This window comes from Adiantum capillus-veneris, chromosome 26, assembly GCF_014529385.1.
Source record: "Adiantum capillus-veneris isolate H3 chromosome 26, ASM1452938v2, whole genome shotgun sequence".
NCBI lineage: Eukaryota > Viridiplantae > Streptophyta > Polypodiopsida > Polypodiales > Pteridaceae > Adiantum > Adiantum capillus-veneris.
Window position 1 is genome coordinate 90,620,654 of NC_140956.1, and position 72,089 is coordinate 90,692,742.

The 72,089-nt window shown below is 41.9% G+C and overlaps 1 protein-coding gene across 4 annotated transcripts; it reads left to right on the top strand.

Annotated features, from left to right (window-relative positions):
* Positions 1-34,814: 34,814 nt before the first annotated feature.
* FAB1 (fatty acid biosynthesis 1) lies at positions 34,815-51,268 on the top strand. Of its 4 annotated transcripts, none has more exons than XM_086501955.1 (13): positions 34,815-35,570; positions 35,697-35,971; positions 36,151-36,354; positions 36,455-36,565; positions 36,646-36,741; positions 36,846-36,891; positions 37,149-37,228; positions 37,310-37,378; positions 37,465-37,549; positions 37,623-37,777; positions 37,860-37,940; positions 50,792-50,851; positions 51,028-51,268. In XM_086501955.1, exons 1-13 carry the CDS (start codon positions 35,195-35,197, stop codon positions 51,157-51,159), a joined length of 1,770 nt encoding a protein of 589 aa, XP_086358081.1. In that variant the 5' UTR covers positions 34,815-35,194; the 3' UTR covers positions 51,160-51,268. The 4 variants fall into 4 exon arrangements, with proteins under 4 accessions (XP_086358081.1, XP_086358082.1, XP_086358084.1 ...); XM_086501956.1 differs by having other exon boundaries at positions 34,815-35,564; XM_086501958.1 differs by having other exon boundaries at positions 34,817-35,564; positions 35,766-35,971.
* Positions 51,269-72,089: the final 20,821 nt, after the last annotated feature.

Below are 72,089 nucleotides of genomic sequence, written 5' to 3' on the forward strand. Positions count from 1 at the left end.
TCATTAAGACTTCCATCATGCTATTATCACTTGGTGGTGCAGCCATCTACCCAGCCACGTATTTAAGTTCCTCCACCAATTTCCTAACCTTTAATATATTCCTTTAAATGTTTGCGAGCTGAGCCATGATATCTTCATCGGTTTCTCATCTTTGAACCTGAATAATAAGGCCTTCACTAGACTTTTATATGTTGGAAAGTTGTGAGGTTGTGTGTACCAATAGTACCACCTTTGACACTTACCAATCAACATTTGTTGGAGGTATTCGTGACTATTCACCGATGGTACCACCTCTGACACTTACCACTCAAAGTTTGTTGGAGGTAATCATGACTATCCACCGATAGTACAACCTCTGACACTTACCAATCAAAGTTTGTTGGAGGTGATCATGATTGTCCACTGATAGTACCACCTATGAGGTGGTGTGTACCAATAGTATCACCTCTAAGACTTACCAATCAAAGTTTGTTGGAGGTAATCATGACTATCCACCACTACTATATTCCTCGATTTGGCACACTTAAGGCTTGAAGATGAACCTTAGCATCACTACTCCGTGGCCCTTTAAATTTAGGTAACTTCAGCTTCAAGCTAGGACTCTTCTCCTATCTCCTTGCTAGCTTGTTGGACGGAAAAGGGGAGAACGGTTGCTTCAATTCTAATTTGCTCACACACATACCTGTCAACCTCTCACCATCTCTCCCAAAACCCAAGTACACATATCAAAACTAGGACACCACACACACACACACAATATAAACGATAGTGAAAGATTGTAATGAGAAGATGATGTAGACAAGATTAGAGAGTACACATCATAACATAGCATAGCATGAGAGAGAGAGAGAGAGAGAGAGAGAAGAAGAAGAAGAAGAAGAGAGTTTTAATGTCGTAGGAAACTATCCCAAGAGACCTTATAGATCTGGCCGACAAGGAGTTGAACTCAAGACCTGTTATTCAAGAGGGAAATGGCATAACCAATCTACCACACTTGGATGACAGAAAGGTTATACCATTTTCCTCTTTTTATTAGCACGCACACACACACACAGCCACCCACCCACACACCCAAGAAGAAGAGGGTTCTAACATTGTAGGAAACTATCCTGAGAGACCTTATAACTCTAGCCAACAAGGAGTTGAACTCAAGAGAGAGAGAGAGAGAGAGGAATCTTGCAAATCAATGGCCTAAATATTGTTGCCCCAAACTCCACGGCACCTCTTGTGGAATTTGGTATTTAATATTTGTTATTGCTTATTGATGCCAAAAATTGGAGGCCCCTCTTTACTCTTAGTTCCACTTTAGTCTTTGTGTGGTGGCTACCACTTATTGCATGACTCTTTTGAGGGTGAGTTCTTACTAATTATTTACAAGCGAGCCATAGTGGCTTATTGAAAAAATAAATTGTAACACTATGCAATAAAAATGGCCAAGGATAATTTATTGCCGACGCCTTCTCCTCAACTTCCATTCTACAGAGCATCAACTCATTGTTAGTAAAAATAGAAGACAACACAATAATTAACCATTACATGCCAGTTATTCCAATTTTAGTTAACCACATACAAGTGGAGGGTGCCCAATCTCTAGCATCCCTCCCTCCAGGGATAGCAACTATACTCACTTGCTCAATGATGGGTTAGTCGATGCAAAAGCGTACTCCCTAATTGCCAGTGGTTAGCATAAGGCTATGGAGGGTGAAGCCTTAGCTTAACCATGGTATTAGGGTTAAGGTTAGAGAGATGGTGATTAGGGTTAGCTTATACCAAAATCAAGAGCAAAGAGAGAGAGAGAGAGAGAGTATAGACACCGTTGGGGTATAAAGCCCAATGTGGTCGCCCAGGTAAGTGGGCGGGCCGCCAGGTATGTACACATATTCTTTTGTAAAAACCTAGTAAGAACTCACTATGCTCTACACATTACAGTAGAGCGAGTTCACCATATCGTCGTGCTCTTCTTCTCGCACTCTCTCTCGTGTCGCACTTCCGCTCGTACTCCTTCAACTGGTATCAGAGCTCAGATCGAGGCTCGGGGGCAGCACTGTAGGAGGCTAGAGTCAGCAACTCCGATTGGAGTGAAATTCGACAGGCGAAGACACGGCCATCTCGGCCATTTTGAGGTCAGAATTTCATTTTGAGGTCATCTCGGCCACCGTTCGGCTTCGACAAAGGTCTGCGCAGGCCATTTTCTACTACGTGGTCTCAGCGGGTGCAGATCCGACTCTGCAAATTTGGGGTTTTCGGCCTACGACTGCAGGTGCTGAGGATATCGACACTCCCAGAGTGTTGATTTGTGGCTGTCTACACATCGAAGGACGGCTCACAGTTCTTGGAGGCGTGTCACATACGACACGGGCGCATCTACACAGAGACTGTAGGCGACATCCACTAGTTCATCAGGTAGCTTGTGTTTGTTGCTTGATATTCCAGATTTCATCCTGACATTGCAGGTACTTCCACATGGGATGTATTGTCAGAGATGATGTATGTCTGTTGAGGGTTTGCTGGCTGTGAGTCACGCAGCAAACAACCGTCGCAGCGGTTACAGCATACAGTGGGAAATTTGTGGATGTATGACTTTGTGGGAAGTCTATGTACTGTCAGATTTACTGCAGCCTTTGTTGAGGGTCGAGTGAGGTTTTATTGTGCTGGGGGATTCTCGAATGTTGAGATCCTTTCGGTGATACAGGTCTTGGAGCGATCCCTCGAGCACCCTTAGATAGGCAGCTAGGATGTATTGACTGTGAGTTAGACAGTTGGGATTGCATCTTTGCTTTACTGCCGTTGAGGCATTGTCGCAGTCTATGCTTACAGGATAGTGAGAGACAGTACAGGTGCAGGACAGGTTTACCCGCAGCTTACAGTGTCAGAGAGACAGTGTTTTTTGAGCTGTTTTTTGGTCTGTTTTTAGTACACCAGAGCCATTTTACAAAGGAGACTCTGCCAAAATTTCTGCAGAATCTAAAGCTTTCTTGGTTCATTTGACAGGTTGATATTGGTTCAGAGGTCAGTTTACAGGGGAAACTCTACCGAATTTTTCCCAAAAAAAAAAAAAAAGTAAACTATTGTGAAGCGTAGCTATGGCTGGATCACAGGACACTGCTCTTTACAATATCAAGAAGCTGGATGGAACCAATTTCCCATTGTGGAAGAAGCAGATTTGGCACGTGTTGGTACAAAAGAAGCAGATAAAACCTATAAAGCTCAAGGGGATAAAACCAGAAGATATGGACGAACATGAATGGAGCGAAATGGATGAATTGGCACTTTCTACCATTATGCTGACTTTGGCAGAAAGCGTTTACTTCAATGTAGCAGACGAGATGTCGGCTTATCAAGCATGGTTAAAGCTGAGTGATCTTTATGAGAAGCAAAGTGCAGCTTCACAGGTATACTGGCTTAAGAAGCTTGTTGACTTGAAGATGAAAGAAGGGACACCTATGTCCAATCATCTGAATGAATTCAACACAATCTATAGTCAGTTGTCAGCTCAAGGTGTCAAGTTTGATGAACCTGTTAGAGCTATGTTCCTGTTGATCACATTGTTGGAAAGTTGGGACACTTTTCGCACAGCTTTGAGTAATTCTGCACCTCCAGATGGTTTGAACATAGCAGGTGTAGAAGGAAGTCTGCTTACTGAAGAAACCAATAGAAAGACAATGGACAAAGGCAAAGGAACAGCCTTAGTTGTCAGGGGAAGGACCAAAGAAAAGTACAAAGGTGGAAAGAGGAATCAGTCTCGTAGCAAGTCCCGCAGTGCTAAAGGCAAGAGTGACATAGAATGCTACCATTGTGGCAAGAAGGGTCACATGAAAAGAGACTGCAGAGAATGGAAAGCAGAAAAAGGCAAAGAGAAAGCTGAAGACCATGGTGAGAAGAACAAGTCCTCAATGAAGATTCAAGAAATAAATGTGACAAACATTGTTGTAGAGGATGACAGTCTAGTGTCAGGAGACATCTACTTCTTGAAGAATACAATGGACTCAGCTCTTCTTACATCATCTGATGGAAATGCACTCAGTGACTGGATTATAGACTCAGGGGCATCACTTCATGTGTCTCCAAACAAGGAGTGGTTTACTTCTTATGTGACCACTAAAGATCATGTTCGCCTAGGCAATGGGCAGACATGTGAGATCTTAGGTGTTGGAGATGTTCAATTGAAGTTTCAGAATGGCTCTTCTTTCACGCTGAAGAATGTGAGAGATGTTCCCGCAATTACAAAGAGCTTGATCAGCACAGGTTTACTTGATGATGCTGGCTACGTCACCACTTTTGGACAGAACATGTGGAAGATATCCAAGGGTTCTATGACAGTAGCACATGGAGTAAAGTTTGGAGGACTTTACATGATTTATGTATCAAATGTCTCTAAAAATGTAATCAATGTAACCGAGCAGCCGAACGTTTCTTTGTGGCATAGCCGATTAGGACATATGTCCAAGAAGGGAATGGAAATCTTGTCTCGTTCTGGTTATTTGCCTGGCTTTTCATTTAATGATTTTGAATTATGTGAACATTGTCTGTATGGTAAGAAAACACAGCAGCCACATAAGCATAGAAGCAGTAGAAGAGATACACAGTTGGCACTTGTTCATAGTGATTTGTGTGGACCTATGCCTAACCTATCTCTAGGGGGAGCTTCTTACTTTATGACATTTATAGATGATTACTCGAGGAAAGTATGGGTTTACTTTCTCAAGCACAAGGATGAAGCGTTTAGTGCTTTCAAAAAGTTTGTGACACTTGTGGAGAATCAGAGTGGCAAGAAGCTTAAATGCTTACGCACTGACAATGGTGGAGAGTATGTTTCAAAGGCCTTTCAGGACTTTTGTGAGTCAAAAGGTACAAAACGTGAACTTACTGCTCCTTACAATCCTCCTCAAAATGGTGTTGCTGAGAGGATGAATAGGACCATACAAGAGAAGGTCAGAAGTATGTTGTCTAATGCACAGCTGCCAAATGGGTTTGGCTGAAGCTGTATCAACAGCTGTTCATCTTGTAAATAGATCTCCTAGCAAGGTTTTGCAGAAGGATTCAGTGCCAGAGATGGTATGGTCAGGCAAAATTCCCTCATACAAGCATCTCAGAGTCTTTGGCTGTGAGGCATATACTCACGTTCCAAAGGAATTTAGGAACAAACTTGAGCCAAAGAGTAGAAAGTGCATCTTTCTAGGCTATGGTAATTCTGGTGAAATGGGGTACAGACTTTGGGATCCCGAATCCAGAAAGGTTGTCCGCAGCTATGATGTTCACTTTAATGAATCCAAATATCATTCTAAACCAGAGAGGGTTGAGGAGATTAGAAGAGTTGTCTTCCAAGAAGATGGACCTGCACGTGCAAGACAAAATGTCAGGGCTCAAGAGGAGCAAGGACAGGATAGAGTGGACCCACAGGTTGTGGCTGAGCCTGAGCCACCTATTGTGCGTAGATCTGGACGTGTCACGCGACCTCCTGATAGGTTTGTTCCATCTATGAACTATGTCATGTTGACTGATTGCAATGAGCCTTCATGTTACAAGGAAGCAGTGCAAATGAAGGACTCCGGGAATTGGCAATTGGCCATGCAGTCAGAGATGACAGCTCTGCATAAAAACAAGACATGGAAGCTAGTTAAATTACCACGGGGCAAAAAGGCTCTACCTTGTAAATGGGTTTACAGGTATAAGATCACCGCTCATGATAGTCAGCCAAAGTACAAAGCAAGGCTTGTTGCCAAGGGCTTTAAGCAAGAACAAGGCATTGACTTTGATGAAGTCTTCTCTCCGGTGGTCAAGATGACTACATTGAGATGCTTTCTTGCATTGGTTGCCATATTAGATTTGGTGTTGCACCAAATGGATGTCAAGACAACGTTCTTGCATGGTGATTTAGATGTGGAAATTTACATGCAGCAGCCAGAAGGGTTTGTTGAGAAAGGCAAGGAAGATTGGGTATGCCAGTTGTTAAAGAGTCTTTATGGCTTAAAACAATCACCGAGGGCATGGTACCATAAATTCCACAAGTTTATGCTTTCTCAAGGCTACAAACGTAGTGAGTTCGATCACTGTCTATATACAAAGAAGGCTAAGGATGGTAGTTGGCTGATCCTTATTTTGTATGTGGATGACATGTTGATTGCTGGCAAGCACTTGGAAGAAATTTCAGCTTTGAAGTCAAAGATGGCAAAATCGTTTGACATGAAAGACATGGGTGAGGCAAGTCATATACTTGGTATGCGCATTGAGAGAGACAGATCAAAGAAGTTGATTTGGTTATCTCAAACTGAGTATATTGACAAGGTTTTGGAACGTTTCAATATGGAGAAGGGAAAGGCACTGAGTGTTCCATTGCCACCATATGTGAAACTTAGCAAACAAGATTGTCCTGTGTCTGAGGAAGAACAGGCTGAAATGGATAAGATTCCATATGCGTGTGCAGTGGGTAGTTTGATGTATGCAATGATTGCTACTCGCCTAGACATTGCATTTGCAGTGGGAGTAGTAAGTCGATACACTCAAACCCAGGCAAGAAACATTGGGAGGCAGTGAAAGGAATATTGAGATACCTGAAAGCTACAAAGAGTATGCGTATATGCTATGGGAGTCAGGAGCTAAGTGTAAAGGGTTTTACAGACTCATATTATGCAGGTGACTTAGACAACCAAAGGTCTACGTCAGGGTATGTCTTTACATTGGCTGGTGGAGCAGTATCATGGCGTTCTAGATTACAAGATTGTGTTACTCAGTCTACTACAGAGGCTGAATATGTTGCAGCATCAGAGGCATGCAAAGAATCAATTTGGCGTAATCGACTAGTAACAGATTTGGGAATCAAAGAAGAGATGCCTGTGTTATATTGTGATAGTCAAAGTGCTATACAATTGGCTCGCAATCCAGTTTATCACTCAAAGACAAAGCATGTGGATGTGAAGTATCATTTCATCAGGGAAATCCTCGAGGATAAGCAACTTCAGCTTGTCAAAGTTCACACCACAGAAAATCCTGTTGATCTACTTACAAAAGGCTTCCCTCAGAGAGCTTTGCGCATTTTCGCAAGCAGTTAGGTGTAGGGTAGTACATCACTTCTCTACATCTCTTGTATATTAGCTTGTATAGTAGCTTCTCTCACACTTAAAGTACCACATTGGACTTTAAGGGGGAGGTTGTTGGGGTATAAAGCCCAATGTGGTCGCCCAGGTAAGTGGGCGGGCCGCCAGGTATGTACACATATTCTTTTGTAAAAACCTAATAAGAACTCACTATGCTCTACACATTACAGTAGAGCGAGTTCACCATATCGTCGTGCTCTTCTTCTCGCACTCTCTCTCGCGTCGCACTTCCGCTCGTACTCCTTCAACACCATATCGTCGTGCTCTTCTTCTCGCACTCTCTCTCGCGTCGCACTTCCGCTCGTACTCCTTCAGACACAATGATAGGACTCAAAGTGCAATTGATTAATTAGAAAGTAGCCTCTATATAGGATTGGTGCTTTACAATCATTGGCTAGAGAGGTTGCATCCTCTTGCTATTGGACCATGTCATCAATTATCTTTTCCTAGGTGGCTAGAGGGCTTTCCCACATGATGCCACAAGTTGGGTTTACCCTTACAATCGCCCCCTTGAGCCAAACTTGGGGTTTTACAAAGACTTCATGTATTTGTTTGTTTCATGGAGTACTCTAAGGCTAACATGATTCATCTAATTGATACATCATGGCGGTTCAATTTGATTCATCACCATGATTCAATGTCTCATGATACATCATATTGGTTCTCAATTGGATTCATCTCTATGGTTCACAGGTGAGACTTAGTAGGTTCACTAGTAGTCCTAGGTAGTACAAGAAATTTCATTCATTCATTTTTTGTCAAGGGGTATTCATGTGTATCCCCTTCAAAAATTGTCTTCAAATTGTCTTCATTGTTGCCGTCATTTGTTGTTGTTTGATTCATCTTCATGTTGTTGGCTTTGTTTGATGTTGTTGTCTTACGTCATCATTCGTTGTCTTCATCTTCATGTCTTGATCTTCGTGTCGATGTCGTTCTTCATCAGCTTGATTTGTTGAGGGTACAATCTTCTTGGACAATGACATAATGCATGCATACATTACAATGATTATGTGTGCTCTCCCCATGATGGGCGGTCTTACCTCGAAGGACTCCTTCGCACAGTGTCTAGATCACGTGTCCATGTGCATAGTGCCTTTGTACACAAATAATACATACATTTCAAGGTGATTTTTGTGCATATGTGAGACTTGCCTCTTAATTAAGAAAAGAAGCATACATTACAAGCACGGTACCAATGGTAATTGACTTGAAGGCTTCTTAAAGCTTGATGACCTATATTTTCAGGAAGTGAATCTCTTAGGTCAACTTGTTGCAGTGCTACAGGTGGGAGCACCTTCTTAGGAGGTTGGGAGGTTTTCAAGCAGTAGGCCGTGGGAATAAGGGCATGCACTATGGGTTATAAGGCTCTGTAACTCGTGAGGACATCTCTTAGGAGGTTAAGATGGTGCCAAACCGCCGCATGGGAAGGGGGCTTGGGAACGGCGGACCCGAAATTGCTTTCAAAAGTAATTGAGCGCGTGGCCATTGTTGATCGAATGAGGAGATGGCAACCCACGTCGACGCATTGAGGCGGCCAATTGCGTTCACTATGTAGACAGAGGACAGCCATACCATTTGCTGATCGATTTCAATTATCAAGTAAGCATCCATTAGATAATATTTCCAAATTTTCAGAGCATATATGCACTACAACAGTCAATTCTTTGTCATGTGTACTAAACTTAGATTTAGATGGTTTAAATTTATGAATTATCAAGTCAGCATCCATTAGATAATGTTTCCAAATTTTCAGAGCATGCATGCACTCCTACAGTCAATTCTTTGTCATGTGTACTAAACTTAGATTCAGATGGTTTAAATTTATCACTTTCAAATGCAAGCGGATGGTTATCTTGCATAAGAACTGCATCGATACCTTTTCCACTAGCATCAATGACTACAACAAAGAACGGTCGGTCAAGGTCAAGCAATTATAACACATGTGCAGTAGTCAAAGCATTCTTGAGTGCAGTGATTGAACTTTCTTGTAAGTGAGTCCATACATATGGGGTGTTTTTCTTTGACAGGAGAGTCAAATAATGAGACTTGTAAGCAAAATTCGCGAACAAACTTCTTGTAATAACTGCATAGACCAATGAAAGCATGTAGCTCATGTAGGCTTTTGAGTCTAGGTTAGGTTTGTATAGCTTCAATTTTCTTGGGGTCTACATGTATTCCCTTTCCCAATATAATATGTCTCAAATTATTCTCAATTTCAGATTGGAAAAATAAAATCTTTTCAATATTCAAGTATTAGGTGGTTTTGTGAGAGAAGGTCAAAAACGCGTGTTAAATGCTCCTTATGTTCTTGCTCAGATTTACTAAACGGGAGAATATCATACAATGACAAAGTCTTGATGGTTAATGAAAATTTGGATTATCGTACGAGGGAAAGTAGCTGGTGCATTTGTCACACCAAATGGCATGACAAGAAATTCATACTGTCATGTCAGATTGCAGTTTTGTAAACATCTTCTTCAAACCTTTTGGTAATACCCCGATTTAAGGTCCATTTTGTTGAAAATGTTTGGCCCTTACAATTCTTCCAGTAGATCATCTACTATGGAAATAGGAAATTTATTCTTAATGGTGATCTTGTTTAGAGCCTTGTAGTCAATACACATACGAAAGGTTCCCTTTTTCTTCTTAACAAGAAGTATTGGAGCTCCACATTGTGAATTACTACATCTAATAAGTCCCTAGTCAAGTAAATATGTGATTTGATTTTGTATTTCTTTGTGTGCAATTGGGTTTACACAGTATGATGCTCTGTAGGGTGGTTCACTACCCAGGATAATATCAATTTTATGGTGTTCAGGATGCCATGGTGGTATTCTAGGAGGCAAATCATGCATGAAACAATGTTTAAATTCTGAGAGAAATTCATCATGTGAAGGTTCTTGAGGAGTTTCAATTTAGCAAAGAGTTGGTTTACAAGCACTGGATATGTTTTTCCTTGCTTTCTAATTGCTCGTTTGGCTTGAGTGTGAGAGAGTAGCAAAAAAAATTAATGTTTTAGGATTGCTTGGATGGAGTAGGTTCTGTTTTCATGCATGAGAGTTAAAGTGTGTTTTGTAATTGAGTCGTGGATTAAATTCATGTCAAAAAGGCATCCTCAAAATCATATCAATATCGTGTATGAAAAAATTCACCAATGCAAACTTCAACAATGACTTGAGTTTTACAGTTGTAACATTGATTATTAAAGACAATTTTTACTTTGTGAGGTGAAGAAACTTGTGAAAGAGAAAGTTGTTGTGCCAACCGTATAGAGATGAAATCATGGCTACTATCATCATCTAAGAGAATTGTGATATATTCTCCTTTAATTGTGCCTTTCACTTTGAGTAGAGAATGTAGAGATATAGGAATACCTGGAGAAGGATTGTCATTGGCATCATACTCAAGATCATATCCCTCACCATAATTGACCTCAACTTTAATGTTGTGGGGATTAGCATCTTCAATTAGGTTAATTTGTGCACCATTGTGGCCTTTGTTGAATGGTCTTTGGTCATGGTTGCATGCGACTCCATTAGGTTGACCATTGGGATGATCGTTGCTCTTAGCAGGGTTGTTTGTGCACTTATCTACATAGTGACCAAACTAAAAATATTTGAGAAATTTCACCTTTTTATTACCATTGGAAGATTGATTAGGGTGTTGATTGTTGGAAGGATTTTGGTTGCCTCTCTACTGCAGTGGTTATTGTTGTTGTCATGAGGTTGAGAAGATGTAGCAGAGTTGTCAAATCTGCACCTCTTGAAGAAAGTACGACTCTAGTTTTTGTTCTTGTCACAGTTAGGAGAGGAAGGAATTTTCTTGTTACGATTAGTGTTAGTAGACTCGTCACCGTGAAGTTGATCTCCACCTCTCTTTTTCTCCTCATTGAGTGCCAAATTGATAGCTTTTGATAGCGAATCTGGATTGCAGTGCTAGCCCTCTTGTGTGAAGAGGGGGATATCGACCGCTTAAAATATTCAACACAAGCTTCCAAGCAATCACCATCAACCTATCCACCTCTTCTTCCAATTTCCAAGCACACACACTCACCTAGACTATGACACACACACACACACACACACACACACACACACACACACACACACACAGTAAACATAGAATTGACATAGACAAGCTTGTAAGAGATGGAAACTAGATTAGAGAGTACACAGCAAATAACCATAGCATAAGAGAGTAGAGAAGAGAATCTGCAAGAGAAAGGCCTAAATCTAGCCCCAAACTCCACGGCACCTCTCTTGTGGAGTTGGTATTTAATATATTATTTTGAGTTTAAGGTGCCAAAAATTGAGGCCCCTCTTTTTACAACCACTTTACTTTTGCAAATGAGTGAAGCTCATTAGTTCTTGCATGACCCAGAAGGGGAGTTCCCACTACAACTATTTACAGAGCCATAGTGGCTTATTGCAATGATGTTCTAAGATACTGTGCAAATATAAAAGCCAAGAGTAATGTCGTCGCCTTTTCATCAACTCCTTGCATTCCACTCTACAAAATCATCATCAACTCAATTAGTAAAATAAATAGACAGCACATAATTAACCATTACGCCCAGCTATCCCAATCGCAGCTAACCACTACAACAGGAGGGTGCCCAGTACATCATTAATGACATCTGAAATTTTGAAAGGTCCATAAAAACGAGGAGCAAGCTTAACAAAAACATTAGTATCAACGCTTTTGATCTTGCGTTTTTCGATGCGAAGTAAAACATGATCACCTTCTTTGAATTGGTGTGCCTTGCGGTGCTTGTTAGCATGCTTGGTGTAAAGTTCTTGTGAGTGTTTAATGGTAGAATGCACACTTGCATAAATATCATGAAAGTCAGTAGTGAAATCATCAGGGGCAGGCACAACATTAGAAAGACGTGAAGCAGGAGTAGGAAGAGAGTGACCGTATACAATTTCAAATGGAGACTTACCGGTGGCAATGTGAGTGGTGTTGTTGTATGCAAATCGCAAAATATGTAGGTAATCATCCCATTTTTTTGGTTGAGAAGAAACATAAGCCTTTAATAAGTCAATAATAGTGTGGTTGGTGACTTCGGTTTGACCATTGGATTCAGGATGAAATGCAGAAGTGAAGTCAAGTGTAGTGCCAAGATTTTCAAACACAGTAGTCCAAAAAGCACTACAAAATTTTGAATCTCGATCAGAAATAATCACTTTAGGCAAACCATGATGTGGGAAAACAGTCTTAAGAAACAAAAGTGCAGCTTGATGTGCTGTGAGTGTTTTCTTACAAGGAACGAAATATGCTTGTTTAGAGAAATGGTCAATAATAGTCCATATCATGTCATGTTTGTGCATTGTGAGTGGGAAACCAGTGACAAAATCCATTGAAATATGTTCCCAAGGTCTTTCAGGAATGGGGAGAGGGTGTAAAAGTCCCAGTTTCTTACCAGCTACTTTGATTTTTTGACAAATCAAACAAATTGACACATACTGTTTAACATCCATTCTCATAGTAGGCCAATAGAAATCATGACATAAATTTTGAAAAGTTGCAGCAAATCCTCTATGTCCAGCGTAAGGGGGTTTGTGCAATTCTTCAATAATTAATGTATGAAAAGGTTTAGTCACACACAATTTTTGTTTGAAATAAAGAAAGTTTTCTTGAATAGTGTATTCGAGAAATGTGTGTACAGAATTATCAAGCATGTGCAACCATGTTGTTTTGAAGTCATCATCATGTGCATAAGTGTCAGGCATAGTGTCAAATGAAGTTCCTGTAATGGTTGATAGATGATTAAGTGAGGGTCTTCTACTCAAAGCATCAGCTACAACGTTTTCTTTACTAGGTTGGTATTGAATGTTGGGCTGAAAACTTTGAATAAAAGCGGCCCACTTAATATGTCTATCATCTATTAAGGGCTGAGAGAGTAAATATTTGATACTTTGTTGATCATTTTTAATGATCAAGTCAGTACCCATTACATATTGTTTTCAAATTTTCAATGCATGTACCACAGCAGTCAACTCTTTATCATAAGTACTGAACTTTGTTTCAGACGGTTTGAATTTACGACTTTCGAAAGAAATTGGATGGTTATCTTGCATGAGGACTGCACCGATACCTTTTTCACTAGCATCAGTGACTACCACAAAGAATGGTCTTTCAAAATCAGGCAATTGCAATACAGGTGCATTAGTCAAAGCATGTTTAAGTGCATTAAATGAGCTTTCTTGCAAATCAGTCCATTCATAAGGCGTGTTTTTCTTCAACAAGAAAGTCAAATAATGTGCTTTGTAAGCAAAATTATGAACAAATTTCTTGTAATAGCTACAAAGGCCAATAAAAGATTGTAGCTCATGCAAGTTTTTGGGTCTAGGCCATGATTGAATGGCTTCAATTTTCTTTGGATCGACATGTATTCCCTTACCCGATACAATGTGTCCCAAATATTGAATTTCAGATTGGAAAAACAAACTCTTTTCAGGATTCAAATACAAGTGATTTTGTACAAGCAGATCAAATACACGTGTTAAATGTTGCTTATGCTCTTCTTCAAATTTACTGAATACCAAAATGTCATAAAAAAATACAATCACAAAATCTTGATGGTTAATGAAAATTCGATTCATCATGCGTGTGAATGTAGCTGGTGCATTTGTCAAACCAAATGGCATGACAAGAAATTCATAGTGTCCAGTTTGTGTTCTGAAAGGAGTTTTGTAGACATCATGTACAAACATTTTGACTTGGTGATATCGTGATTTAAGGTCAATTTGGCTAAAGATGTGTGCCCCTTTCAGTTTGTCTAGTAGATCATCCACTCTAGGAATAGGAAACCTATTCTTAATGGTGATCTTGTTTAAAGCCCTGTAGTCGATACACATACGAAAGGTTCCATTTTTCTTCTTGACAAGAAGTACTGGAGCTCCGTATGGTGAACTACTAGGTCGGATTAGGCCTCGGTCAAGTAAATCAATGATTTGAGTTTGTATTTCCCTGTGTTGTGCGGTAGGATTTACACGATAAGGTGCTCTACAAGGAGGTTCACTACCCGGTATGATGTCAATTTTGTGACCTTTTAGGCGTGATGGTGGAATTCCAGGTGGCAGATCATGCATGAAACAATCTTTAAATTGTGAGAGAAATTCATCGTGTGTGGAGTTACGTGAAGTTTCAGTTTCAGCAGAAATTTGATTTACCAAGACTAGGTATGTTTTCCCCTGTTTTCGAATTGTTTGTTTGGCTTGAGTGTGAGAGAGGAGTGGAAATTTTTGATGTGCCAGTGTTGCTTGGATGGAGAAATTTTTATTATTATGAGTGAGAGACATTGTACATGTTTTATAATTAATCAACGGGTCAAATTCATGACGAAATGGCATTCCCAAAATCATGTCAAGACCATGCAATGGTGCTACCAAAAATGTACGTGCTTGTGTGAATTCACCAATGCAAACTTCAACAGTGACTTGAGTTTTACAATTAAAACATTGATTATTAAAAATAGTTTTGACCTTGTGAGGTGATGAAATTTCAGAGAGTGATAGTTGTTGTGCCAATCGTGTGGAAATGAAATCATGGCTGCTACCATTATCTAGCAGTATGGTGACATTTTCACCCTTAACAGTGCCTTGCACTTTAAACAAAGTGTGAGGAGATATAGGAGTACCTGAGGATGGGTTGTCATCGTTATCATAATCAGGATCATATCCCTCACCGTAGTTAACTTCCACTTCGTTGTCGTCGGGTATAGCATCTTCGATGAGGTTAAGAGTAGCTCCGTTGGGGGGTTGTTGTTGAAGGGTTTCTGATTTGAATTCCTGTTGACTCCATTTGAATGGCCATTGGATTGACCATTGCCCTTAGCATGACCATTTGGGCACTTATCTTCATAGTGACCATACTGAAAGCATTTAAAACACTTCACCTTTTTGTTACCATTAGAATTTGGAGGAGAACGCTGGTTGGAAGGATGTTGGTTGCCTCGTTGCTGAGTGTTGTTGTTGTTGTTGCTCGTATGAGGTTGAGAAGTTGTAGGAGGATTGTCAAATCTTCGTCGTTTGAAAAAAGTACGGCTTTGGTGTTTGCTTCTGTCAAAGTTAGGAGAAAAAGGAGGTCTCTTGTTGCGGTTAGTGTTATGAGGTTGATCAATGTGAGAGGAATGTCCACCTTTCTTCTTTTCTGCGTTGAGAGCCAAATTAATGGCCTTTGACAAAGAATCTGGTTCGAACATATCTACCTCAGCACTAATTTGTAGTGCCAAGCCTGATATGTACTTTCGCTTCAATTTCCTACGACTAACATGTTCAATAGCTTGCAATTGAATTAGACAATTCCAAAAACGGTCAGTGTAACCCTGTACATCTTTATTTCTACCCTGTCGAATTAAATCCCATTGACGTCGTGCTTTAGCTTTGTACTGTGTGGGCAAAAATTGGGGTAAAAACACTTTTTAAATGCATTCCAGGTGCGTGGTCTTCTTCCATGTTGTTTGGTGGCGTTCCACCACAATGCAGCGCTGCTAGTGAGATGATTTGATGCACACTTTACCATTTCACGCTCGGGAAAGTCTTCATCATGAAAATAGTCATCTAGTTGGCTAACCCATGCTAGAACCGTGCTAGCATCTTTAGTGCCATCAAAATCTTTGAAAGTGAAGGCTTTTCTGCTAATTTTGTTTTTCTTGGGTGCCGGTGCAGATTCGGTGCGTGCAGAATGCAATAATTTATCTTCAAGTTCTTGCCTTCGCATGCGTTCATATGTGAGTGATTGTTGCAGATTTTGAAGTTGCTCCGCAATCGTGGGTGCCTGAGGAAGGTGTGCCATGATTGCGTGGTTTTTATATTTTTATATTTTATTATTTTTTTAATTTCTTTTATTTTTTAAAAAATGGTAATGCTTAAAAAGGCTATTTGGTGATATTCACAGATGCAATATGCGGAATAAAGAGTAAAATAAATAACAAAAATATAATGTACTTAGCTGAGAAATAGCGATGGCGTCCAGTCCATGCGCTAGGAAATTGCCAGAGAAGTGGACGGTCCGACGGTGCGTCACCGAGCCAGTTGAATTTTGTAGCGTCCGATCTCCCTTATCCCAAAATGATAATATAGCTGACAATTTTACGGTATGGTTGCCGCTCGATCCGCACCCTGTGTTGTAGCGAAGAGTTGCTAATGATGCGCGGCTTTTGTGGCTTCCAATTTATCATCGCCTGCTTCAATCTCTCGATGTGAATCCTGGGAGACGGTGAAATGAAAGCGACCAAAAATTGGCCATAGGTTGTGGCGAGTGGGCGATATCGCGTGCTGCTGGTATTCCAAGCGAAAAATAATTTGTATATGAAAATCTTCGGCTTCTGCTGGCTTCTTTGACTATTCGGCGGCCGATCGGGTGGGGGGGGGTATGACCACCCTCCTTAAGCTATATAAGAGTTTAAGTTATAAGGAAAGAAGGGCTTAATGGCCTGTCGCTTAAATCAAAAAGGAAACTTGGGGTTGTCACTACTTTTTAAAAAGTAGTGTGAAGTTGAATGCATGGGAAATTGAAGAGGCAGCGAGCTCACAGAGAGGGAGGTTGCGCAAAGAAATGGTGATGGTGACCTAAGAAGGCATTTTCGCCCCGAGTGCAAGAAAGCAAAAAGACTCAGACGACCAGGGCGCTCAGTTTGATGGTAATCCCGAGTGTTTTCGAGGTGGTCGACAAAGAAGCTCTTCGACGACAAGGGTTGCTTCCCGCGTAGACTCGAATAAAGGTAGATTTCAAGAGTGGTGTTAAGAGCCAGTTTTTGGGCTAAACTCTTCGGTCTATTCCCTTGCGTGCTTGTCGACTTGCTTCTTCTTCCGCTTTCCCTTCTTTGAAATCCTCACAATTTCGTCGTAGCTTACGAAGTCGATGACGTTGAAAAAGACATATCCGACCTTGATCGCCAATTTCTTTTTGAAACCAAGACTCTTCCGAATCTTCAAGCTCTTCTACTTTCTTCAACTCTTGCTCCCTTTCATGCCTTCACCATCCGCACGATTTGTTGCCGATTCACCGCCGATTAGCGACCAAGCAAAATTTTGTTTTGCAAATTTGAACGATTAATCTTTGAATTTCCACGAATCCTTGAGTCTTTGTATTGCAGATTTGATAAATTGCAATTCGGAGATTGTCGATTTGAGGGATTCCGTCTTGAGATTGAAATCGATACCAATTTTTCCTCAAACCTGATGCTCTGATACCACTGTTGTGTGAAGAGAGGGAGATCGACCGCTTAAAATATTCAACACAAGCTTCCAAACAATCACCATCAACCTGTCCACCTTTTCTTCCAATTTCCAAGTACACACACTCACCTAGACTATCACACACACACACACACACACAGAGTAAACATAGAATTGACATAGACAAGCTTGTAAGAGAATGTAAGAGATGGAGACTAGATTAGAGAGTACATAACAAATAACCATAGCATAAGAGAGTAGAGAAGAGAATCTGCAAGAGAAAGGCCTAAATCTAGCCCCAAACTCCACGGCACCTCTCTTGTGGAGTTGGTATTTAATATATTATTTTGAGTTTAAGGTGCCAAAAATTGAGGCCCCTCTTTTTACAACCACTTTACTTTTGCAAACGAGTGAAGCTCATTAGTTCTTGCATGACCCATAAGGGGAGTTCCCACTACAACTATTTACAAAGCCATAGTGGCTTATTGCAATGATAAAGCCAAGAGTAATTGCCGTCGCCTCTTCATCAACTCCCCGCATTCCACTCTACAAAATCATCATCAACTCAATTAGTAAAATAAATAGACAGCACATAATTAACCATTATGCCCAGCTATCCCAATTGCAGCTAACCACTATAACAGGAGGGTGCACAGTCTCGTAACAAGCCCAGATATATACTTACGCTTTAATTTCCTACGGCTAATATGTTCGATAGTTTTAAGCTGAATGAGACAATTCAAAAAACGGTCAGTGTAAGCCTTTACATCTTCATTTCTACCTTAGTGAATTAAATCCCATTGGCAACATGCTTTAGCTTTGTACTGTGTGGGTAGGAAATGGAGTAGAAATAACTTTTTGAATGCATGCCAGGTGTGAGATCTTCTACCGTGTTGTTTGGTGGCATTCCACCATAGTGCAGTGCTATCAGTAAGGTGAACTAATGCTCACTTGACCATGTCACGCTCGGGGAAGTCTTCATCATGGAAGTAGTCGTCTAGTTGACTACCTCAAGCCAATATCGTGCTGGCATCTTTAGTCCCATCAAAATCCTTAAAGGTGAAAGATTTTTTGCTAATTTTATTTTTCTTTGGAGCAGGTGCAGACTTGGTGTGGGCAGCGTGCAACAGCTTATCTTCTAGTTCGTGCCTTTGCATGCCTTCATTTGCAAGTGATTGATGCAAGTTTGCTAGCTGTTCAACAGTAGTGGGTGGCTGTGGAAGATAGACAATGATGGCGTGCTTTTCTCTCTTTTTTTCCTTATATATATATATAATTTATTTATTTATATGTATATATATTTTTAAACGGCTATATATATACAAGTGTAAATGATCGGTATGCAAAATAATGAGAAAATAAAGGAAATAAAGGAAGTAATTTGTACTTAGCTCGATGCTTGATGATGACGTCTCGGCTAGAAGTGTCGTACCAGGGCACGATTGAACTTTGGCATCCAGTTGAGTAGGCCAACGTTCGAGAAATTGGAAGCTTTCACTTTCGAGCCCCCTTCCACAATTTGTAAAGATTCCCAATTTGCTTGATGAACCTTGAAAACTAGGGTCGGCTTCAAATCCTTGACTTTGAAATTGCCGTTTGAATCTCACGAAGTGGTAAAAAAGCTTTAAAATGGATGATTAAGAATTTAGAAGTCGACGCTTGGATAAATGTTTTCGATGTCTTGTGAATCGGTGACCAAACAATTTGGATGCTAAAAAAGAAATCAAGGTGGGAAATCGAAAAAGAGTTGTGAAGGTGGGGCCGTCAAAGGAAATTAGAGTGGGTAATCAAAAAAGAATTTGAAATTGGGCAATTTAATGTAGTTCAAGTGGGTGGTCGAAGGGAATTGAGTTTATGTAGTGGCCAAATAAGATTTTTTACCGGGGGTGGCCTTGAGATTTCAAGGACGGTCTGTCGAAATTCAAAGGGGTAAATAGACCCTTAAGGCTTTTTTTCAATACCATTGGTTAGTACCATGGGCAGCCAAATCAGCCAAATGGTGTCTTTATGCAATAAAATGTGTGAAAAAAAAGGTGGTTGAGGTTGCAAGCAGCGAGCAGAATGCACGAGGGAGAGAGTAGATGGTGACGTCCTACATAGGCCATCTCGGCCAAGGTACAAGAAGACAAGTTCACTCCACGGCTGAGGGTGCCCAGTTTGATGTCGATTCTGCAGGCTTTGGCAAAGGTCGATGGTGATGCTCCCTTGCATCCAAGGGATGTTTCCCACGGCAAGACCAATTGTCCGGGTGATATAATTGGTGAAGATATTTGATTTAATGTTATGTTTCTTGCTTCGGCTACTACAGGAGGATCGCAACTTCCAATTGGGGAGTATTAATGCTACTAAAAAATAAAAAAATAAAAAGGTGTAGTATAAGTTTGTCGTTGGCTTAACCTCAAGCTTACAATTTCCAATTCCTCTTCCAAGAAAGCCTCAAAGGATCTCAGAAGCCGTTTTCTCAGTTAATTCTTCTTCCAATCTCAAGATTTGCCTTCATAACTCCCTTGCTTAAGCCAAAACCAATTCTTTTAAAAACTTATTAAAGCACTTCGTTGCCCAATTCTTGATCATCGCTTCTTCAAAATCTCCAAAACCTCTTGGCTCTTTGACTCTCACCCTTCCTCCTTCACAATCCACAAGATCTAGCCGTTAAATTGGAACTTAAAGCTCAACATACTAAATGTCGATTGTTGACAATAAAAATTAATTGATCGATTTGTCAATTAATCATTGATTAGCCTTGATTTGCAAACTTGATGCTATAGATTCACAACTTGATCCTTAAAATTTGAACTCAATTGCCGATTTCCCTCGATCCAAAAGCTCTGATACCATTGTTGGGAGGAGAAGGGGAGAACGGTTGCTTCGATTCCAATCCGCTCACACACATACCTATCAAAACCACACCATCTCTCCCAATACGCAAGTACACACACTTAAACTAAGACACCGTACACACACCCACACATAGTATAAACTTGATAGTGAAAGATTGTAAGGAGAAGATGATGTAGACAAGATTAGAGAGTATGCAACATAACATAGCATAGCATAAGAAATCAATGGCCTAAATATTGTTGCCCCAAACTCCACGGCACCTCTTTTAAATAATTGTTATTGCTTATTGGTGTCAAAAATTGGAGTCCCCTCTTTACACTTAGTTCCACTTTAGTCTTTGTGTGGTGGCTACCACTTATTGCATGACCCTCTTAAGGGTGAGTTCTCACTAATTATTTACAAACGAGTCATAGTGTCTTATTGGAAAAATAAACTATAAGCAAATGCAAATAAAAATTGCCAAAAATAATTTATTCTCGATGCCTTCTCTTCAACTTCCAGAGTTCCAATCTACACAACATCAACTCATTGTTAGTAAAAATAGAAAGACAACACAGTAATTAACCATATACGCCAGCTATCCCAAGTGTAGTTAACCACATACAACTAGAGGGTGTCCAATCTCATAACATAGCCTTGGCTCATTTTGTGCATCTTCAAATTCTAAATCCAAATAATCAACTTCCATGCTTTCCTCCTCTAATGTTCTTAGGCGGTTGGCTCCACTTCATCTTTTAGTTGCTAAGCTTGACACTCATCCTCGGCTCCTTGAACGTCGCCTTCTAGGCCTTCTCACCTCTTGTTCATTAGCATGATTTTCCATCCCCAAGTGTCAACCAAATGGCTTCAACATCTGCTTAACAATATTTTTGTAATCTTTGTCCTAAACCTCCTTGTTGATGAAGCTTTTATATGATTCCCAACATGATCTCCATATGTTGACACTGAAATCTGTAGCTAAAGTGCAAATGTGCCAACCAAGGGGAGTTTGTGGTTGACCTCAACCTAAACACTAGTTAAATATGAGGTCTTGGTAATGGCATGACTTAGACTTACACAACCATTTTTGTAGACATAACATCAACATAAATATAGAGCAATAGACATGAATAATCAATGCAAAAGAGACACCAACAATGAGACAGAATACTAGAGCTTGATTAATGTAGTATGAATACTACAACACTCTAATGCCTCTCAGAGTAATCATTATCCCACAATACAAAGTCTGTTATGTGACTAATGGCTAACTTAGGCTTTGTATCACCAACCCTGTCAAATGAAGGGGTCCTTGGCTTTTTTATTTCCTTTTGGTGTGCGTCTCCATGATTTGCTTTGATTTTTTTGGCTAGATTCTTGCTGAAACTTTGGATGGATAACTTCAACTAAGTCTTGGTTGCTTCATAGTGTTCATACCTATCTAACACAACTCCACCTAGTGACTTGCATCCATCACTTCCTTACCTAAAAAAGCTTGCATTTTTGGCACATATGCTATTATTCCTACTAGGAGTAATATTAAGTCCACCTAGTGACTTCCCTCCATCACTTCCTTACCTTAAAAAGCTTGGCATTTTTGGCACATATGCCAATATTCCTAGTAGGAGTAACCTTAAGAGAAATGAAAAAAACTACAACAAGGCATAATGTACTTGGTTACATTATTGTTAGAGTACCAAACATGATCCACTAATTTTTATATACATGCATCCAAAAAAAACGAGGCATATTGACAATGTGTTTTGATAGCCTATTCTATATCATACAGAACATTTGTCATACCTACATTAAAAGAAGCATTTACAATGGATACATTTGCCTCTTTCTTGCAAGCCTCTTTCAACTTAAGCTAATGGAATTGATTAACAATATGGTCAGTTTGACTTATAGTAATTAGTTTCCTTATGAAAATAGTCCTTAATGAATGGCTAGACCTTACTAGGCTTTTACTCCACTTTGATACTTGTGATACAAATAAGCCTAATGTTATGAAGTTTGTTGGTCTTATCTTGGTACTTCTACAAAAGGCCCGATCTAGAAAAAACAAGGCTCATTAATGTTCTATTGAACAAGCATTTTGTAGCTACTAAAAAGAGGAATATTAATGTTGCCACCTATTAGGCTCCTTTGAGAAACAAACATGCATCACTTCTTCAAACAATAATAACTCTCAGACGTCTGAAAATAAAGGCAAGAAGTTGTGATTCAAGAAGAGCCTCACTAAAAAGAATGAGTTGTCCCTGACTTTCTCCTCGAGATCTTTATCTTTCATATAATGAATACATCCATATCACACATCATCCTCATGAATAAACTTTGATTCTATCTTGTTACATAGGTAAGTAAGTTTTGTCTCGTACATCCTACATCCAAAGAAGTTAGTTTATCTCTTACTTAAAAATAAATAAAAATGAGTGAAACTGTGGAGTAATAGAATGTTTAATCCAAAGAAGTTAGTTTATCTTTTACTTTAAAAAATGAGTGAAACTGTGGAGCATAATTATTGCATGAGCCTATGTATCTATAGCATCTCAATGTGCCTCCTCAACATTGGGCAAAACACCTCTAGTAGAATTGCTAGAACCTACATCATCATTCACCTCACCTATATTCATGAATTTGGTCATACATAATGACCTTGCACAATGTCCACATGGCATTTGTAACAATCATATGTTGCATCATGCCCAAAGTGGGTAGCTATCCGTATCCAATTTTCCCTCAAAAGATAACACCCACAAAACATCATTATTCTCAGCCATGGCTAGTGCCTACATGTGATGCAAAAGTTACATTTAGAAAAGGTAAACATGCACAAAATCAATGTTATCATATATGCGGTAGTGAAGCGTGTGAACCTTTGGACCGCAAGGCACTATTCTATCACTAGGAGGTTTTTCCTCATGTGCATCGTATATACGCCCATCATTCTAGGGTTATCTTATCTTTATATCAACACACTAAGCAATTTGCTCTCTATTGTGTGCCTTTAGCTTCTTCAACTTCTCTAAGCCGTGTGGGGCGTCCCTGCAACCCTAATTCCAACAATTGTATCGAAGTAGGTCACATCCTCCTAGTACTATCACCAGCATCCCCTCGCTCCCATTCTTAGATTTTTGTGATCTTTGGTAAGCATCAACATGTCAGTTAATATTTTGTGCAACCCATAGAGCTTGGTGTGCTCATATTTTTCTTCCGGGCTCATTTTGACCTCCGTTTTCCACTATAAACAATATTGTGCAAATAATTTCATCCCTTTGTGCAGAATTTTTGTCAATGCAATTTTCTATATAATAGATTCCTTATAGTACTCTTTGGGGTTTCTATTAGAACGTGTTATTCCTACTTTGTTTTTCTCTTTGGAAGTAGTTTTTACATCAGGTGTAGCCACTTGCCATGGTTGACAACAACGCATATGTTTTAACATGTTTGCAGTTGAGGATAAATTGGATGGGGATAATGACCCAATGTGGGATCAATCAATGATGCATGTATTTGTTTCAAAGGGCTTCTAGAATGTTGTGCAAGGCATTGATGTACGTTCACCTTATGTGGATACAGGCTCCGTTGAGGATGTTGCAAGTTTTAGCATGTCTATTGCTACTAGATCTATTTTGCCTACGGCTAAGCAATCTTGTTAGAAGCTAAACAATCTCATTAGGATGTTAGATATGTGCAAGCTCATGCATTGATTGCATTATTTGTGAAGCACACTATTACTCCTCACATTCACTCAACAAAACAGGCTTGGGATACTCTAACAATTCTTTATGCAAGTCTCAATGAGGCAAAATTTGCATTTCTTCATAAAAAGTTGGAGTCTAAGATTATGCAAGAGAAAGAGGACATGGACATTTTCCTTGCTAGTATATCAAGCATATCAGTGAGCAACTCAATTCTACAAGTTTCTGACATTTCACTTGTACAAACTATTCTAAATGCATGGCCAAAGTTTTGCTAGTACTTGGAGACCTATGACCCAAGGAAACCCTTAGGCTATCAAGTTTGATGCATTATGTACATTGTTGTTACAAGAGTTGCTTTCGATAAAAAATAGGGCTAAACAATATGCAATTGAGTAGGCTTTTTTTGCTACTGAAAGAGGAGGTGGTAATAGATGTACGGCTTCATACGGAGTTTGAGAGAGTGTAAGGCTTTGGTAGTACACCTATTAAGTACATAAGTAGCACACATGACAACTTTAAGCCCAAAAAAATTGTACTAAAGCTCTACTCTTGACCATACATCGTGCCATCTCTGCAAGCGACCTATTTTTTCTTTCACCACAACACCATTTTGCTTAGGCATAGATTGCATTGTACATTGGTGTTTTATCCCACGACTAGCCACTGTTGCATTAAACTCATGATACATATACTCCCCCTTGAAGGTTCCCATAGTACATTTAGAGACCATAACCAGAAATTTCTTGAAGCACATTGGCATGATAAGAAGCCATCTATTGATCGCATGCACGTCTCTAGTTGCTTAGCTTATGCTTTAGTAGCACAAAAGAAATGCAAAAAATTGGATGGTAAGGTTGTCAAATGCATTTTTATTGGTTATAGTTCTAAAAGCAAGGGTTACTTTTACCATGTACAAACAAAGTGTATATCATGTACTAGAGACAATAATGTAAGCTCATAGGACATTTGTGATGCTCTATTGCCTCTTTTTAATGGTGGAAACTTAAATTTAAGTATAGCCTATGGGAATTCTTGAAAATGTCACAAATCAGCCTAATACTAATGTAGATGTACTTGATGTGGAAATGACTGAGAATGAAGAGGCTAGGGGTATGCCTAAATGGTTGGTGCATACTTTGTGTGATAGTAAATTGGATGCAACTATGTCTAGTGGTACTCGTTCAAGTTATCGCCATGCATCATACGCATCAAATTATCATGATTTGGCTATTTTTAGTTTATGTGATGTAGAGGAACCTGTTTCATTTAATGAAGCACAAAGTTTATAAATTGGATGGATGCACTGCAAACAGAATATGATGCACTTATTGAAATTGCAAACAGAGCTCTTCCATGGCTGCAATGCAAACAAAATATGACACACTTGTTGAAAATGAAACATGGACTTTATATGATTTTGCCTCTTGGCAAAAAGGGCATTGGTATATGTTGGAATTAGGGTTGCAGAGAAACACACACAGCTTGGAGAAGACGAAGGAAGCTCAAGGCACACAATAGAGAGTGTGTTACTTAGTGTGCAATGGAAAGATAGATAGCCCTAGAGTGATGGGCGTATATACAATGCACGGGGGAAAAAACCTCCTAAAGAGGGAAAAAATGCCCCGGCGGTCCTAGTGTGTTCACACACATCACTACCACATGTATATGGTAACAAATCCCCCCTGGAGTGATGCGGTGAACGAGAGCTGGCACATGAGTAAAGGGAAGTGCCATGCCCTGAGGACAGGATCAGTCCACAAAGGGGAGTAAGCCCAAAGCTTTGCGGAAAGCTTCAAGCTTCTCACGAGACAATGCCTTTGTGAAAAGATCTGCAAGGTTGTCCTGTGTTGGCACATAAGCCAAGCTGATCTCTCCTGCTGAGAGCCTCTCCCTGACATAGTGGTAATGCACCTCAATGTGCTTTGTGCGAGCATGAAAAACTGGGTTCCTCGCAACTGCCAATGCGCTCTGACTGTCAGTGTAGATAGTGTTGGCAGTGTCCTGTCCAACACCCAAGTCAGCCATAAGGCGTCTGAGCCATACACACTCAACCGTAGCTGTGAAGACTGCCCTGTACTCAGCCTCACAACTCGAAGTGGCCACAGTAGGTTGCTTCTTGCTCAACCATGATATACATGAACTGCCAAGCATGAAACAAAAACCACTTGTGGACACTCGCGTGTCAAAACAACCAGCCCAATCTGAGTCCGAAAAAGCATGTAAGTCTGGCGGCAATGATCCCCCCTTGGGATAAAACAAGCCAAGATGTAAAGTGCCACTAAGGTAGCGGAAAATCCTCTTGACAGCCTGCCAATGCTTAGACCCTGGGCTATGCATAAATCTGCTGACCTGCGAGACTGCAAACTGAATATCTGGCCTCGTGTTGCATACATAAATGAGGCAGCCAACAGCAGTTTGGTAAAGAGTGACATCAGCAGGATCGCCAGCATCATGTAGACTCAACTTCAAACCTGTTTCCATGGGAGTGGCAATAGGTTTGCAATCCTCAAGTCCAAACTTACATAGCAATGTCTCTATGTAACTTTTCTGACACAAGGCAATACCACCATCACACTGCTTAAACTGTATACCCAAGTAATGATGCAACAGCCCCAAATCTTTCATCTTGAAAGTAGCATTCAAATCAGCCTTAAATTCAGCAATATGTCTCTCATTTGGTCCAGTGATCAGCAAATCATCAACATAAAGAACCACAATGAGAAATACATCATCCTCACGCTTTACATACAATGTGCTTTCTGTTGGACTGTTACGAAAGCCTCGTTTAACCAAATGAGTGTCAGCTTTCTCATACCAAGCACGAGGAGATTGCTTCAACCCATACAAAGCCTTCTTACATTTGCACACTTTGTCCTCTTGTCCTTTTATGACAAAACCGCGAGGCTGCGTTACATAAACTTCCTCAAATATGTCACCATTCAAGAAAGCAGTAACAATGTCTGATTGATGTACATCCCAACCAAAATGAGCTGCCAATGCACATAGAAAACGCACAGTAGTCATACGACAAGTGGGAGCAAAAGTCTCTTCATAATCTATGCCTTTTTGTTGTGCATAACCCTTTGCAACAAGTCGAGCCTTATGGCGATCGATCTCACCATCCGGCTTGCGTTTCAACTTGTAAACCCACTTCGTACCAATGGCCTTTTTGCCAGGAGGCAAATCACATAAAGTCCATGTGTCATTCTCTATAAGTGCATCATATTCTGATTTCATGGCAGCAATCCAATTTTCTGAATTCTGTGCTTCATCAAAAGACAGAGGCTCCTCAACATCATGTAAACTAGACACAGCCAAAGCATAACAATCTGATGCATAAGATGCATGGCGAGAGCCTGAACGAGTACGACTAGATAAAGGTGCATCCAATTTACTGTCACGCAAAGTGTGCACCAGCCATTTTGGCATACCTCTAGCCTGCTCATTTTCAGCCCTTTCCTCATCAAGTACATCATGTACATCTGCATCAGTAATAGGCTGTTCTAAAACATTTTCAGAAACCCCCATAGGCTGTACATTTGCCTCATTGGAACTTACATTCGTATTTCCACCACTGAAAAGAGGCAACAAAGTGTCATAAATGTCCTGTGAGCTTACATTACTGTCTCTAGTACATGACAGCAAGGGTTGAACAGAATCTTCCACAAACACTACATCCCGTGAAACCAAAATATGTTTTGTTTGCGGATGATACAACCTGTAACCTTTGCTTTCAGCACTATAACCAACAAAAATACATTTGACAGCCTTATCATCCAATTTTCTGCGCTGCACTTGTGGCACCAAAGCATATGCCAAACAGCCAAAAACACGCATGTGCTCAATAGAAGGTTTTCTATCATGCCATGCTTCATATGGAGTAATAGACTGCAAAGCTTTCGTAGGACACCTGTTAAGTACATAAGTGGCACACATGATGGCCTCAAGCCAAAAAGAATGCGGCAAAGCTTGACTTTTGACCATACATCGTGCCATTTCCGTGAGTGACCTGTTTTTCCTCTCAGCAACACCATTTTGCTGAGGTGTATAAGGCACTGTACATTGGTGTTTTATCCCACGACTAGCCAGAAATGCATTAAATTCATGAGACATATACTCCCCCCCTCGATCGGAACGGAGGGTGCCCATAGTACATTTTGAGACATTTTCAGCCATAGCCAAAAATTGTTTGAAGCACATAAAAACTTCGGACTTTGCTTTAAGCGGAAATACCCATGCATGCCTGGAGTAATCATCAATGAAAGTCACGAAGTACAGGTAATTGCCCAAGGACGGAGTTTGCATGGGCCCACAAACATCACTATGCACAAGCTGCAACCTGCATGTGGCCCTAACTGAACCATCCTTTGGAAACTTGGAACGCTGCATTTTACCCAGAATACAGCCTTCACAAACATGTTTGATAGGTGCTTCAAGAGGCGGCAAAGAAGCAACCATATCAGATTTCTGCAAACGCAGCAAACTGGCAAAATTCAGATGACCAAAACGTGCATGCCAAAGTTTTGCATCTGAAATAGCCCTTGAATCTGCAACAGCATTTGCAAAATTTTGTCCACACTTGTCATACAAAGTGAGCTTATACAGCCCACGGCACAAAAGCCCAGATGCAACAATTTCATCACCAAAACTGAGATCATGAACTGTACATCTGTCATCCACAAATTTGACTACAAGTCCAAGTCTAGCAAGTGCGGATACAGACAATAGATTCTTCTTGATCCCAGGTACATAAAGTGCATCAACAAGTGTGAAGGAACTGCCATTAGCAGCAGTGAGCACAATCTTTCCAACTCCCTGAACTGGATAAGAGGCGTTGTTGGCACAAGTGACTGAATTCCCATGAGGGACAGACTCGAGAGAGGTAAACAATTCACGATGTGAGGTAATGTGCTTTGTAGCACCACTGTCGAAATACCACACATGTGAATCTGCAGCAACTGACAAGCATGCATCATGGACAGCAGGATTGTAAGTGCACTCTGCGCTAAAAGCCCATTCTGCATCAACATCAGCATCACAATCTCCTTTCACAGAAGACTCAACAATGGCTGCATTTGTAGTGGAACCAGCATTTGCAGTGGAACCACCCTCTTTCTTCTTAGCCTCTTTGGCCTTCAACTTAGGACACGACTTGATCAAGTGATCATTGGCTTTACAATAATGGCAACGCATCTTCTTTTTGCCCTTATCACCAGAATTGCCAGACGAAGTGCTGCCAGCAGAAGCATTAGGAACAGAATTTTTGCCACTCGCAGCAGAACCATAAGAAGTGGCTGCATTACTGTTACCACCCTTTCTTTGAGAAGCAATAAAAGCCTGTTCAACTGCACGCTGCCTAGTCCTGTTTTTTCTAGAAAGTGACTCTTGCAACAGCAATGTGCATAATGCATCAAACTTGACAACTTCAGGATTTCCTTGGGTCATCAGTCTCCAAGTACTAGCAAAAGTCTGGTAGGAATCTGGTAAGGCATCAAGAACAGTCTGCACAAGGGAACTGTCAGAAATGACTTCACCTGCAGAAATGAGTTGCTCATTGATATCCTTGACACTAGCAAGGAAAGTGTCCATATCATCTTCCTCATGCATAATCTTCGACTCTAGCTCTTTACGCAGCAAAGCAATTTTAGCCTCATTGCGGCTTGCATAAAGACCTGCTAGAATATCCCAAGCCTGTTTTGCAGATTTTGCTGAACGGATGTGAGGAATAATGGTGCGCTTCACAGACAACGCAATCAATGCATGAGCCTGCGCATCCTTAACATCCCAACGAGCTTGTTCTGCTGTAGGCAAAACAACTCTAACAGCTGCAATCCTTGCAGCAAGACCTGCAACATCCTCAATATCGCCTACATCTTCAGAACCAGGACGTACATCAATGCCCTGCACAATGTTCCAGACACCTTTTGACACAAGAACGTGTTGCATCATATAAGCCCACATAGGGTAGTTGTCCCCATCCAACCTGTCCTCAGCAGCAAACATCTTGAACACATCTGTGTTGTTGTTGTCAGCCATGGTAAATGCTGCACCTGATGTGAAAACTGCCCGAAAATAGGAGAAATGGAGCGGGAACAACTTGTGCTATATAGCACAAACCGTAGAAGACTATAAGGCACCTGTTATGCAGAAAACGGCACTGACAAAAAATCTGCACAAAATGACGAAATAACCTGTGCAGTACTGCCCGTAGTGGAAACGGAGGCCGAAATGAGCCCAAATCAAAATTCTGAGCAGACCAAGCTCTTCGAGCTCTCCCAAAATATTTGTCGACCTGCGAACGCTTGCCAAAGCTCACTGAAATCGGAGAAAGTGAGCAGGCGTGTGCTGGAGCAGCTGGCGACTAAGCCCGGGAGGACGTGACCTGCTCTGATACCAATTGTTGGAATTAGGGTTGCAGAGAAACACACACAGCTTGGAGAAGACGAAGGAAGCTCAAGGCACACAATAGAGAGTGTGTTACTTAGTGTGCAATGGAAAGATAGATAGCCCTAGAGTGATGGGCGTATATACAATGCACGGGGGAAAAAACCTCCTAAAGAGGGAAAAAATGCCCCGGCGGTCCTAGTGTGTTCACACACATCACTACCACATGTATATGGTAACAGTATAAAGTGGGTTTACAAGTTAAAATGTAAGTTGGATGGTGAGACTGGTCGCTACAAGGCAAGACTTGTTGCAAAAGGTTATGCACAATAGAGAGGCATTGACTATGAAGAGAATTTTGCTTCCACTTGTTGTATGAGTATTGTTTGTTTCCTATGTGCATTGATAGCCTATTTTGGATGGAATGTACATTAATCAAACATTGTTACTAAGTTTTGAATGGTGAAATATTTGAGAAAGTATATGTAATGTAGCTTCACGATTTTGTCAAGAAAGGAAAGGAAAGAATGTGTCTAAATGCAAGAAAGCTTTATCTGAGTTGAAATTGTCTCCTCGTGCTTGGTATGAGAAAGCTAATACTCAGTTGGTTAAAGAAGGTTTTTGTAACAGTCCAAAAGCACTTTGTATATCAAACGTGAGGGTAAAATATATCTCATCATCGTTTTGTATATGTAGATGATTTGTTGATTAATAGTTTGAATGAAACACGCATTGTTGAATTCAAGGCTAAATTGAATGCTACTTTGAAGATGAAATACTTGGGGCTTTTGCATCATTACTTGGGCATACACTTTAAGCAGTGTGATGGAGGTATTGGTTCATGTCAAGTAAGATACAAAGAGACATTACTATGTATGTTTGGACTTGAGGACTGCAAACCTGTTGCTACTCCAATGAAAACACGTTTGAAATTGAGTCCTCATGTTGTTGAAAATCTTGAGGATGTCACTCTTTATTAGCTACTAGATGCGTTATTTTTGTATACAATACTAGGCTGGATATTCAATTTGCACTCTCATAGGGAAACAAATTTATGCATAGCCCAAGGTCTAAGCATTCACAAGCTATCAAAAGGATCTTTCACTACTTGAGTGGCACTTTACATCTTGGGTTGTTTTATCTCAAGGGGGAATCATTGCCACCAAATTTGCATGAGATTGGGCTAGTTGTTATGACACACAAGTGTCCACAAGTTTTTGTTTCAAGCTCGACAGTTCAAGTATATTTGTGGTTGAGCAAGAAGCAACCTATTGTGGCTTCCAATTGTGACGCTAATCATAGGCTAGTCTCCACAACTACGGTTGAGTGTATATGGCTCAAACACCTTATGTGTGATTTGGATATTGGATAAGACACTGCCAACATCATCTACACCAACAGTCAGAGTGCATTGGTAGTTGCAAGGAACCCAATTTCTCATGCTTGTACAAAGTACATTGAGGTGCATTATCACTATCAGGGAAAGACTTTCAACATGAGAGGTTAGCTTGGCTTATGTGCTAACATAGGGCAACTTTGCAAATCTATTCACAAAGACATTGTGTCACAAAGGGACTTCCTTGAAGAGGAATGCTTAGAGCAAAGGGAGAGCACATTGCCAAGGTGGGAAAGCAACAACAAGTCCAAGACAAGGACTCTCTAGCAATGGAAGGAGGAAGCCGTCTTGAAGATGGGAAATCAACAACAAGTCCAAGACAAGGACTCTCTAGCAAAGGAAGGAGAAAGCCGTCTTGAAGAAACATAAGCTATGTAACGTTTAATGGCCTAGTAACTTGTGTGTAGCGGAAATTAGCACGAACATAGTGAGCATTTCATTAGAATAGATTCCTAATGAGCATAACAAGAGTGCTTGGGTGGAGAGAGCAACAAAAAGCATAACACCTAGTCAGATAGCATGCACAATACTTCAAAAAAGAGAGAAATCAAGTTATTGACAACAGTTTGAGGACCGGATTTACATGGAGCCGGTCCCCCCTCAGAAGGCTTTGTATTATGATTTCTCCCATCAAGAGAGACATTTTACAATACAATTCTTTGTGTTCCTTCAATACTAGCTAGTGCAATGAAGGTGGAAACTTCAAGCATTAAGCAAAACACTTATCAAACACAACATCAATTCCCTCACGGTCTCAGACCCAAGACCTCACACACCTTCGAAGATGGTGAGCCCTAGCGGGGTATGAGAGTAGATTGAGAGGAAGAAGGAGTAGTCTTACGAGAAAGATGTACATCTCCTCATATAATCACTCATATTAGCATAGCATAGCTTAGTAATTAGCATGGTAGAGGAGATGAGCATGCATTGAAGCTTGGTTCTTGGCTGGATTTGCATCACAAAGCCAAGAGTTGTTGGTGTAGGCCTCCCTTCTCACAAGCTTGGAGTAGGTGATAAGCTTTCCATTAAAGCTTGAGAAGGAGAGAGAGAGAGAGTCTTCTTGCTTCACACATAGACTAGTGTGAGTGTGTATGCAATAATGCCTTTGAAAAATCACCCCCCTCTCTCTCTCGGTCGACCCCTCTTGCTATTTGATCTTGCACCTCATTGGACCTCTCCCAGCTTAGCCAATGAAAGTTAAGTAGCATAAGTGATAGCCTTCTGACATGTGTCCCCCTTTCCCCTTTTGAGAGCTTTAGGTAATTAATTAATGCAACTAAACTCTCATTGGACCCCCTTGTCTCCTGGCCAATAGGAATCAAGCAAGCCATTTGGCTGTTGAATGCTCATAGGACCCCTTGGGAGACTGTCCAATAGTCTTCTAGAGAGCTTAATTCTTATTGGTTCTTTTATTAAGTGTTTTTAAATTAATTAAACTAGATTTACTCAAGCCTAATTCTCATTGGTCCACCTCCATGGCCATCTAATAGGATTTGAGTACACCTTGTGGGCATCTGGCCTAGGGAGTTGACATGTGTCCCTCATTCCCTTTGTGTAAAGGAGGCTTGTGAGTGTGTGTGTGTGTGTGTGTGTGTGTGTGTGTGTTTCTCTCTCATCCCCTACTTGCAAGGCTCGACCCCTCCTTTGTAGGAGTCGTGAAGACTTTTGGTACACACACAAAGCATCCAATATTCCTAAGCTTTTGACCTTTGGACACAACTTTTGAATTTTGGAACCTTAGCATTTTGGAAGTCTTAATGGGCTGAACCTTATGGTCTTTAAAGCCCATTGTTGCACATTGTTGTTTTGCAAATGGCCCCCCCTTTGGATCCCTACTGTGGCCGGCGGTCTGCCACCTTAACCAATATTCTAGCTTTTTCTCTCCTGGCACTTCCCCATATTAAATGATTAGTTTAACATGAGAAAATCATTTAGGAGAATTAGATATTAGTTATTATGACAAGCTGCAAAATGTTCTGCCCTTCCAAGACACACAATGTCAGCACTTGGACACAATAGTCAAAGGAGTTCCTAGCTATGTCCACCTCAAAGAACACAATCCCCACTAGAGTTAGGGCAAAATATTGCAAGTGCAAGTCATAGAAAAAACACTACATTGAGAAATCCTCTGTGGAAAAGTAATGGAATGCCATGAAGTAAGGAAGAAGCCATAGCCTAGGAGTAGACCCTTGCCTTAATCTGCAAGGATAAGCAGGCATGATGCAAAGTGCAAAGGGAGAGGCTATCACCATGATGGAGAGACAAGCCATCACCAAAGCAAGAATCATCCACGAGGTCTTTCACTTGATCCAGGTTGCATAGGTACATCTAAATTGTAGAGGTAAGAGCCACACGCCTTAATCTGCAAGGATAAGCATGCATGATGCAAGTGGAAAGGGAGAAGCTATCGCCACGATGGAGAGAGAAGCCATTACTAGAGCAAGAATCATCCGTGAGGTTTTTCACCGAATCAGGTTGCATAGGTACATGTCTAAAGATAATGAAGCAATTCATCTCCAAAGCCTACATAATCAACTCAAATTTTGGATTTAGCATCTTATATTGATAAGCAATGAGTCTTCTTATGAAAAGCTACAAACTTTATAATCTTTGGAGAAATTTAATTTCGCAACTAGGGGTATTTTTGAATTTTGGAAAATTTGAAGGGCATTTTGGGAATTTATGACAAAATATTGGGGGTATTTCGGGAATTTTGAGAATTTCCACAAATTAGAGGGGTACTTTGGTAATTTTCCCTAGATACTATGAACAAAGCCAAAAAATACAACATCTCCTCAGGCACAAACCGTGCCCTGAGCCCCAACAAAGACTACATGTTCACTGGGCTTTTACAAGGAGCCCTAACCCATCCATACATTACCCATACCAACTAAAAAACATTAACTGTCGCAAAGAACCCAAACCAACCATGAGTGAGGGCAAAGATGCCACCTTGCATGGGATGCGTGTGCCACTCAACCCGGCTACTCCATACCTCAATCGACTGCTGCCATTTTCCACCTCATTTTATCTAAAGCGAATCTTGGGATGGCATCTAAGAAGATCCCAGCAACAACTACCGATATCTTGAATGGAAAATCAAGCATTAGGGAATGGGAAGAGCCGGCAGATTGTGACCGGCAACGGGCTAGAGCATGGCAGCAACCGGGAGAGCTCTCTCGTCTCGCTTGCTCAGAATCTTTCCGGGCTGGTGGTGGGTCAGGGCAAGAGGGTGGTGTGTGTGCAACAGGTTTAAAACCCATCTCCTACTTACGGTCCTCTTCCCTCCTCAAGCTTGTTAGTGCATGCAGGTATGCGCGTGTATGTGAGTGGTTAGTTTTCTCTCTCTTTCCCTCATGCGCTGAATTGAGTCCTCTCCACGCCCTTGCTGCCCACAGTCGGGTGGCCTTTGTTTATACGTTCAGCCTCTTCCATGATTTCTCCGTGAAGCCGATTAGATTAGCAGCAGGCGAGCTACTTTGCGTGCTGGCCAGAGATCTCTTCCGCGTCCAATATCCTTGCAAATCGGCAATTGCATTCCGCACAGAAACGGACCTTGACATCACACAGTGAATCGATTCTCCAAAGACTCCCGACACTCAGAACGCCATGGCCATGGCAATGGTAGCTCCCCTTTACACATGGCTCGTTGCAGCAGCATGTTCATACGGTGCCACTGCGGGCGATGAGAGGGGTGGGCCTGCTTCCCCTCTGGGACGGCGCGCCCGACGCAGGCTTCAAAGGATGGGTGGAGCAGGGTCAGCATTGGTTTGCAGCAATCAGGGCTACAGCAGTATGCTACCAGGAGTTGCATCTTTCTGTGGATCCAGCCTGCAGGGGCTTGGCTCTTGCCTCTCTTTTGAAGCTTGCCCTGAGTACTACAGCTCCAAACAGTCCCCTCTTTTTGGTGATGGCATTTTCGGGCTTGGATTTGGTACACGGCCCATGAGGGCTGCTCGTCGGCACCCCAAAGTAGCAGGTGCAGGTACCACTGTACCATTATTGATCTCCTTTGCATGCAATTGTTTCTAGGTGCCCTGGCTTGTGTGCATGCACATGCATCACCACTGGATGGTTGTTGATGCACAGTTTTGGTCGTTGCTTTGCACAGACACATTACACTTGTTGACATGCAGTGGAGTGCTGGTTTGTGAAACTTGTGTTCTTGATCGTCCTATAGGCAAAGCTTGGGCAATTGCAATTCAGCCTGTGAGGGAAAGAACAGAGAAGAAGAAGCTGAAGACTAAACCCAGGAGAGTTGTAGTGACAGGCATGGGAGTAGTGTCATCTCTAGGACATGATCCAGATAGTTTCTACAGCAACCTTCTGGCTGGCAGAAGTGGCATCAGTGAAATAGAAAGCTTTGACTGCAAAGAATTTCCAACTGTGAGTATTTTGCACGCCGCTGAAAATTACCAGCTACAAAATGTGGTCCTGCCTTAAGACTTTGCATTGGTGACATGATCTTGGCACTTGGTAGCGTCTAGTGCTTCTCCTTTTGCAGGCTATGCTTGTTAGAATTATCGTACTTAATGTGATACTCTTTGATCTTATGGCGATTTCAGAGAATAGCTGGGGAAATCAAGGCTTTTTCAACAGAAGGGTGGGTTGCTCCAAAACTCTCCAAGCGTATGGACAAGTTCATGCTTTATCTACTCACAGCTGGGAAAAAGGCTCTGGAAGATGGGGGCATTTCACCAGAAGTCATGAATGAACTGGACAAGACAAAATGTGGCATACTCATAGGTTCTGCACTTGGGGGAATGAAGGTTTCTCTTCTTTTCTGCACCAATCTTTGGTTGAGTCCTTGATTATGTGGTGCTTTTGATTGAGAGGTCTTATGATAAATGGCTCTCTTTGTATAAGCAGGTTTTCAATGATGCCATAGAGGCTTTGAGGGTTTCTTATCGCAAGATGAATCCCTTCTGTGTCCCATTTGCGACAACAAACATGGGTTCAGCTATGCTCGCCATGGACTTGGTAGCCTCTCGGCACTAACTTTAGTGTTGTACTTTAGACTGTTCTTTGTGAATTCATAATATATAGCTCATGGTATTCAGGGTTGGATGGGCCCAAATTATTCTATATCGACAGCCTGTGCAACAAGCAATTTCTGTATTTTGAGTGCAGCGAACCATATTCTTCGAGGGGAGGCTGTGAGTTTACTACTTTTTGGTTTATTGTCAAACACATGTGTATGCAGGGGAGAGGGGAATGTGCCTATTGCTATCGTTGACGTGGATGCTCCCTTGAATTTCAGGACGTGATGTTGTCTGGTGGTTCTGATTCAGCAATAATTCCAATTGGTCCGTTTTCTTTTTCTTCACTGACAGTATTTGTGCTGTTTTGCGCAAGTGGTCTTTTGCTCATGTTCAGTCATTTGGCATAATGGTGGTTGATGGAGGGTCATGGGCGCTTGTGTTTGTGGTGCTGGACAATCTAGTTGGATGTAGAAACTTGTGTTAGCTTTTCTCAATATGACGGGAAGGAGTCTTAAGAATACTGCAGATGTCTTACCATTTAGACCATGTAAAGCTGACAATTTGATTTCTATTTTCTGCAGGGCTGGGAGGATTTGTTGCTTGTAGGGCTTTGTCACAGAAAAATGATATTCCTGAGAAGGCTTCGCGGCCGTGGGATGTGGTAAATGATTTTCCAGTCTCTTCCTCAAGAATATTTCTGCTTGATAAAAAAAGCGTGGGGCTAATGTATCGTCTCTTACAGGATCGAGATGGATTTGTCATGGGTGAAGGTGCTGGAGTTCTGCTCTTGGAAGAGTTGGAACATGCCAAGGTATTTACTTGCATCAGTTTCACTACTTGGGCTTCTCTCTGTGTGCATCTTGTACCAGATTCTGAGAGGGATATGTATTCCTGCAGAGGAGAGGAGCAACCATACATGCCGAGTTTCTTGGTGGGAGCTTCACATGTGATGCTTATCACATGACAGAACCTCATCCTGAAGGCAAGTGAATGCTTTAAGAAGGTTTCTGTGTAGAAGTCAATGGTTCACTGACTTCCAAATTTTTTGTCCTTAGGTGCGGGGGTCATGCTTTGTATAGAGAAGGCATTGTCTCAAGCTGGAGTTCGAGTAGAGGATGTGAACTATGTAAATGCTCATGCGACTTCAACTCGGGCGGGTGATCTTCAAGAGTATAAAGCACTGATGAGGGTTTTTGGTAGAAACCCAGAGGTCTCAGCTGAACCGTGCCTTTCTAGCGGTAAATTTTTCAAATTTTTACTGTTAACGCTGATGGCGTTAGTCATTCTTTCAGCTCAAAGTGAACTCTACGAAGTCAATGATTGGCCATTTACTAGGGGCATCAGGTGCAGTCGAAGCTGTTGCAACTGTGCAGGTAATCCACCTCCTGTTGAAAACATGAATGCTGATTTTTTTTTTTGGGTTTTGGGGGGGGGGGGGGGTTTACTGTGACTCAAAATCGCTACTGGAAGTCTGTTGAAATCTTCTGTTGTTTGCTGCAAGTGGTAAGTTGCATCATTTTTATTATACAGCAGTTAAGAAAATTTTCCCCCAGGTTGTAACTGGGCCATGACTTTAGTGGAGCTCGTGTTTCGACATTTGCAAGGAGCTGTTGCTGTCGTGCTCAGTTGCTTTAAGCAATGTCTGAACTGCTGACAAACAAGTTTTTCCTTTGGTGCTCTATTACTTCAGTTTCTGGTAGCTGCAGGCTACAAAGGGTTACCTTTCCACTTGGCCCAGTCTTTCTATGGCTTGTAATAGGACATGTGGCCATTATTCTATGCAAACCGAAAAGGGCATTTGATTCTTGGTCTCTATTGTTGAGTGTTCAATTGCTAGGAGTGAAACACCTTTAAGATGGTAGTAGAGAGTGTGACTTTTGTCTTTACCTTGCACTTTTCGTTAAGGGTGATCTCTTGGATTCAACTAGGGATATTGTATATGTATGTGGCAGTGGAGGCGTTCTCAAGTGTCATAGGATCTTATCAAAGTCGAGGTGTCCACTTAATCGGAGGCCAGCCCGTATCTTCATCGCATCTTCCGCTATCTATTCTGACATGGTATCAAAGCCCTAGGCCCCTAGTGTCTTGACCGCCTTGGTTGCTTAGCGTAGACTGATCTAGTGCAATATTGAATGTAATTGAGAGAGAAGAAACTTGCTGATTTTTTCTGGAGGATTTAGGTCGTGGAGCATTGCAGGGTTGCTTCGGTTTACCGAGATGAAGGTATGTTGCGGTTTCTTTCCTTAAGGAGAGCAAGCATGCAGCTTTGGATCTGAAGGGGGAGATCTTTTTCCGGCTCTGTTCTTAGAGAGGGGTGTTTGGATAGTAGTGGGATCTTCTTCAACACTTGTGAAGCGGGTTCCTATGGCTGTGTTTCTTCGAGGAGGATTGGTTGTTTGCTGTATCTTTTGCCGTTGCACTTTTTTCTTGGAGTTGCGGATGGAGTAATCCCAAGGAGGACTTGATGCAAGTTGATGTGGAGTTCCAGCCTTGTCTTGCACAGGTCGATGTGGAGTTTCGGCCGCTCTTCAAAGAGGGGTAGCAAGGTGATGGTTCAGTTGCACTTTGTATCAGGTTGGGTTTTTTTTTGGATGACAGAGAGAGATTACTTTCCTCGTAGAAGCAGAGGAGGTACTTTGATTTTCTCTTTTCCATCCAAGGATGGAATTTTTAGTTCCGACTTCAGCTGACTCTTGTCCATACAATATGTAGCCAACCAAGTGCATGTGTGAAGGCTTTGGAGGTAGAGGGGGATTCTTATATCTGGAGTACCACTTGTATGATCAGTACTACTACTTGTATGATAGTTCAACTTTAGAGGATGAGATCTAGAGATGGAGCTTGTGGTGCAAGATGCCTAGCCGATTATGGAAACAATTGGAGGAGGTTTTGTTGGAGTGTGGACTACTCCCATGTAACGTGAGGGCACCAGGTGCCATCTGAAAATAATAGATTGGAAAATACTTTTTAGCACCTCAAACAACTGGAGGGAAAGGGAGAGGGAATGGGAGAGGGAGAGAGAGAGCCCTAGCAATGGCCCCCTTCTGTTGCTGCTGTAACAGGCTTGGACACTCCAAGCAAGAAATCAATAGCAACACACGAACAAAAACTTCATAATCACTGATCTTAAATAGAGAGAGAGAGAGAGAGAGAGAGAGAGAGAGAGAGAGAGAGAGAGAGAGAGAGAGAGACACGGCCCAGCGTAGTTCGGTGCCCAGAGAGAGAGAGAGAGAGAGTCGACACGGCCCAGCGTAGTTCGGTGCCCAGAGGTATTGGCCCCAGAGTCTGGCGCCCCTTTCGGTATTTATTTTTCATTAATCATTGCAAAGTACAACTCCCGAGGGACCTCTTCTTTTAGACTCTACGTCCAGATGCTCTGTAGAGTGAGGTCCCAGGGGCTCTTTTAAAGTTTACAAGGGATGCCAAAAGCAAAGCCCTAAAAGCATCTGGTGCCAAAAGTTGCCGCCCAAAACAGACAACGGATTTCGCGGAATTCCGTACAGCCTGCCACGTTAGCAATGCAATTCGTAGGCGTCCGTAAAGCAGCCATGTCAGCCAGCTTTTACGCAATGTTTTTATTGGCCTTGTGTCCTTATTGCCCTGTCGGCATTGTCCATAAGTTGGAACAACTTATAATTTGAAAAGTCTTTAATATATGTCGTCGGGTCATCAATTTGTGACAATTGCCTCTCGTAGGTTTCCCCTCGCGTCGTAGTCCTACCGCGGCCGCCATGCGTTTCTGCCTTATCGTAGTCCATCCCCTTTCTTCCGTTGCGGCCAGATCCCTTGAAACTCCCAGCTTTGTGTCACTAGCTACGTGCTTCTTCGCTGTTGCTACCCCTGCATAAACTTGTTAGAAACGAGGATTTTTTATTTATTAAAAAAAACCAATTAATACTTAAAACAAGAAGCCTAGAAAGATAAGTCAATGATCATAATTTTCTATTCTACAAAACTTCAAAATTTATATGACAAAATATCAGAACCTTCAACCTACGGTCTACAAGAAACCTGCTCGCTGTCAGGTATCTCCCTAGTGTGCAAAATGTGTTGGTAGGCACTACAGAGGTCTCGACCAAGCACCTCCAAGTACTCCAAGAAGAAACTCACATTCAAACCATCCTCCCCTAGGCAACTACCACTTGGGAGTGCCTTGAGGGCCTCCTGTAGCTCCTTAGTCTAGCGTAGGCACTCAAGCCTTTGCCTTTTCCTTTCAAATTGACCCTTAAAAAAAAAGGTTCTAAACGGAGTTTCTTCCGGTCCGAAACAGTGAGGAAACGGTGTTTCCATTTCGGACCTCTGAAACGCCCTTTCTTGTTACTATGACACAAGAGAATTACTTAAAATACTTCACAACTTTATCATACTTTAAAAATAGAGTCGACACGGCCCGACCTAGTTACGTGCCCAAAGGTATTGGCCCCAAAATGTGGCGTCCCTTTCGGTATTTATTTTTATATTAATGCTTGAGCAAAGTTACAACTCCCGCGGGTCCTCTCTGCTCAAAAGCTTGTTAGCTAATTGAGGGGAGAAGTGGTTTTGGGTTCTTATTTAAAGGCTCTTAGCCTCAAAATCAAAAGCAAGTACATGAAAAGCTGCAAACTCAAAAGCTCTTTGGCCCAAAAGCAACGAAAATCCGTACAGCTTGCCACGTGGCACATCACAAAACGCGGAGCTGTCTATACGACATGTCAAATCAGTCAGTCAGCTTGAAATCTGGGCTTTCGTACGGTTCTCCCACATTTGCGGGACTGCCACGTCATCAGTTTGTGACATACCCTCCTCTTGAAAGAATTGTAATGGCCCTCGATTACGTCTGCAAACATGATAGTCTATTCGAAGAATGAAGAGGAGCATAGGCGTCACTTGACCATTGTGTTCGAAGAGTTGCGCAGTCACAAGTTACTTGTCAATCCTAAGAAAAGTGAATTCTTCCTAGAAGAGATCCACTTTCTTGGCCACATAGTCTCAAAGGATGGTGTCAGAATGGATCCTGCAAAGGTTGAAGCTATTAAGACATGGCCAAACTTGAAGACTGTGCACGATGTCAGAAGCTTCTTGGGATTGCGTTCCTACTATAGAAGGTTTATAAAGAATTTTGCAGAGATAGCATCACCTCTTCACGCTTTGCAAAAGAAAGAGGTCACTTTCAAATGGACCCAAAAAGAGATTTCAGCTTTTAGTCTCTTAAAGGAAAAGTTGACTTTAGATTAAGTAATTGTTCTGCCAGATCTCAGGAAGTCATTTGTGGTCCAGTGTGACGTGTGTGGCAGTAGCATCGGAGCAGTGCTAATGCAAGATGGATGGGTAGTAGCTTATGAAAGCCGAATTTTGCAAGGGCCAGAGAAGACTATGCAAGTCTATGAGAAAGAGCTCTTGGCCGTGATTCATGTGCTTTCTAGTTGGAAGCACTACCTCCTAGGTGCTGATTTTGTTGTCCAAAGAGACCATCAGACCTTGTGATACTTCTTGACACAGTCAAAGTTGTCCGAAAAGCATATGCGATGGGCAAACATTCTTTCTTGTTCCACTTCCAGATTATGCATGTGGAAGGCAAGAAGAATGTTGTGGCTGATGCATTATCAAGGAAGCCACAAATTTCAGCTGTGTCTGGTATTCTTATTCAACGTACGGTAATCAATACACATGCGCCATGAGCCATCCTTTTTCTGCACTCAAAGCACTGGGGAGCAAAAGGGTAAAGAACTAGGCTGAATCAGCCCCTTTTCTAATAACTCCTCAACCTGGCCCATAATCTCTTTTTGCTGCGCTGCGCTAACCCTGTAGGGAGGTGTATTTGGTGCGCTACACCCTGGCACCAAATCTATCCAACGATCCTCAGGTCTCTCTGCGGCAATTGGGACGGTAATGAATTAGAAAAACAGTCACTAAACTCTCGCAAAAATGCTTACCTTTCTTTATCTAACACAAATAAATTTGATTGACAATTATCTGAGACATCACGTGCAAAAATCAAGTACATAGAAAGATGATTCTTTATTATAGAAGTGATAGCCGAAGCAGATACAATAGGGACAGACTCCCCTTTGAGCTTTACATCCAAAACATGAGTTTTGCCCCTATGATCGTCTTGCCAAAGGCATCCAGCACGCCATGTACTCTGAACATCCACGGAATTTCAAGTAGCGCATCACACCCTTCCAATGGCATGATATAAAATTATTCTGTGTCTACATATGATTGAATATGTAGACGCAGCTTTCCAATAATGGGAGTAACACACTCTGAGTGGCCAGGAGATGCCAACCCTGCCTCTGTTGTGTACCCCATCTCTTCAGCTCTGATGGCCAACTTCATAGCTAACTCTGGTGAGATAAAGTTTGCTTTGGCACCTGGATCAAAGAAGATGAGTGCTGTCTGATCTCTAACTTTACCCCATGCTCTGCATAACTCGCTGGCATCTGTACTGGGCCTGTCACCCACCATATCTGGCACTAAACTTGCCATGGGTTTAGGCTTCTTGCCTTTCTGGTCCTCTTTATCATCTGAGTTAGCTGGTCGTTTCCTTTGTGGACAATTGGTAGCAAAGTGACAAGACTGCTCGCATATAAAGCATTTGTTTTCAGCCATTAAGACGTTCTTTTCCTGGAGCGACTTACGCACAAAAGACTTCCTTTTCTGTTTCTTTCCTTGTGCTCCATAAGTCCCGGCTGAATCCTTATCTTTGGTGGCCTTTTTTGACCCCTGAGACGCTTCAAGAGCCCTTTTCACAAAGGGCTTCTTCGTTGAATTTTTCTTTTGCTGCCCTCCTTTCTCGTTGCTCAGAAACCCAATGCCCTCTCCTATCAACAAGGCAAGACCAATGTTAGCAACTTCCATGAGATGGGTGAGGGTAGCCACTCTGTTCTTGGTATAGTAGTCTCGAAGCCCTTTAGGCAGCCCACAACAATACTTCTCTATCTGCTCTATCAATGGCACAAATCTAAAGGAGGTCACTGAGAGTAACGCTTTACAAAACCTCCGATTGTACTCGAGCAAGCTCTTGCATGTAGCCGAAACAAGCTCGTGCCAATCTGTCATGACGTCGGCTTCAAATTCATTTGACAGCCAAGCAGATGCAAACATTTGTTTGAAGTAGACCCAAGTGGCGGGTGCCTGTCCTTGCATTAACAATGTCGTCCACCATGTAAGCGCATTGTCCTTCAAGAAAGTGGCAGCTTTCTTGACCTTAGAGGCCTCTGTAAAATTCCCTTGTGCATAAGCTTTATCAAACTGCTGGAGGAAAGTGAGAGTCTTTGCCTTATCCTTGAAGCCGCTGAAAGAGGTAAACTTTACAGTTGCACCACCTTCTTTGTAAGCTTTCGGCTTTTCCAGTGTCCCCAAATTGTTATAGGGAATTGTCTGCAACATGGGCACTGTAGTAGGCATCATCGGCACATCTTGGACATTAACATTTTGCGCCAGAGATGCCATATCTGGCTGCTGTCCAGAAAAACCAGCCATGCCAAAATGAGCCTGTGGTACCCCAAACTGGCCCTGGTTGCTTTGAAAACCTTGCTGCATGCCGATGGTACCATACATGGGGTTTGGCATCATGCTTTGCATACCCCCAAACACTGTTCTTGGAATGTACGACTGATTTCCAGGCGCATAACCAACCATACTCTGGAACACAGATCCACCCTCGAAATACCCAGGATGTAACGTGGGTGGTGGAAAAACTGGGTGCATTGCCTTGGTATCCAGTTCCTTGTCCATTCAAGATAGCATGCGGGCTCTGAAAGGTGGTGGGCTGAACTGGCATAACCCGTGGAATAGGCGTCCTAATCACCTGTTCAAGGACGGGAGGAACTTGTTTTGGAACCCCTGACTCCGCAACATGCGAGTGGTCCCTATCCTGTTGAGACGCATGAAGTACTTGGGCTTCAACCTCAACAAGCTCTGTTCGTGGTGTAGGTTGCCTATTTTGATGTGGCACTGGTGGGTATTGCAAGAACTCCATAAACCTTAGGTTCTGCACCAATTGCTAAAACACATTCACTGCGGCAACTAAATGAGTCATGAACGCATCATCCTCAAGTTGCCCAGTCATAAAGCCCTGCCTTGTACTGGTGGAGGGACATTCACATCAATAGGAGGTACAGACTGACGTGGCCGTGAGCTCTCGCCAATCTCGAACACCATAGGAACTTCTTGTCTGTCCTTCGAAGAGGAACCCTCTTCCATAATGCCCTTCCCTTTGTCGGCCATAGTGTAATCCCGCGTTCCTGTACTCTGTGTCTTTACCCAAAACAATCGAGGCTCACTTCTTAAGGAAAGAGTGATTGATGTCCCGGCAACAGAACCTTGAAATCGGCCGATGGGGCGGTAGGCTTTGGCTTTCACCCGAAATTCTTTACTTTAGACACACAAAGAGCACTTTACAAAGGTAACCTGCAACGGGAATTAGCACTTAAGCACACACACGGCTCGGAAGCTAGAATGCCCCGAGTAGACGCCGACAACCTGTAGGCCCCAAAATTGGTGCCCCTTTCGGTATTTCTTTATTCTTTAAGAGGGTATTTACAAAGAAGAGTCTTGGGAATTCTTTGCTTGTATCCAGCTAGATACCGGCAAAATTTCGGCAACATAACAGCCCCAAAACTTGCTCAAAACCAATTCCCTTGTTGGAACTCGCTTCCACTGACATAAACCCTCTGATTCCTACCCAAAAACAACAAAATCAACACGTTGTATTTATTGGTTTTTGCCCTATTTTCAGCCCTAAACAGTCCCCGAATTGTCCTCTAGCAGTGGGGCACTATTCCCAAGGGTTTTGGCGTTGGCTGAAAAACAGTCAAAATACAACGCATAACCAGCGCTTAAATCGCACCTGTATGGTGAGGTTAAATCACCCTCACCTGTGCCTGCTTTTGGAGCAGCAGTCAGCTACTCCTGTTTATGTAACCACACAACTGTACATGAGTCAAATGAAGAGCCCTCTTGTGGGGCATCACATTACTGCACGCAGGGAAGAGAGAGCAGTGTGGGGTGTGTAGGACATGACTTCTTGAACCACACTGTACATGAGAGGGAAAGCTTGCAGTCAATAGCTCTTAACTTGTGGCAAGCTGCAAATGAAGCCCTCTCTAGTAGAAATTGAGCGCTACCTTCTTTTGCATGAGGAAAGTCCACCAAAGAGTGCCACTTGGCACATTTACAGGCCATTTCCCGTTTCGTGCTTGTTGCTTAAAAATCTCCCGATTGGTTGTCCAGTGGACTTTGCAACAGAGTTCTAAAATGTTCCCCTTGTCATTCCGGAGGTAATGACGCGAACAGATTTCATGGCCAAAAATAACAGTTCCCTAATTTTCAGGAGATGCTTTCGTTGGGCTTCCATTGGTCTTTTGACCATCTATCCCCATTGGGACCTCATCCAAAAATGCAATGTGGCCCATCTGTCAGATACTTTCCTTTGGTGACCCCACCTTGGCTTTATGCCTTTATTGAGTTCACTTCCTAGTATCCACCAACTTGCTAAGTGCGGCGGAGGGACCTACATGATCTTGAACTGAGCCTAGACATCCTCGTACTATACAAATTCCAGTGCCGACCAACTTCCCGTCTGCGGATGAAACTACCGTTCACATTGGCTATACAATGTCTGACCATTTGCAACTTCAAAAAGAGGGTCTCAAAAATAAAACAAAAATCATTGGAAAGAAACCAACAACTAAGGTTAGCAGTTGCCTGTCCTCGTGACATAGTTAACAGTTGCCACGTCCTCGTGACATTGACACGCTAGCAGTTTGTCACGTCCCCCTTCTTGAAAGAAAGAGTGATCGTCCTCGATGTGTCTCCCCCTGTGTGAGAGAGAAAGAGAGAACGGTGTGTTCTGTTGCACGGTTGTAAACATGAAAAATTTGGTGTGGCGTGCTATCAGTTGGGTTAGTTTTGAGGTTGGGTTAGTTTTGAAGGTGAACTCTTGTGGATTGGGATGCAGTGATGATCCTCGGCTATAGAGGTTGATTGTTTGCGTGACAAGTGTGTTTCCCTTTCCCCCTATCCACCTTGTGGTGTCCCCACTAAGGATCGAATTCAAGAACAACCAACGGTTTTGTGGCTGCAAAGAGATGGTGTGATTCCTGTGCCGAGAATGTTGTGTCGTAGGTGAAGATAGTTTTGGATCGAGCAAGATAAGTGCTGCCAAATCAAGGTATAGTTGTTTGTAAAACAACTCGAGTTAGTTCAAAAATTTCGGAGGGTCATTCAAAGGGACGATCAATTTTCTCATTCTAGATCAGAGCTCTTGCTATTCCAGTGTTGCAAAATTAGCCCTCACACCCAGACTGCGCTGATCTTGTATGGGTGTTTCGGTGCCTTGTCGGCGGCCTTGTTAAGCTTGCCTTTGCCTCTATCCTCTAGCGAGCGCTTGCATTTGCCTTTGGCTTTACAATCTTGAGACAAACAAATCGACGACTTCCTCAAGTACTTCAGTTGAGCATAGGCTGCTAACTTAGTGTTGGCCGATCCACTTTCCATAGCCGATAGTTGGTGTTGGACATTTGTGGCCGATGGAGTCCATCGTGGGAATGACCCCAGAGGAACTTTAAAAAAGACTCTCCAAAGGAGGCTCATGTCAAAAACTCCGTTGACGGCCTTTCTCAACAAGCCTTTCCAAAAAGAACCTTTTAACTCCCTTTGCTAGCTGTCGCATGCGTTTCAAAATGCTACCAAGAGCTTGCAACTCTCTGCTTGCTAAGAAATGCAAGCCATCGCTTTCATGCCTTGCGTCTTGTCACACTCCCCAAGACCTTTTAGCGTTTCAAAACGCTGGATCTCTGTGCTCTATCGACAATGTTTCAAAACGCTTTGAAAAACCCTACAATGGAGGGTTCACTTGCCGACGTCTTAGAACGCTCCGCTAAAGAGAAGCCGAAATGCCCCTATTGCCTGCTAGCGTTTCAGAATGCCTACGATTCCACTGTTACTCCTCCTCTTGCTATAGCGTATTTAAAGCGCTGCAATAGAGACAATTCGCCAATTTTCACCTTGCCTTTTAGAATGCAATCGCGCACAGCTTTAGGTGCTTCGTTTTGCTTGCGTTTTTGAACGCCGGTACACACAATGTTCCTCTCCACACGAGTCTTCCTCTTCTTTACCACGTGCTAGTTCTCCCCCTTGAGATCAAAGAGCCAAGAGCTGTGATACCATGTCAAAGTCGAGGATGCGAGAGCGAAAAGCAATGGGGAGAATACGAGAGCTGAACCAACCAACCTTGGCAATGAATTGATGATACAATGGGGCAAGGTGGTGCTTATATGCTCACCTTAGCAAATTGTCCTATCCTGACTTTGACAAATAAGTAAAATGTCACGTGCACATGGCTCTATGTGCCACGTGGACATGCTTCATCGACTTCTAGAGCCAATTTTCCAGTTTTGGAACCCTCTTGCATAAATGGTATGTCCACGGGTGTTGTGACACTACGGTGGGCATTTGGTATGACGAGCATGTAGGTCTTAGTTAGAGGAACGTGTCGGTCTAGTTAGTTTATTAAATGGCTCACCGAGCAGTGAATTGTTGCCCGTATGCGCTCATTTGCACATTTTTACCGACCTAACCTAAATTTTTCGACCTAGAGCAGCTAAGCCAGCGTTTTGGCATAAGTGGAGGAAGCGCTAGAGGCGCAGTAGATCAGCCTCAGCATTTTGCAGTGGAACCAGTTAGCGTTTTTGCAGCAACCCATCAGCCGAGTGTTTCCATAGCAAATCAGCCAGCAAATTCCATTTGCAGCAGATCAGCCAACGTTTTCAGTTTTCAGCCCCGTTCCATCACCGAAAATTGGTGAGATCTGTGAAGCGCGAGTATTCCAGATGCGGTCCGGGCCTTCGGCAGCCCATTGAGCCTCTTTCCGGTCATTCCCTCGCCGCATCGAGTGCTTTCATTGCTGTACATCATCGGCATCATCGAGATTTGTGTTTTCAGCCCTGGTTTACGCGATACATCTGCTGCAATTTACGAGCCAGATCTGTGTTTTTGCAGCCAGCTTCCAGCCCTTCATTCCTCTCGCATCCGGAGTGCAAATCAGCCCCAGATCTACCTTGGTGGCCATCGGCAATCCCACATCGAGAAGGATCCAAAGGTGCATCAAATCAGCCCTAGAGGTGCTTCATCTTAAAGAGTTATGCATGTGACATTCTCCATTGGAGTCAGTAGAGTTTGCACTCGAGGTATTGCATGTGTAGATTCCATTTACGCAATGAAAAGCAAATACCACATTGGCAACGGTGTGGGGGGCCCTTGAGAGGATCATCGGGTGTCATTCCTCTCTCTCTCTCTCTCTCTCTCTCTCTCTCTCTACCGCTCTCTGTCATTCCCTCTCTCAGGAAAATAAAAGGAACCATCATTCAAGCTAAAAGGAATCACTAACGCAAGGAAAAGAAGTAAAGGATTTTTGGAAGTGTAAAACCTAGGTCTTCACCATTTCACTTCCGTTGCACCTAACCTAAAATAAATACCTAAAGCCAAAATAAATATTGGGATCATTTCAAGGTTGTCCTCGTACGGGACGATTCGTACGTACCGCACCATACCGTACAACTCGTACGTTCAGTACATGACTGTTCGTTTTTTTTTTTTTTTGGGTGGGGTGGGATCATTTCGCAATTTCGACTGCATTTGACCAAGAGCCCAATGGCTGCATTGGCTCAAAGAACCATGCCCAATGTGCGGCGAGGCTCTAGTAGCGGATCTACTATGGCCGCCACCACTTTGGAGATCATGATTCTTCTTTTTTTGGACTTTTCCCGTTTCCAATGTCCATGGAAAAATCTTTCATGTTCTAACTTGTAAGACTTAAGTTGCAAGTACTTAGTACTAAGTACTAAGGTCTATGTCATGACTCATATGATCTATCATGTTCTAACTTCTGAGTTTGAAAACTTCTTGGTTTAGTCTCTCTTGTAGTGTGTAAGACGTATGAATTTTTTTTTGCTCGTACGTTACGTCAACGTACGCCTAAATTTTTTTATTTCGATTAGTACCGCACGTCTTCGTACGTGTACCCGTCATACGTGACTGTACGTGTCAACCCTGGATCACTTTGGGCTTTTCACTAGAGATGCTGTAACTTCAACATTCATCTCCTTAACATTGTTTTACACAATCTTAGAAATTGCTATAGCGAATCTCGCAAGATATGCCATCACCAAGGTTTGGAAGCACATCTGCAAAAGTCGAGATATAGGCACCAACAGGAATCGAGCTTGGCAGGGCACGCTCAGAATGCGTCGCCCACCTACACCACTTCGCTCAGCGAGATGAAGTGACCACCGCTGGAGACCTTATACATAAAAAAATAACTGCGTCTGGCCTTCTGGACTTGACATCTGCTCCCTCACTATTCTTGGCCTTGCCCATGCTGCCTGATCTAAGTTGCCCCGTGCTCCTGCCTGTAGTTTGCCCCGTCTTCTGCTCGTGCTCGCCTCCACGGCCACTAGGCGAACTGAGAATGCGCTTCTATTTCCCTTTTACTTAATTAAATGAAGCATCTATCAGAGATTCGTATTAATGGACATTTTTTAAAATCGTTTAGCACATACTGGTGGAATTTTCCCAAAGGTCCAATTCATGTCTTTTGAAGGCCGGTTGGATGTGGACTCTTCTTATTCGTTGTCGTATGCTCTGATACCCCCTTACGCTCAATTGGCTAACATAAAAATCTGCTTCATGTGTAGGAATCTTTTCTGATACTGTTGTCTCCCCTGTTCCTGTTTAGAGGATATAAGAAGAAGAAAGGGAGCCTTTGTTCTCTTTCTTTTATTGGATTGGTCTTAGAGTTGGGGTGTATCTGATCTGACAGAACTGGTTCTAGTCTAGAAGATTGGATGTGACAAAGCACGTCTTGTTTTGACAATCCCTTTGACAAGTGTTAGTTGAATACTTTCTTGGCTTTTTAATGCTGTTGAATGCTTCATTCGAAAAGTCACAGCATTTGTATTTCAGGATTAGAAATTAACTTAAAGCAAGTCTGTCTTTGGCTTTAAATAATTGAAGATTTCAAGGTTATGAGCTTCAATTGAAAGGTGCGATTTTATAGTTTCAAGAGGGAAGGGGGAATGAAAAAACACGCACCGGCTATGTTATTTGCTTTGATGTACCAGATGACATTACGAAATAGAAAAAATCCCAAAAAAGAAGATAAAAAACATGCTTTGTCTTAAATAGGATTTAAGAGGAAAAGAGAACGTATTTTTTAATGTCGTGTTTTGTTTACTGTCAGGCAATCAGAACCGGATGGGTTCATCCAACCATCAATGTGGATAATCCAGAAAAAGAAATCGTAAGTTGGATTCTTTGCAAGGCCCCCCCCCCCCCCCCCCAAACAAAAAAAAAAAGAAAAAAAAGAAGGGAATATCTCATCCTGTGGATATATCCTTAGTCTTTAGGAATCTAGCTTATTAGTGATTTTTTTTAATGGTTCCCTTAGCTGATTTGTGTTGTCTGTGCATTGCTCAGAACATGGACGTCGTGGTTGGAGGTCAAAAGGAGCGATTGGACATAAAAGTGGCCCTATCAAATTCTTTTGGGTTTGGGGGCCACAATTCTTCCATATTGTTCGCACCATACGTAGAGTCTAATGACAACTAGCTGTTCGTGCCAACAGCGTGCTTGCTGATTGTTGATTTGCAGCTGGAGGGCTGCACAATGTATGAGAGAAATTTATAAAAGAAAACATATGCTTTCCAGTGTTTAAGAAGGTGCACATAGCTACTAATGCTTTCAGGTGTAAATAGTGTTGACAGTTTGTTTTTTTGTTTGTTGTGTGCCACCATATTCAGATGCGGAGCTTGCATTGCCATAGTCCATTGATGGGTTTTAGTTGCAATACATCTGTGTGGACAAACTTTTGTTCGGTACAGAAAACGAGCACCAAAGTGGCCATGGGATGATCATTGTTGTTGCAGACATGGTGCACCTTCTAGTAGATTAGAGTAGAGCCATATTAGACTGTTTTTTGGGGGGACGGGGATGCAATTTGCAAGTTAAGTAAACTTCAAATGTTGAAAATTGCATTGGTTTTGTCATGAAATGATGAATTAGATGATATCAAGGTTGACTGTTGTTAAATTCACTTTTTGATGCTTTCTTGAGGCATCAGAGATAAGTCAGGCCCAGTGGTGGTATATTTTTCAGCAAATTATACAAGGACTTGGAAGCAAGATTCTAACAACGTTCCAGAATTTTGGATTTTTGCCAGCGCCTTTGGGGGGTCATAGATGTTTCCTGCCAGAGCATGTCTTCATTGGAACAGCTACTTGAAGTGCTCGATTAATCGACTTTGAAAGTTGTTGATGGGTACAAAATTTGTGTGGGATGGAGCATATGAAGATTCATAGGCTTTCGAAAGAATGGCGACGAGTTCAATGAATAAAATAAGGTGTAGGATTGTTCAATGAAGAAATATCCACATGCCATGGTACCAATGGAGCTAGGGGCAATAAAAAAAGAGCATTTTTTTTTGCACAAACTCCTACACAATTATTACCTAAGGATGAGCGGGCCTTTGAATCATAATCATAGCCCTAAATGATAATGATGTTCACCTCATTGAGAGATGCACCCTTTGCACAAAATTTATGGAAAGCCTTGGAAAAAGTTTGTTGCTAAGGTTAAGCCCCGCAAAAGCGGACTCAAAATTGGGGATTTATGAAATTACAATGGAGAAAGATGAGGATCTTGGCGATGTGATCGATAGACTCGAGCATTATTACTCAATTAATCTACCTTCAATGCCAAGTAGAGGAAGAAGACAAAGTAGTACTCTTTCTAAAAGCATTGCCATATAGCTTTTCTAACATTGTTGTAAAAGAACAAAGAGAGAATAGAAAGTTAGGACATTCAAAGATGGAGGGAGCAAGCATATGCCACTACATTAAAAGTGGCCTCTACATTGAAAGCGGCATCTAGTTGTTCCGATGTAATCTCGCCATCATTTAGCCACCATCTCATCATTTGAACAATTGGAATCAAGGAAAATAATTCAAGAGTATATACAATCAATAAACAAGAGAAATGATTAATGTAGAGTCTTATATGTTGTGGCTAATGGGACCCTAAATGCAAAGGCAAATTCCTTACATACCACGGCATACCACTCGCTCCTTTCGATGCGAGTTGAACCATGAAAGGTAGCAGCTTTTAGAATTAATCCAAGAACGTGCGTGATGCTTGGCGAACCAAAAAATCTGAGTAGAATCTATAAAGTGACTTTAATCAACGTTTAGGCTATAGCTCATCCTAATAATCAAGGTAATATCTTGTCAATATAAGTCCACTCGCTCTATGTGCACCTTTCAATGTTTCCTTTATGCTATGCATGTCACTATCATTGCCATTGTTAGGTCTTACATGGTTTAAATTTCCTTTTGTAGTGTGAAGGAGATGGTTTCCATATAACTTTATCACTCAATGGTGGGCATCCATACGTTTTGGTGTTTTAATTGATTTCTTGAATGCTTTTTGTGTTTTTAAAATGGCATCTTTCTTAGCAAACACTATTTGGAGTTCTCCACCCTATTTGTGGGTCTCTTATTTTATATCTTGTAATGTTTGTCCCATCCAATGTATTGTTGCTTTTTGTATTTATAAAGGGGAATCTTTCTTAGCAAACACTATTTGGAGTTCTCCACCCTATTTGTTGGTCTCTTATTTTACATCTTGTAATGTTTGTCCCATCCAATGTATTGTATTTCTTGAACGCTTTTTGTATTTATAACGGGGAATCTTTCTTAGCAAACACTATTTAGAGTTCTCCACCCTATTTGTGGGTCTCTTATTTCACATATTGTAATGTTTGTCCCATCCAATGTTCGAGAAAAAGTAATTATTTTTCCAAACATACCAAATTCCTTTCTTTGATTTATCAAGAGGAAATTTTAGGTAAATTTTTTAGGTTTATATGCCATTTTTCTCATTTTGGGTTTGGGGTGGGGTTGGGGGGGCAAGGGGAGACACATTTTTCCCTAACATTAGTCCCATCCATTGATGATTTGATATATTGACTTGATTTTATATGGCCAAGTGAGCTTCTGAGCAATATCTACAGGAAATGGTTATGAGAGGGGGCATTTGGGGGGCTTCCCACTTTGCTTTTGTTATGCTCTGGATGCCTGAGCCCGAGTTCTGTCCAAGTGATGAGATTATGGATTTCTGCACTTTTAAGGGCTTTCCTATATGGTTGAATGACTATATCGACTCTGCTAAGTTGGGTGGGGTGTTATTCACTCCGAAACTGCAGCAGATAAGATTGGGTTTGGACGATAAAATTTGTATCCTTTGGAATATGAGCAAGCCAATCCCCAAGTATTTGGACTTGAGTATGGGCAGTTTTGGCAACTTCATGCAAGAGTTAACATTCTCTTCGTTCCAGAACACCTATTACAAATGCCGCAAGATTGGTCACTATGCTAAGGATTGTAATGAGGTAGATGGTGCCCGAAATCTGCAGGTCAAGACAACGTGGAGACGGGTTACTAAAGAGGTCATGCCTAATATTGATATCCCTAGGTCGGAAGATAAGACCGAAGAACAGGTCCTATCGAACATGGAGGCGGCTAAAGAGAAAGCTTGCCCATAGGTGGAGATGCAAGATGGACCAGTGACGCCTAGCGGCCCGCCTACTAATGAGGCCAACACAAAGACAATTGGTGTGACGACAAAGTCACAAAAAAAACCAGTCACTTACCAATCCAGCAGGAGAGGCAACGATGGATTCTAGTCAACTTAGCTCAAGTACTAAAGGTGTTCAGAATCAGAAACTTGATGTTATCAGCCATGTTATTCATGTTTCAGGCACTATGATTAACACTGTTAGTTTGCTTAAACGAAAGAAAAAGAAGAAATGAAATTAAGGGTTCTGACAACTTTGTTTTTCTCCACATTATATATCCTGGACACTGGATTGTTGGTCAAGGGGGGTGCTGTTGTTGTTGCAGGGCTCACTCCTTGGTGGCAACCGTTTCTCGTCTATATGGTGGCACCCTTCATCAGCCAATGTATATGGTATGTTTGATTGTGGGTGGTGGAGATGGTGGTTGATGTGATGGCTCGGAATGAGCATGGCTTCTTATGTAAATTATCACTCAGAATTTGTGAGTTTGGAAAAAAAAAAAGAATTGTCTAAGAACATGGCCAATGTAGACCATTAGAGAAAAATTGAATAAAAGGCCTTGTAAAATTGAATATTTTCAAAGTCTGAAGACTGTAGTTACAGAGCCTGCTTGGTATCAAAACAATTTCTTGTCAATCTCGCTGCTTCTCCATTCCACCCATGCAATTATGTGTTTGAGAGCTCATTGTGATCAATCATGGTTTCAAAATTTTTCTCTCTATTATTTTTAAGTGTTTGTCATGAAAATTATGATTATGTTTGGAGCCATCTTCTTTGTAAAAGCCAGAGTGCTTCAATGAAGCGAAATTGCTTTTTGAAAAGCCAATATGATTTTTTGATTTTTTCTTGAAGAGGATGATTTCACATTGAAGAATCTATATTTTATGTGAAATTAGATTAGATTGAGGTCTTGCTTTTTACGGTAGAACAATTTACTATTTTTAGCTAATTATAGCATATAGGCTACACTTGACTAAAGAAAATAAGAGAGAGCTAATTAAACAAAGCAAAAGACTAAAAAAAAGGGTAAAAAAATTGGTATGATTATGATAAGAATATCTCTAGTAGAGAAGCTATCAAAGTCAAATTACAAGACAACCCTTCCCAAAATCGACTTTTGTCAAAATTTTGTGTCCACAGACCCAGCTAAAACCTCTCTTTGATATCTACATGTTTCTATATGTCAAATACATTCAATAATTACATATAAAAATTGCATCTTTTCTTGATAATTGTCTCACCAAGTTCTAGAGAATTTCATGAACAAGTTCTCTAGGCATGAATCATGCAACGAGCATGCATAGAGAACACCATAGAAATAGCTAAGTTCTGTTACCATATACATGTGGTAGTGATGTGTCTGAACACACTAGGACCGCTGGGGCATGTTTTCCCTCTTTAGGAGTTTTTTTTCCCCGTGCATTGTATATACGCCCATCACTCTAGGGCTATCTATCTTTCCATTGCACACTAAGTAATATACTCTCTATTGTGTGCCTTGAGATTTCTTCGTCTCCTCCAAGCTGTGTGCGTTTCTCTGCAATCCTAATTCCAACAATTGGTATCAGAGCAGGTTGCGTCCTCCCGGGCTTAGTCGCATGCTGCTCCAGTACACGCCTGTTCACTTTCTCTGATTTCAGTGAGCTTTGGCGAGCGTTCGCAGGTCGACAAATACTTCAGGAGACTTCATAGAGCCTGGTCTGCTCAGATTTTTGATTAGGGCTCATTTTGGCCTCCGTTTCCACTACAGGCAGCACTACACAGGTTATTTTGTCATTTTGTGCAGAATTTTTGTCAGTGCCATTTTTTGCATAACAGGTGCCTTATAGTCTTTTACGGTTTGTGCTATATAGCACGTGTTGTTCCCGCTCCATTTCTCGTATTTTTGGGTAGTTTTCACATCAGGTGCAGGATTTACCATGGCTGACAACAACAACACAGATGTGTTCAAGATATTTGCTGCTGAGGACAGGTTGGATGGGGACAACTACCCTATGTGGGCTTATATGATGCAACATGTACTTGTGTCAAAGGGCGTCTGGAACATTGTGCAGGGCATTGATGTACGTCCTGGTTCTGAGGATGTAGGCGATGTTGAGGATGTTGCAGGTCTTGCTGCAAGGATTTCTGCTGTTAGAGTTGTTTTGCCTACGACAAAACAAGCTCGTTGGGATGTTCAGGATGCATAGGCTCATGCATTGATTGCGTTGTCTGTGAAGCGCACCATTGTTCCTCACATCCGTTCAGCGAAATCTGCAAAACAGGCTTGGGATATCTTGACTGGTCTTTATGCAAGTCGTAATGAGGCTAAAATTGCTTTGTTGCGTAAAGAGCTGGAGTCGAAGATTATGCATGAGGAAGATGATATGGACACTTTCCTTGCTAGTGTCAAGGATATCAATGAACAGCTTATTTCTGCAGGTAAAGTCATTTCAGACAGTTCACTTATGCAGACTGTTCTTGATGCCTTACCAGATACTTACCAGACTTTTGCTAGTACTTGGAGATTTATGACCCAAGGAAATCCAGAAGTTGTCAAGTTTGATGCATTATGCACATTGCTGTTGCAAGAGTCACTTTCTAGAAAAAACAGGACTAGGCAGCGTGCAGTTGAACAGGCTTTTGTTGCTTCTCAAAGAAAGGGTGGTAACAGCAATGCAGCCACTTCTTATGGTTCTGCTGCGAGTGGCAAAAATTCTGTTCCTAATGCTTTTGCTGGCAGCACTTCGTCTGGCAATTCTGGTGATAAGGGAAAAAAGAAGACGCGTTGCCATTATTGTAAAGCTAATGATCACTTGATCAAGTCGTGTCCTAAGTTGAAGGCCAAAGAGGCTAAGAAGAAAGAGGGTGGTTCCACTGCAAATGCTAGTTCCACTACAAATGCAGCCATTGTTGAGTCTTCTGTGAAAGGAGACTGTAATGCCGATGTTGATGCAGAATGGGCTTTTAGCGTAGAGTGTACTTACAATCCTGCTGTCCATGATGCATGCTTGTCAGTTGCTGCAGATTCACATGTGTGGTATTTCGACAGTGGTGCTACAAAGCACATTACCTCACATCGTGAATTGTTTACCTCTCTCGAGTCTGTCCCTCATGGGAATTCAGTCACTTGTGCCAACAATGCCTCTTATCCAGTTCAAGGAGTTGGAAAGATTGTGCTGACTGCTGCTGATGGCAGTTCTTTCACACTTGTTGATGCACTTTATGTACCTGGGATCAAGAAGAATCTCTTGTCTGTATCCGCACTTGCTAGACTTGGACTTGTAGTCAAATTTGTGGATGACAGATGTACAGTTCATGATCTTAGTTTTGGTGATGAAATTGTTGCATCTGGCCTTTTGTGCCGTGGGCTGTATAAGCTCACTTTGTATGACAAGTGTGGACAAAATTTTGCAAATGCTGTTGCAGATTCAAGGGCTATTTCAGATGCAAAACTTTGGCATGCACATTTTGGTCATCTGAATTTTGCCAGTTTGCTGCGTTTGTAGAAATCTGATATGGTTGCTTCTTTGCCGCCTCTTGAAGCACCTGTCAAACATGTTTGTGAAGGCTGTATTTTGGTTAAAATGCAGCGCTCTAAATTTCCAAAGGATGGTTCAGTTCGGGCCACATGCAGGTTGGAGCTTGTGCATAGTGATGTTTGTGGGCCCATGCAAACTCCGTCCTTGGGCAATTACATGTACTTCGTGACTTTCATTGATGATTTCTCCAGGCATGCATGGGTATTTCCGCTTAAAGCAAAGTCCAAAGTTTTTATGTGCTTCAAACAATTTCTGGCTATGGCTGAAAATGTTTCGAAATGTACTATGGGCACCCTCCATTCCGATCGAGGGGGGGAGTATATGTCTCATGAATTTAATGCATTTCTGGCTTGTCGTGGGATAAAACACCAATGTACAGTGCCTTATACACCTCAACAAAATGGTGTTGCTGAGAGGAAAAACAGGTCACTGACGGAAATGGCACGATGTATGGTCAAAAGCCAAGCTTTGCCGCATTATTTTTGGCTTGAGGCCATCATGTGTGCCACTTATGTACTTAACAGGTGTCCTATGAAAGCTTTGCAGTCTATCACTCCATATGAAGCATGGCATGATAGAAAGCCTTCTACTGAGCACATGCGTGTTTTTGGCTGTTTGGCATATGCTTTGGTGCCACAAGTGCAACGCAGAAAATTGGATGATAAGACTGTCAAATGTATTTTTGTTGGTTATAGTGCTGAAAGCAAAGGTTACAGGTTGTATCATCCGCAAACAAAACGTATTTTGGTTTCTCCGAATGTAGTGTTTGTGGAAGATTCTGTTCAGCCCTTGGTGTCATGTACTAGAGACAGTAATGTAAGCTAACAGGACATTTATGACACTTTGTTGACTCTTTTAGGTGGTGGAAATACGAATGTAAGTTCCAATGAGGCAAATGTACAGCCTATGGGGGTTTCTGAAAATGTTCTAGATCAGCCTATTACTGATGCAGATGTACATGATGTACTTGATGAGGAAAGGGCTGAGAATGAGCAGGCTAGAGGTATGCCAAAATGGCTGGTGCACACTTTGCGTGACAGTAAATTGGATGCACCTTTGTCTAGTCGTACTCGTTCAGGTTCTCGCCATGCATCTTATGCATTAGATTGTTATGCTTTGGCTGTGTCTAGCTTACATGATGTTGAGGAGCCTCTTTCTTTTGATGAAGCACAGAATTCAGAAAATTGGATGGTTGCAATGTAATCAAAATATGATGCACTCATAGAAAATGACACATGGACTTTATGTGATTTGCCTCCTGGCAAAAAGGCCATTGGTACGAAGTGGGTTTACAAGTTGAAACGCAAGCCGACTGGTGAGATTGATCGCCATAAGGCTCGACTTGTTGCAAAGGGTTATGCAAAGCAAAAAGGCATAGATTATGAAGAGACTTTTGCTCCCACTTGTGATATGACTACTGTGCGTTTTATATGTGCATTGGCAGCTCATTATGGTTGGGATGTACATCAATCAGACATTGTTACTACTTTCTTGAACGGTGACATATTTGAGGAAGTTTATGTAACGCAGCCTCGCGGTTATGTCATAAAAGGACAAGAGGACAAAGTGTGCAAACGTAACAAGGCTTTGTATGGGTTGAAGCAATCTCCTCGTGCTTGGTATGAGAAAACTGACACTCATTTGGTTAAACAAGGTTTTCGTAACAGTCCAACAGAAAGCACATTGTATGTAAAGCGTGAGGATGATGTACTTCTCATTGTGGTTCTTTATGTCGATGATTTGCTGATCACTGGACCAAATGAGAGACATATTGCTGAATTTAAGGCTGATTTGAATGCTACTTTCAAGATGAAAGATTTGGGGCTGTTGCATCATTACTTGGGTATACAGTTTAAGCAGTGTGATGGTGGTATTGCTTTGTGTAAGAAAAGTTACATAGAAACATTGCTATGTAAGTTTGGACTTGAGGATTGCAAACCTATTGCCACTCCCATGGAAACAGGTTTGAAGTTGAGTCTATATGATGCTGACGATCCTGCTGATGTCACTATTTACCAAATTGCTGTTGGATGCCTCATTTATGTATGCAACACGAGGCCAGATATCCAGTTTGCAATCTCATAGGTCAGCAAATTTATGTATAGCTCAGGGTCTAATCATTGGTAGGCTGTCAAGAGGATTTTCCGCTACCTTAGTGGCACTTTACATCTTGGCTTGTTTTATCCCAAGGGGGGATCATTGCCGCCAGACTTACATGCTTTTTCGGACTCAGATTGGGCTGGTTGTTTTGACACGCGAGTGTCCATATCAGGTTTTTGTTTCATGCTTGGAAGTTCATGTATATCATGGTTGAGCAAGAAGCAACCTACTGTGGCCACTTCGAAGTGTGAGGCTAAGTACAAGACAGTCTTAACAGCTACAGTTGAGTGTGTATGGCTCAGATGCCTTATGGCTAATTTGGGTGTTGGACAGTACACTGCCAACACTATCTACACTGGCAGTCAGAGCGCATTGGCAGTTGCGAGGAACCCAGTTTTTCATGCTCGCACAAAGCACATTGAGGTGCATTACGACTACGTTAGGGAGAGGCTCTCAGCAGAGCAGCAGGGAGAGATCAGCTTGGCTTATGTGCCAACACAGGACAACCTTGCAGATCTTTTCACAAAGGCATTGTCTCGTGAGAAGCTTGAAGCTTTCCGCAAAGCTTTGGGCTTACTGCCCTTTGTAGACTGATCGTGTCCTCAGGGCATGGCACTTCCCTTTACTCATGTGCCATCTCTCGTTCACGGAATCACTCCAGGGGGGATTTGTTACCATATACATGTGGTAGTGATGTGTGTGAACACACTAGGACCGCCGAGACATTTTTTCCCTCTTTAGGAGGTTTTTCCCCCCGTGCATTGTATATACGCCCATCACTCTAGGGCTATCTATCTTTCCATTGCACACTAAATAATATACTCTCTATTGTGTGCCTTGAGCTTTCTTCGTCTCCTCCAAGCTGTGTGCGTTTCTCTACAACCCTAATTCCAACAAGTTCATGATAATCCAAGAAAACAGATAAACTTTGATGAGTGGAGCACGGTCATGGGCACTGCAATGCATGGGTAAAGGTGGGGACTTATACTTTGGCATGGGGTGGCTCCCCTATCAACCGATGTATCTTTGATCCTTTGAAGATGTTATGGATCGTCACGAGTATGGAAAAAATTTGTAATTTTTTGGTTATGCTAATATAAATCTACTCACCATTGTGAGTTTTGGGGGGGAACAAAAAAACACTTTACATTTTTTGGCATTTCCTTTCAAATGTGCGTGTGTTTAAATAACACGCTATGATTCTTTTGCTAGAAAATTTCAAGCCACATTTCTTTTTGAATGTGCGTTTAATAAAATGCTATGATTCCTTTGCTAGAAAATTTCAAGCCATGCACAAATACATTTTTGAACTTTTGTATCTGAATGAATTTGACAAGTTTGACTTCGTAAAGAGACAAATTTTTGTTCACTCTAAGTGGTTCTCAAGTGGTTGGAGGTTTCTGACGCTGCTCCCTCAATGAAAGAGTTGCAAAGAGGCATGACACTTGGGAGGAGTTTCTAGAAGAATCATGCTCTCATGACAATTCAACTTGGTGGAATGTTACAAGTCTATAAAATCACAAACGACAATATATTCGAAGTTTTGGGGAAGATGAATTAAGAGGACCTTTCCATGTCTAAGCTGGATACAATGCAAGTTCCAACAGAAAAGGAGCGAATGGAAGAGGACAACCTGAATGGGATCTCTGTTGAAGAGTTCCCAGAGGCAGAAGAATTTGTCCCCCTTTCCCAATGATAGATACTCTCTCTATTCAATTTTGGAACGTGAAGGGATTAAAAATCCGGAAGAAAGGCACTCTCTTCTTGGAAGAAGTGAAGAAAGAGAAGACAGTCAATTGCTGGGCCATCCAAGAGCACCATTTGGATGCTCGTAGCAAGAGAAAACAGGTTGTAGGAAAAAAACTTATCTTTTATGGGGAAGGAAGCAACGGTTTTAGTGGTGTCTTGTTCATTGCTTACAGAGACTTGGAGCCAAAGATGGTTCTAAACCACCCCTCCGGAAGAGTCCTTGGTGTTAGAATCAGATGGGACAATCAACCTATCACCAGAGTAAATGTTTACTGCCCTTGCAACGCAAAGGATAGAGCTAAATTGTGGATGCAGCTCAGGGATACTCCGATTGAAGGGGAGTGGCTAATGGTTGGAGATTTCAATATGGTCGAGAAAAGCAAGGACAAAACAGGCTCCGCCAGTCTACTGGCTGGCTCAGAAAAGTGTAAATGGCTGAGCTTATGTGAGAAGTGAGCTATGATTGACTTGTGGGAAGTGGGCCCATGGAACAACATGCCTGGATTCACCTACACAAGCCTTCAGTACGCCTGCACTGCCTCCCGACTGGACAGATGCTACTAGCTCTCATCAAGCTGACTGGATCTCATCGACGTTAGAGATGAAGGTAATCTCAACAAGAAGCCTCTTCGATCACATGCCATAACACTTACAACTCAAGAAAGATAAAGGGGAGGGGGGGGGGGGGGGGGGGGGGGGGGGGGGGGGGGGGGGGGGGGGGGGGGGGGGGGGGGGCAATCCTCGAGAGGGAAGAAAAAGCTTCTTGTTACAGGGACACACTTGTTCAAAGACCCTCTCTTCAGAAGCATCACCAAGAAAGCGTTGGGAAAGCTCAAGAAAGACGTGGGGATGAACAAACCTAGTGCTTGGAATATATTTGTTATGCGTGTTCAAAAGCTATCAAAACTTCGGATCCTCGGGTTAAAAAATCCAATGAAGCACAAATCAAACATCTCACAGAGGAGGTAGCGCAATTAGCCTCTAGGAAGGCTGCCGGATTGGCTACCGAGGATGAGCACAAGCGATGGCTTGAAGCTAAATCTCACCTGGCCAACGAACAGCTGGAGGAAATCAAGAAGGCGAGATTTCTCTCTAGGGAAACTTTCCTTCAACCAGAGCCTTCTAGCCAAGCACATTTTTTTAGGGCTCTGAAAGTGAGGAAGAGTCGAGGCCGCGTGCAAGTGTTAAATAATGAGAAAGGGAATACAATTAAAAACCAAGATGAGATGACTGGACTTATGCTCAAGTATCTCAGCCAGATTATCGACCAGCCAGAGACCCAATCTCAGGAAGTGGAAGAAGCCCGAGCATCTTTACTTGGGAGTGTTGAAAAGAAGGTTCCCCAGGAGGAAGCCAACCGCATGGAAAAGGCCTTCTCTGAGGAGGAATGCCCAACGGCACTAAAAGCTCTTGGCAATGAAAAGTCCCCCGGTTGGGATGGACTAACGGCTGAATTCTTCAGGGAATTTTGGAATGATCTCAAGGGTCCAGTCACACGGATGGCCAATCAAGCTGTTTTCGAAGAGTTGTTGGATGCAAGTGTTAAGAGAGGGCTTATCAAGCCCATTCCCAAATAGACCTGCTGCTCTCAACTTAGACATTGGCATCCCATTACGATGATGTCAGTAGCATACAAAATTATTGCCAAGGCAATAGCTCTCAGACTTGCCCCCCTCCTAAATCGGATCATCTCTCCCCGTCAACACAGGTTCATTAAAGGGAGATCTATATATGACAATATCTTGGCAGCAATGGTAGGAATAGAGTATGCATCCTTCTCCAAGCAAGAGTGCATCTTGCTGCAGCTGGGACCTCGACAAAGCCTATGATAGAATAGAATGGTCCTATATAGAAGAAGTCATGGGAGCTCTAGGCTTTGGGCCTCGCCTTTGTCGCCTCATACGCACACTAGGCGTTGGCAGCCAATCAGAGCTCCTGTTTAATACAGAATTGTGGGCTCTTTTGAGGTTAAAAGGTCTATTAAGCAAGGATGTCCCCTGGCCACCTTGCTTTTTGCCATCAGGTCGCATCCTCTCATTACGATGCTCGAAGCCAGTGCTGCGAGGGGAGAAATTCAAGGTCTGGCATTTCCGGGTAACGACCAGCTACTGGCCAAAATGTTCGCAGATGATTCGCTCCTATTCTTGAAGGCATGCCCTCAAGTTGTCAGGAGAGCTCTGGAGATTGTGCAAACATTTTCTGTGGCCTCGGGATCCAAGGTTGCAATACAGAGAAGTCAAGACTAATATCCCTGTCGGAGAACAACTCTTTTGACTTTGTAGTATGGACATGAGAGATCTCAAAAGGGAGTGTATTCAGACACCTGGGAGCCCCCGTTGGGGTGGACGTAACCCACAGGCAAAGATTTCAATGGGTCCTTGAAAAAATAAGTTAAAAAATGAGAAGATGGGAGTTTGTTCTCCTCCCCTTCCAAAGCCAGATTAGAGTGATTAATGCTTTTATGATCCCGTATATTTCTTTCCTCAGCTCAGTGCTCAAGATGGCTAAGTGTAATTGGAAAGAATTCTTAAAACCAGTGGAAAGGTTTCTTTGGAAGAACCAGACGAAAACCTCCCGGCCATGGCAGTGGGCTAGATGGGAGATAGTTGCTCGCCCGCTAGACCAAGGAGGGCTCGGCATTCTTAACCCTGTACCCCATGCTGAGGCCCTTTGTGCCAAGTTTATGGTCTCATTGGCTAAACAGGACCAAGCTTTGGGCTATCATGACCAAGGAATGCTTGATGCAGTAAAAATGGGATCGAAAGGGGAAAAGTGGAAGGGGGTTCTGATGCACGACAAACTTCTCGTCCCGAAGTGGTCTTATCTTAGATCTGGTGGACTCTCAGGGGAGCTGATGAGGAAGTACAAAAGTGCAGCTGAGGTTTTGGAATGGGGGGAAGCAACCAGATACTTTAAGAACTCCATTTTGCAATGGTCCCCTTGGCTCTCTAAAATATTGGGGCCATCGCATAGCCCCTATTGGATAGAAATGTCCAGGAATGTGAATAATAAGGGGCTCGTTCGACTTGAGCAATTCTGGGATGGCAACAGGGAGTGCTCGAAAACTGTTGACTCTTTAGCCACCCAATTTCAACTGAATGGCTTTGAGATCTTACTAGTCTACAGGGTGATGAAAGAGCTTGATAAGGTGGTGATGCCAATTTTGTGAATCCAACTTTGAATGGGACACTTGGGAATGGCCCGGGAGTAGCCTCTTTTGTAAACCACATTCTAAAGGCATTTACCATGCATCAATGCACGAGGCTAATTGGTGTAGCCCCCTCAACAAATTATGGAAGAGGCATTGGACGGAAAAACGGTGGGAGGGAGTCATGGAGAACATCTGGAAGCCAAGGTGGCCTCAGTATATGAAGATATTTTTGTGGAAAGTGATGTGGGATGCTCTGCCGACGGGCGTGAAGATACAAGAAAGAGGAATCGGGTCCAACCGTTGCTCGGGGTGCAGAATAGCTAGTGAAGATCTAGCCCGCCTTTTCATAGGATGCCAGGCAATCAGTGGCATGGCTGGAAAAATATGCAAGTGGATTCGAAGGACATGGAAAATTAAGTTCTTCAAAAATGATATGTTCTTTGGTAGTAACAGGTTGGGAAGTCCTGCTCTTCTTGTCTGCACTCAAATAATCAAGTACTACTTCTTTCACCATATTTGGCAAGCAAGGAACCGCCGCGTGTTTGAGGGGGATCTGGCTGTGTTGGTGAAATAATACAAGAGAGCAGAGTGACGATCCACATGATCGGAGGCAAAAAGCCTTAGAGGACTGGTCTAGAACAATACATGACACCTTGTAATAAGTAAATCCTAGGAGTAGTTGTGGTCTCTATGTCAAGCAGAAAACTTGTAATCCTTTGAGCCTCAAGGCTCGGTGCCGAGCTCGAGGTTGGTGTATATTTCCGATGTTCTTAATACTATCCACTCACAATTGTGAGTTTTGCAAAAAAAAAAAAAAAAATCACAAACGACAAAGACAATTGATTATAGAGAACGTTTCTTGAGAAGGAATTTGAAGGAGTTTCCAAAGTGATTAAAGGTCTAATGATTGCATTTCATGTCAGTGACACAGTAAGGCGCAAGTTTTTTCCAGAGTCTTTTACCCTACCACATCACAACCACCTTTTCCATCTTCTTTCATCTTTTGTTGTAAAGTAGTAACATGGCTATACACTCGGGAATAATCTTGGGGGTGTGGATGCCACTCTATTTTTTTGCCCTACCACATTGCAGCCATCTTTTTCCATCTTCTTTCACCTTTTGTTGTAAAGTGGTAACATGGCTAAATTGTTGGGATTAATCTTGGGGGTGTGGATACTACTCTACAAGGATTGCTTAAGTTTATTGTATCGTTTGGGGAGCACTGTAGTAAGCCATTTGAGAATTCCGTGAGCTAGGTAAACAATGCAAACTATCTTGAGCATTGCGCTAAGAATCCATTGGATCTAAATATCTCAAATATGTCTATTTCTCAATCAGTTGTTGCTGTGGATTAGTATGTGACCTGCCCGTTGCTACGGCCAAGTATCTAAACTTTATGAACAACGACTCTCTCTCTCTCTCTCTCTCTCTCTCTCACACACACACACACACACACAGGTCATTGTGATTGTTTCCATGATATTAAAAATCCCACCTCCTCTCCCTCCTCAAGAAAGTATGCGAGCATGTAAGCACTTGTGCTCAAGAATGAAGACTCCTTGGCTATATTTTTTAGGTATCTTGTCTTCTTCTTCTTCTTCTTCTTCTTCTCTCTCTCTCTCTCTCTCTAAACTCATTTGATAGTATTTGTCAACCATTTATTTTGGTGATGTTAAACCAACATTGTGTGTGTGCACGTGCGTGTGTGTGTGCGTGATTTAAGCTATACAACAAGATGACTCCTTGTGAATAGTGTTTGGAGAAGGATTGACTAAACTTAGCGGTTGAGAGTCTAGATTATTTGGTCTCAAACTACGTTAATAGGAGATAAATCATATAAACATAGTCAAGAAATGCTCTAATTTGCAGATGATAGAGATTAATAGTATTTTTGGTGTGCATCTTAAAGGAAAGGAGATGTGCATTGTAGATACATCAACAAAGTGAAGGTCATTTTGTCCACATAGGATAGGTGCCAGAAGGTTCTCGGGCTTGAGAGAGAGTGTGTGTACGTGTGCGTGTGCGTGTGCATGCGTGTGTGTGTGTGTGTGTGTGTGTGAGAGAGAGAGAGAGAGAGAGAGAGAGAGAGAGAGAGAGAGAGAGAGAGAGAGAGAGACATTGCTTAGTCAAGGGGGACACAGACGTGGCCATCGCTCTCGTCAACACTATGCAAGGGTAGAAGGGGAGAGTAACGTGTGGAGAAGTAGTTTAGGAAACTTTTCATGTCAATAAAGAAAATATAGAATATTCTAACATCATAGAAAAACATCTAAAATTATTTCAAAGATTTGGAACATGTGATAAAATTGTAATGATATAGAAATGACACACATAAGTTAACTCTCTCTCTCTCTCTCTCTCTCTCTCTCTATATATATATATATATATATATATATATATATATATATATATATATATATATATATATATATATATATATATATATATATATGTGTGTGTGTGTGTGTGTGTGTGTGTGTGTATCAAAGATTTGTCACGTTGGTCTTGAGGCCTATTGCAATACAATAACTATGACATTCAAAATTTCTATGTTCTCCTCATCCCCCCCCCCCCCCCCCCCCCCCCTCTCTGCAAACCTCTCTCTCTCTCTCTCTCTCTCTCTCTCTCACACACACACACACACACACACACACACACACACAGAGTCGAAAGATGAAACAAAAATAACTTTACTCACCCGAGTTGTTTGATATATCTTTTGGGATTGTTCCAATGTCATTAAAAATTTTCTTCTTCTTCTTCTTCTTCTTCTTCTCTCTCTCTCTCTCATCCTTCCCAAATATATTCACTTTTGTCAAAGACTTGTTGTGTAGCTTTTTAACGTCTTTTTAAATTGTTCCTACACCTTTGAACATTTTGCTCTCTCTTTTCTCTCTCCCCCCTTCTCCTTACCGCGTCATTCGTTGGGTGCTAAAAAATTGTCCTCTCTCTGTCTCTCTCTCTCTCTCTCTCGTTGATTTTTCATAGGCACCCTTACCTATCAAAATCAAGAGAATTTTCAGATTTTTAAGCATGGCCTACAATTTAACTCTTAAAAATAAAAAGAATAAAATATCCTAGAACTGGCAATGTCTCTTCCCATTTAGGATGTCAATTTGAAGGTTGGTCTTTGTCAATCATTTTATCCATTTTCTATGGGTGAAAAACATTAGCTACTCTCTTAAACATACATTATAATGCAAAGAAAACCATAATATCTTGGAAATTTGACGGGCCTATGAGCTCAATGGTAAAATCTCTCTCTCTCTCTCTCTCTCTCTCTCTCTCTCTCTCTCTCTCACACACACACACACACACACACACACACACACACACAAAATGCTCTCTCTCTCTCTCTCTCTCAATAATGTAGATAACAACCCCTTCATTTGCATGCATGTACTCCGAGCCAGTTTACCCCAAGTCAACATCATGCAAGCTTTTGTTTTTTTTAAATAATCTCTTTAAAGAAATACAAACTTCTAGAAATTTTTAAAAAATATTAATATTGATCTTGTCACTAAAATTATCCTTATTTTCTTATGTGCATTTAAATTGGAACATTTATTCTATGTAGAGTAGAAAGTATTTTGACAATAGATTCTTGAAAGCTTGTCATTTTTTACAATCTTGCCGTTTACTTTGGTATTTTAGATTATATGTTTTGTAAGGTTTTCTTTAAAGTGAACCAATGAGTGACACCATGGAGGCCCTGTCCTTCCTTGAAAATTTTAAGCTCCATTATATATAGTATAGATATAGATATATACTATAGATAGCCTCAAAGACGAAGAAGGCTCTCATTATAGTGAAATGGAGGGGAGGGAGAATACAAAGGAAGTTTTGTTGGATGTCGAGGAGTTTGTCCCACCCTCTCAATGATGGAGGAGCTAATTTTTCAATCTTGGAATGTCAAGGGCATCAGAGTGGCAAATATATGAGCTCAATGCTCTCCCTCAATATGTCATTGAATTGAGCTACCACTCTTTTTCTCTCAAAAGATCCGAAGGTTCCAAGATTTCCATATCTGTTTCAAAGAGCGGTATCTGGTTATTTGCGTGCACACTAGAATTTCTTGGTTTCAAACTCTTCTCCCTCCTAGAACCAGGTTGTTCCTAAAGAAAAGTATCTTCAAAGCCTTTACCCATTTGCAAACTTTGATGATAAGACTCTGTGTGGAAGGACAATTTCTGAACAAATGCAAGGGATCCTTCGAAGCTGCTTTGCACCCAAACTACCAAGCTTAGCAAAAATCTTATTCTTTTTGGAATAGCACACCATAGCACCTTCCATGTGGATGCCTTCATGGAGCTTGGCCAATTTACCACCCAAATGTTGTTTACACTCTTCAACCACTTCTCTTATGACCAATTCACCCTCCACAATTTGATGAGCGGAGTTCACCAATTAGCTTTGTGAATTAGCTTGTTATATGTACCCAATGTTTTGGGAAGTGCAAAAGCTTTGTCTTTGGGCTAATGCCAATCTTCCAATCTAGCTTTGTCACACGGCAAGCGTTGGACTATTGCATCCCCCCCCCCCCCCCCCCCCCCCCCAACAACACACGCACCAAAAAAAAATTGACCATAGTTAGTGTATATATATAGTAAGAAACCAAAAAATTTATAGATGGAAGCCATGATTCTTCCGAGCCACAACAACATCTAGAAGCCCAGCTACAATGAACAAATACATTGGCTGATAAAGGGTGCCAATTTGAGACCATCCGACAACCAAGGCAAAGGGGAGCTTACAATGGCTTTGGGTTGCCACCAAGGAGCGTTCCCTACCACAACACACCCTTGACCACCAGACCGAAACTAGAATAATCAACATCACTTTTTTTTTCTTTCTTTTTAGCAAACTTTTACTAGTGGTCGTAGGACCCACAAACTCTATTACATGGACAATGACATCTAAGTTTTTGGACATGTAATTCACATGCGTTAGTGACACGCTAGGAAGATTCAATGGACGCCTGAGTCTCCATGGTTGAATCGACGAGCGGCTCTCTCTTATCTTGCATCCCAATTGCGGGGCGCTCAGGCTTATCCTCCATCTCCTCTGAAGGGTTCTCAAACTCTTTGCTTATGACACCCTGATTCCTTTCACTGTCACAACTCTCCTCCGCTGGCTTGGTGGAGCTCTCAAGAGGCATGATATCCCTGGAAACACGTCTTTAGGTCGTCTTGACCGCTCGATTGCGGGCCACTTCAGCCTTGGCATGATATCCCTGGAAACACGTCTCCAGGTCGTCTTGACTGCCCGATTGCGAGCCACTTCAATTCCTAGCATAGTGTCCAATTTTTCGACATTTATAACAGACATTGGAAAACAAAACAAAAGCCAACTCTTGCCAAAAGGCACCATACTCTCCCATATTGAGATCGAGATATTTGGGAATGGGCTTGCACATATCCCATAGAATGCACACTTTCACATCCAAGCCTAGTTTAATACGCTACATCTTCACACACACACACACACACACACACACACACACACACACACACACACACACACACACACACACACATATATATATATTTGTATACCCGGCCCAAAAGATTGGCAATAGAGTCCACATGGCCTCTATTACGAGACAGACCAAACGAGCGCCCACCTAGCCCGACATACCACATTTGTACTCTTATTATTTTGTTGAGCTAGTGTAGTGAGACTCAGTGTAAATCTTGATTCCAAAGTAGCAGGTCAATTTCCTAAGTTGTACTGATGTCATGATATTGTAAAGGTCCATGTGAGACGGTCACTGGCCATTTAGAATGTCTTAGGTATTAAGGTCAATAACTTTAATGTGAAAGGAGGCTTATCTTCAGAGAAAAAAGGAGCTCTAAAAACGTACGCTCAAGCTACGAAGCATCTCCAATTTGTAATCATCACAACTAATGATTGGGTGATCCATTTTCACTTTTGAAACTTGCATTATGTTCCTCTCTCTTTGCTCTTTCAATTAAGTGTAAACATTCTCAGTTTTGCTGATGTCATGATATTGTAAAGGTCCATGTGAGACGGTCACTGGCCATTTAGAATGTCTTAGGTATTAAGGTCAATAACTTTAATGTGAAAGGAGGCTTATCTTCAGAGAAGAAAGGAGCTCTAAAAACGTACGCTCAAGCTACGAAGCATCTCCAATTTGTAATCATCACAACTAATGATTGGGTGATCCATTTTCACTTTTGAAACTTGCATTACGTTCCTCTCTCTTTGCTCTTTCAATTAAGTGTAAACATTCTCAGTTTTGCTGTGGTTCGCGACTACGCGTTTGTGAGCCTTAATTAGATATTTGAGTGCTTAAATCATTGTTTTTAGTCATTTTGACCATAGGAGAGTGTTCTTAAACCATAGGGCCACCTTCTGGATAGTTCTGTTGCAGTTTTTAGGACCTGTTTCATTATGGATTGTGATCTTGGTACCTTGTCGGATTGCGACTAGACTTGGTAGGATAGTGTCCCTAGGTATCCTAGACCTCCTCCTAAAGTTTCATTGCATTTTGAGTCTGTTCGAGTGCCAAAATGGCGTGATGACCTAGAGCTGTGAGAAAGAACATAGGCATATTTCCCTAATCATTGAGTGTTGGTTTTCTTGTTAAGGTTCGCTTCTTGAGATTGACGATCTCAAAGAGTCTCCATGCCCCATCTGAGTCACTTCCCTGAGTATTGACATTATGTTAGTGCCAGATCGCTATGCTACACATGTACGTCGCGGCGACCCGCTAACATTGGTGCCACTGGTGAGGATCGAATCCATAGATGGTGAGTGACCTAGTGCATATTTAGAGCGTTCTTTTTCTAAGATTTGTCTCTCCATTCCATTTACACTTTAGCAGTGAAGTAGCTAGACACGGGGTTTAGTGCTTGATAGAGTTTAGAAGTCGAGGACTTGCTAGGTCTATTCTCAAGAGGTAAAGAGGGTTGTGAGTGAGATAGCCAAAAGCATTTCATTCTTCAATTTTTTGTATGCTTTTGGAGTGCCGTATTGTTTTCTATTTTGACTTTATTTTATACCATTCTGTTTGTTTTTATTTCATGTTTCATTTCAGTACTTAGGAGTAGGGTAAGTAGAAACTACCACCATCAAATTTGGGCTAAAAGATTGAGTGAAAAAAGGGTGAAAACCATATTTTGACCGAAATGGCTAGAACTATGAAATTTTGAAATTTTGATGGTAGAGAGCTGAAAAGTGATCCAAATTCAAAAATTTGTGGATCAAAGGCATTAGCAAACTCTCTAAAAGCAATTTGGAAAGTTTGACCAAATTTTGTGGAGAAACATGGATCGTGATCTATGTACCCCAGAGACCAATTTTGCAGAAAAGTGATCAGTGTGACACTGTGCATTAGTGCGATATTGCTCTGATTAAGTTGAAA

Coding starts and splice junctions, on each gene's coding strand:
- FAB1 (XM_086501955.1), top strand. CDS start 35,195: ATGGCCATGGCAATGGTAGCTCCCCTTTACACATGGCTCGTTGCAGCA. Junction 36,742..36,845: donor ATATTCTTCGAGGGGAGGCT/GTGAGTTTACTA, acceptor CTTGAATTTCAG/GACGTGATGTTGTCTGGTGG. Junction 36,892..37,148: donor TTCAGCAATAATTCCAATTG/GTCCGTTTTCTT, acceptor TATTTTCTGCAG/GGCTGGGAGGATTTGTTGCT.